Source organism: Salmo trutta, chromosome 35 (genome assembly GCF_901001165.1).
Source record: "Salmo trutta chromosome 35, fSalTru1.1, whole genome shotgun sequence".
NCBI lineage: Eukaryota > Metazoa > Chordata > Actinopteri > Salmoniformes > Salmonidae > Salmo > Salmo trutta.
In genome coordinates this window covers 22,098,405-22,170,493 of record NC_042991.1, presented here as the reverse complement: position 1 = coordinate 22,170,493, position 72,089 = coordinate 22,098,405, and the positions used below count along the sequence as shown (strand labels likewise).

Genomic DNA, 72,089 nt, shown 5'->3' with positions numbered 1-72,089 from the left:
CATGCCCAGGCGTTGTAGGGAGGTCATACAGGCACGTGGAGGCCTCACACACTACTAAGCCTCATTTTGACTTGTTTTAAGGACATTACATCAAAGTTGGATCAGCCTGTAGTGTGGTTTTCCACTTTAATTTTGAGTGTGACTCCAAATCCAGACCTCCATGGGTTGATAAATTGGATTTCCATAGATTATTTCTGTGTGATTTTGTTGTCAGCACATTCAACTAAGTATTTAATAAGATTATTTCATTAATTCAGATCTAGGATGTCTTATTTTAGTGTTCCCTTTATTTTTTGGAGCAGTGTATATACTTGTGTATTGATTTTAAGAAAGGCATTGCTGTTATTGGTTAGGTACACGTTGGAGCAATGTGTACCGAAGCGATTATATGCAACGCAGGACAGGCTAGATAACTACACATGGTTGATGTTATTACTAGTTTAACTAGTGATTATGATTGATTGATTGTTTTTTATAAGATACGTTAAATGCTAGCTAGCAACTTACCTTGGCTTCTTACTGCATTCGCGTAACAGGCAGGCTCCTCGTGGAGTGCAATGTAAAGCAGGTGGTTAGAGCGTTGGACTAGTTAACCGTAAGGTTGCAAGATTGAATCCCGAGCTGACAAGGTAAAAATCTGTCGTTCTTCCCCTGAACAAGGCAGTTAACCTACCGTTCCTAGGCCATCATTGAAAATAAGAATGTGTTCTTAGCTGACTTGCCTAGTTAAAAATAATGTATAATCGCCGTCCAAAAATACAGATTTCCGATTGTTATGAAAACTTGAAATCTGCCCTAATTAATCGGCCATTCTGATTAATCGGTCGACCTCTAATTCAAATGCTTCATATATGCACCATTGCCAGCTGTCAGATCAATCACTGATTTGCCAATTCTAAATTGTTGCAAAAGAGAAAGAAATACCAGAGCTCTGAAATGTCAACCTCATACTGTCACTACAGGTAATTACCTCAAATTGTGATTGGACAAAAGTGAGGTGGGGATTTACTCCAACATTGGGTCTTGTGGTGAGCTTCCTGTTGGAACAGACCACTCTACGTGTCACTCAGTCTCCTAATTCTGCTGCGCACTGTGAGAGAGATTGCTTAACCATTCGGAAGGGTTATGGGAACATCCCGCTTTTAGAGTACTGTGTTCCTGACATCCTGCCTTGGACACTGTTTTTCCACAGGGATTGTCACAGTGGTTTAGGCTCTTATGGAATCACTCAACAAATAAAGATCACAAACTCTGTGCAACACCAACTCTGTTGATTCTCAGTTTCATATTGAGCATTTTTCAAAGATTACCTTTCCAATCCAACACAAGGCTTTTGATTCCGTCACCTTCAAAGCTCCATACAATTCTCTCAACTATACTTGTTTGCAACAAGTTGGGTTCATAGATGGACAAAACAAAATTCAATCGTGACCAGAAATTACTTGTGCTAGTAGTAAGCCACCATGTCGCAGCTTTTCTCAGAAGCTGCACTACCAGCCCTTTGAATGGAACAATAAATGCAATTTTCTGCTCATTACTGAGGAAAGGGGGAGTTTGCCATCTCCTAGCAAGTGTCCTGCTTTGAAACAGCACAGGGGGGGGGGAAAAAAATCCCCTTAATTGGGTGCCTGTGGCTTGGCACCCTCCCAAAACATAGTTAAAAAGAGATTATCTGCAGGAGTCCAATTTTGCAGCAAGGGCTTTCCATGTCAGTAAGGCAGAGGTAATTTGGATCAAATTATACTTGTCTTGGAATCTAGGCACATTTGTCTTTAGAAAAAACAAATTTACAGCACCCCTGAGACGTTGAGCTCCAATTGTTGCATTTTTAGTTGTGGCTATACACAAGTCTTTTGCCCCATAGTAAGGGATTTTTCTGCAAGATTTATTTATATATATGTGTGTAGGTTTCAAAGTTGGGAAACTTTAGTTTAGTGAAATACAGCTTTTGAATTTGCACAACAATTAGTGAAGGCTGAGGCACAGGTGTTCTTCAATCGCTCCTAGTTATATGCTCCTCTGGAGCCCTCTGTCCACAAGTATGTGGACATCCCTTCAAATGAGTGGATTTTACTATTTCAGCCACACCCGTTTGCGGGTGTATAAAATCGAGCACACAGCCATGCAATCTTCATAGACAAACATTGGCAGTAGAATGTCCTTACTGAAGAGCTCAGTGGCACGTCATAGGATGCCAAGTTTCCAACAAGTCAGTTTGTCAAATTTCTGCCCTGCTAGAGTTCCCTGGTCAACTAAGTTATTATTATTTTTTTTTTATCTCGCCTTTATTTAACTAGGTAGGCTAGTTGAGAACAAGTTCTCATTTACAACTGCAACCTGTCCAAGATTAAGCAAAGCAGTTTGACACATACAACAGAGTTACACATGGCATAAACAAACACAGTAGAAAAAGTCTATATACAGTGTGTTCAAATGAGGTGAGATAAGGCAATAAATAGGCCATGGTGGTGAAGTAATTACAATATACTAATTAAACACTGGCGTGATAGCTGTGTAGGAGATGAATGTGCAAGTAGAGATACTGGGGTGCAAAGGAGCAAGATAAATACAGTATGGGGATGAGGTAGTTGGCTGGGCTATTTAGATGGCCTAGGTGCAGTGATCTGTGAGCTGGTGCTTAAAGCTAGTGAGGGGAATATGAGTCTCTAGCTTCAGTGATTTTTGCAGTTCGTTCCAGTCATTGGCAGCAGAGAACTGGAAGGAAAGGCGGCCGAAGGGGAATTGGCTTGAGGGTGACCAGTAAGATATACCTGCTGGAGTGAGTGCTACGGATGGGTGCTGCTATGGTGACCTGTGAGCTAAGCTAAGGCGGAGCTTTACCTAGCAAAGACTTGTAGATGACCTGGAGCCAGTGGGTTTGGCGCCGAGTATGAAGCGAGGGCCAGCCAACGAGAGCATACAGGTCGCAGTGGTGGGTAGTATATGGGGCTTTGGTGACAAAACGGATGGCACTGTGATAGACTGCATCCAATTTGTTGAGTAGGGTGTTGGAGGCTATTTTGTAAATACATTGCCGAAGTCGAGGATCGGTAGGATTGTCAGTTTTACGAGGGTATGTTTGGCAGCATGAGTGAAGGATACTTTGACGCGAAATAGGAAGCCGATTCTACATTTACTTTTGGATTGGAGATGCTTAATGTGAGTCTGGAAGGAGAGTTTACAGTCTAACCAGACACCTAGGTATTTGTAGTTGTCCACATATTCTCGGTCAGAACTGTCCAGAGTAGTGATGCTGGACAGGCGAGCAGGTGCAGGCAGCGATCAGTTGAAGAGCGTGCATTTAGTTTTACTTGCAATTTAAAGCAGTTGGAGGCCACGGAAGGAGAGTTGTATGGCATTGAAGTTCCTCTGGAGGTTAGTTAACCTGTTTGGTATAGGGGGCAGTATTGAGAATTTTGGAAAAAATATGTTCCCATTTTTAACTGCCTCCTACACCAACTCAGAAGCTAGAATATGCATATTATTGTTCAGGTTTGGATAGAAAACACTCTGAATTTTCTAAAACTGTTTGAATGGTGTCTGTGAGTATAACAGAACTCCTATGGCAGGCAAAAACCTGACAAGGTTTCAAGCAGGAAGTACCCTGTCTGACAAGGAGTCGTGCGTCTTACCTCTTTTTATTGAAAAGTAAGGATCTTAGCTGTAACGTGACAATTCCCAGGGCTCCAATAGGCTCTCAGAGCCCGCGAAATAACTGAAGGTTTACGAGGGAACCTCAGGTTGAAATATATTATCGCCTTTTGTAAGTGGATGCTCGGAGGACCTTTCAATGATGCGCGTGCATGAGTCGCTTCTGAGGAGAAATTTTATTCGGCTGTTTAGGCTCAATGCATACTCCCGGTCGGAATATTATCACTTCTCTACGACATAAATGGCATAAAAATTGGTTTTAAACAGCGGTTGACATGCTTCGAAGTACGGTAATGGAATATTTAGACATTTTTGACACGCCAATGCGCCATGCGCGACACCGCGAAGAAGCATTCTAGAACTCACGAACAAAACGTCGCTGTTTGGATATAACGATGGATTATTTGGGACCAAACCAACATTTGTTATTGAAGTAGAAGTCCTGGCAGTGTATTCTGATGAAGAACAAGCAAGGTAAGAACATCTTTCTTATAGGAAATGTGATTTTGGTGGATGCTGACCTGGGTGGGTATCTAAATAGCTAGCCCTGTAATGCCGGGCTATGTACTTAGATTATTGCAAAATGTGCTTCATCCGAAAAGCTATTTTAAAATCGGACATATCGAGTGCATAGAGGGGTAATGTATCTATAATTCTTAAAATAATTGTTATGCTTTTTGTGAACGTTTATCGTGAGTAATTTAGCAAACTGTTAGTAAATTCACCGGAAGTTTGCGGTGGTTATGCTTTTTCTGAACGTCACATGCTAATGTAAAAAGCTGGTTTTTGATATAAATATGAACTTGATTGAACAGACATGCATGTATTGTATAACACAATGTCCTAGGTGTGTCATCTGATGAAGATTATAAAAGGTTAGTGCTGCATTTAGCTGTGGTTTGGGTTTATGTGACATGATATGCTAGCTTGAAAAATGGGTGTCTGATTTTTTCTGGCTGGGTACTCTGCTGACATAATCTAATGTTTTGCTTTCGTTGTAAAGCCTTTTTGAAATCGGACAGTGGGGTTAGATTAACGAGATTCTTGTCTTTAAATAGCTGTGAAATAGTCATATGTTTGAGAAATTGAAGTTATAGCATTTCTAACGATTCAAAAATCGCGCCACTGGATTTCAGTGGCTGTTACGTAGGTGGGACGAGTTCGTCCCACATGTACTAGAGAGGTTAACACAGTGTCCAAGGAAGGACCAGAAGTATACAGAATGGTGTCGTCTACATAGAGGTGGATCAGAGACTCACCAGCAGCAAGAGCGACATCATTGATGTATACAGAGAAAAGAGTCGGCCCGAGAATTGAACCCTGTGGTACACCCATAGACTGCCAGAGGTCCGGACAACAGGCCCTCCGATTTGACACACGGAACTCTGAGAAGTAGTTGGCGAGGCAGTCATTTGAGAAACCAAGGCTGTTGTCTGCCGATAAGAATGTGGTGATTGACAAGAGTCGAAAGCCTTGGCCAGGTCGATGAATACGGCTGCACAGTAATGTCTCTTATCGATGGCGGTTATATTGTTTAGGACCTTGAGCATGGCTGAGGTGCACTCATGACCGCTCTGAAACCAGTTTGCATAGAGAAGGTACGGTGGGATTAGAAATGGTCTGTAATCTGTTAACTTGGCTTTCGAAGACCTTAGAAATGCAGGGTAGGATAGATATAGGTCTGTAGCAGTTTGGGTCTAGGGTGTCTCCTCCTTTTGAAGAGGGGGATGATCGCGGCACCTTTCCAATCGTTGGGGATCTCAGACGATACGAAAGAGGTTGAACAGGCTAGTAATAGGGGTTGCAACAATTTCAGCAGCTAATTTTAGAGAGGGTCCAGATTGTCTAGCCCGGCTGATTTGTAGGGGTCCAGATTTTGCAGCTCTTTCAAAACATCAGCTATTTGGGTGGGGGAGGCTTCGGCGAGTTGCTGTGGGGGGTGCAGGGCAGTTGACCGGGGTAGGGGTTGCCAGGTGGGAAGCATGGCCAGCTGTAGAAAAATGCTTATTGAAATTCTCAATTATAGTGGATTTATTGGTAGTGGCAGTGTTTCCTAGCCTCAGTGCAGTGGGCAGCTGGGAGGCGGTGCTCTTATTCTCCATGGACTTGTGTCCCATTACTTTTTTGAGTTTGTGCTACAGGATGCAAATTTCTGTTTTGAAAAAGCTAGCCTCAGCTTCCCTAACTGCCTGTGTATATTGGTTCCTAACTTCCCTGAAAAGTTGCATATCGTGGTGGCTATTCGACGCTAATGCAGTACGCCACAGGATGTTTTTGTGCTGGTCAGGGCAGTCAGGTCTGGAGTGAACCAAGGGCTCCCTGTGGCTCAGTTGGTAGAGCATGGTGTTTGCAACGCCAGCATGGTGTGTGCAACACCAGGGTTGTGGGTTCGATTCCCACGGGAGGCCAGTACAATTTTTTTTTTTTTTTATGTAAAAAAAAATGCATGAAATGTATGCACTCACTATACTGTAAGTCGCTCTGGATAAGAGCGTCTGCTAAATGACTAAAATGTAAATGTAAAATGTATAATCTGTTCATGATTCTACTTTTTCTTTTGAATGGGGCATGCTTATTTAAGATGATGATGAAGGCACTTTTAAAGAACAACCAGGCATCCTCTGCTGACGGAATGTGGTCAATATCCTTCCAGGATACCCGGGCCAGGTCGATTAGAAATGCCTGCTTGCTGAAGTGTTTTAGGGAGCGTTTGACAGTGAGGGGTGTTCGTTTGACCGCAGACACATTACGGATGCAGGCAGTGATCTTGGTTGAAAACAGCAGAGGTGTATTTGGAGGGCAAGTTGGTTAGGATGATATCTATGAGGGTGCCCATGTTTACAGATTTGGGGTTGTACCTGGTAGGTTAATTGATCATTTGTGTGTGAGATTGAGGGCATCAAGCTTAGATTGTAGGATGGCCAGGGTGTTAAGCATGTCCCAGTTTAGGTCACCTAGCAGCATGAGGTCTGAAGATAGATGGGGGGGCAATCAATTCACATATGGTGTCCAGGGCATAGCTGGGGGCAGAGGGTGGTCTATAGCAAGCGGCAATGGTGAGTGACTTGTTTCTGGAAAGGTGGATTTTTAAAGTAGAATTTCGAATTGTTTGGGCACAGACCTGGATAGCCTGCAGAGTTCTGTCATACTATCTCTGCAGTAGATTGCAACTCCGCCCCATTCGGCAGTTCTATCTTGTTGGAAAATGTTAGGGATGTAAATGTCAGGGTTTTTGGTCTTCCTAAGCCAGTATTTAGACACAGCTAGGACATCCGGGTTGGCAGAGTGTGCTAAACAGTGAATAAAACAAACTTAGGGAGGAGGCTTCTAATGTTAACATGCATGAAACCAAGGCTTTTACGGTTACAGAAGTCAACAAATGAGAGCACCTGGGGAATGGGAGTGGAGCTAGGTGATGCAGGGCCTGGATTAACATCTACATCACTTGAGGAACAGAGGTGTAGGATAAGGGTGCAACTAAAGGCTATAAGAACTGGTTGTCTAGTGCGTTCGGAACAGAGTAAAAGGAGCAGATTTCTTGGCGCGATAGAATAGAATCAAGGCATAATGTACAGACAAAGGTATGGTAGGATGTGAATACATTTGAAGGTAAACCTAGACATTGAGTAATGATTAGAGAGATATTGTCTCTAGAAACATTTAAACCAGCTGATGTCACCGAATGTGTGGGAGGTGGAACTAAAGTGTTGGCTAAGGCATATTGAGCAGGGCTAGAGGTTCTGCTGTGAAATATGACAATCACAAACCAGAACAGCAATGGACAAGGCATATTGACATTAGGGAGAGGCACGCGTAGCTGAGTGATCATAGGGGTCCAGTGAGTAGTTAGGCTGGGTGGAGACACGGCGATTCAGACAGCTAGCAGGCCAGGGCTAGCAAGCTAGCAGAATGGCCTTAGAGGGACGTCGCGACAGAGGAATTCTGTTATAGCCTCGTGCGGTTACGTCGACAGACCAGTCGTGATGGATTAGTAGGGTTCCGTGTAGCTAAGGGGTCCAGTCCAATTGGCAAAATAGGTATAGTGGCCCAAGAAATTGGCCGATGGATCTCTTCAGCTAACAGCTGTTATCGTGAAGTGGAAACATTTAGGTGCAACGAAGACTCAGCAGTGAAGTGGTAGGCCACACAAGCTCACAGAATGGGACCACCAAGTGCTGAAGCCCATAGCATGAAAAAATTGCCTGTGTTCGGTAGGGCTGACCCCATTTAATCATCTGATCAATTGTTTGGTCGATAGGCTGTTGGTTGACTAAGATTTCTTTAGTCAAGCAGTATCAAAAAAATATCGCTGTACAAGACACCTGTCTGAGTGGACTGATCCATTGTGGAGGCCGTGGGGATGGCGCAGTCCATCAGTCTAAGACGTGCTACTGAAATTGTATATGGTTATATTACATAAGAACAATGGTGCAACACTAATAAAAAGAATATTTTATAATAACAAATGTTATTTTTTTCTCGTTGGAAAGCGGTTGCTGTCCACGGTTCTGAAACGCATCAGTGCGCTGTTGAATTAGCAACATGATCTAGGAAAAAGCGCCATGTGCATAATAGCAAAGTTAACCAGCACATTAATGTTGAGAACAATGCCTGAGGCAGCAGCAGAATGAGATGAGAAAAGTCCTTGACTTATTGTCTATGAAAAGTGAGGAGAGAGGAAACCCCAACTTAACCTGTTGGGGCTAGGGGGCAGTATTTGCACGGCCGGATAAAAAACGTACCCGATTTAATCTGGTTACTACTCCTGCCCAGTAACTAGAATATGCATATAATTATTGGCTTTGGATAGAAAACACCCTAAAGTTTCTAAAACTGTTTGAATGGTGTCTGTGAGTATAACAGAACTCATTTGGCAGGCCAAAACCTGAGAAGATTCCAAACAGGAAGTGGCCTGTCTGACCATTTCTTGATCATCTCTATTCAAAACAGGGGATCTCTGCTGTTACGTGACACTTCCTACGGCTCCCATAGGCTCTCAGAACCCGGGAAAAAGCTGAACGATGTAATTCCAGCCCCAGGCTGAAACACACTAGCGCTTTTGGCAAGTGCTCTATCAGAGGGCCATCAGACTGAGGCTCGTGCATGAGGGGATAGCATGCTTTTACTTTCACTCTCTTTGTAATAAAAAACGATTTCCCGGTCGGAATATTATCGCTTTTTTACGAGAAAAATGGCATAAAAATAGATTTTAAACAGCGGTTGACATGCTTCGAAGTACGGTAATGGGATATTTCGACATTTTTTGTCACGAAATGCCTCGTGCTCGTCACCCTTATTTACCCTTTGTTATTACCTTTGCTGTTCTTCATCAGAATGCACTCCCAGGACTGCTACTTCAATAACAAATGTTGGTTTGGTTCAAAATAATCCATAGTTATATCCAAATAGCGGCGTTTTGTTCGTGCGTTCAAGACACTATCCAAGGGTGACGAAGGGTTACGCGCCCGACGCGTTTCGTGACAAAAAAATTCTAAATATTCCATTACCGTACTTCGAAGCATGTCAACCGCTGTTTAAAATAAATTTTTATGCCATTTTTCTCGTAAAAAAACGATAATATTCCGACCGGGAGTGGTGGTTTTCGTTCAAAGAGAGAGAAAGTAAACATGGAGTCGACTCGTGCACGAGCCTCAGTCTCATAGTACTCTGACCGGCCACTATCCAAACGCGCTAATGTTTTTCAGCCAGGGCCTGCAAAGCCACGATTCAGCTTTTTGCCGCCTTCTGAGAGCCCATGGGAGCCGTAGGAAGTGTCACGTAACAGCAGAGATCCCCTCTATTGGATAGAGATAATCAAGAAGGCCAAGAAATGGTCAGACAGGGTACTTCCTGTTTGGAATCTTCTCAGGTTTTGGCCTGCCAAATGAGTTCTGTTATACTCACAGACACCATTCAAACAGTTTTAGAAACTTTAGGGTGTTTTCTATCCAAAGCCAATAATTATATGCATATTCTAGTTACTGGGCAGGAGTAGTAACCAGATTAAATCGGGTACGTTTTTTATCCGTCCGTGAAAATACTGCCCCCTAGTCATAACAGGTTAAGGCAAGGGCTGATTAAGGTTTTACTGCTAACCTACAAAGCATTACACGGGCTTGCGCCTACCCATCTCTCCGATTTGGTCCTGCCGTACATACCTACACGTACGCTACGATCCCAAGACGCAGGCCTCCTTATTGTCCCTAGAATTTCTCCAATTGAGCTTAATTTCCATGGAAGGGCCTGCCTATCCATGTGAGAGACGCAGACTCGGTCTCAACCTTTAAGTCTTTATTGAAGACTCCTCTCTTCAGTAGGTCCTATGATTGAGTATAGTCTTGCCCAGGGGTGTGAAGGTGAACAGAAAGGCACTGGAGCGACGAACCACCCTTGCTGTCTCTGCCTGACCGGTTCCCCTCTTCACTGGGATTCTCTGCCTCTAACCCTAATACAGGGGCTGAGTCACTGGCGCTCTTCTATGCCATCCCTAGGAGGGGTGCCTTACTTGAGTGGGTTGAGTCTCTGACGTGATCTTCCTGTCCAGCTTGGTGACCCCCTCGGGTTCGTGCCGTGGGGGAGATCGTCGTAGGCTATACTCGGCCTTGACTCAGGGTAGTAAGTTGGTGGTTGAAGATATCCCTCTAGTGGTGTGGGGGCTGTGCTTTGGCCAAGTGGGTGGGTGGTATAGTCTCTCCCTCTCAGCCCTAGGACCATGCCTCAGGACTACAAGGCCTGATGACTCCTTGCTTTCCCCAGTCCACCTGGTCGTGCTGCTGCTCCAGTTTCAACTGTTCTACCTGCGGCTATAAAACCCTGACCTGTTCACTGGACGTGCTACCTTGTCCCAGATCTGCTGTTTTAAACTCTCTCTCTCTACCGCACCTGCTGTCTCTAACTCTGAATGCTCGGCTATGAAAAGCCAACTGACATTTACTCCTGAGGTGCTGACCTGTTGCACCCTCTACAAACACTGATTATTATTAATCGAACCCTACTGGTCATCTATGAACGTTTGTAACAGTACATGGCCAAGATGTTCAATCTCAACCCAGCACAGCCAGAAGAGGACTGGCCACTCCTCAGAGCCTGGTTCCTCCAGGTTTCTTCCTAGGTTCCTGCCTTTTTAGGGAGGTTTTCCTAGCCACTGTGCCTCTACATGTGCATTGTTTGCCGTGTCAGGCTAGGTTTCCGTATAGCACTTTGTGACATCGGCTGATGTAAAAAGGGCTTTATAAATAAATGTGATTGATTGATAAGTTAGTGTTACCAGCCTCAGAAATTGAAGCCCAAATAACTGCTAGAGTTCAAGTAACAGAGACATCTCAACATCAACTGTTCAGAGGAGATTGCGTGAGTCAGGCCTTCATGGTCAAATTGCTGCAAAGAAACCACTAGGTGAACGGATGATCTCCGCATGCATGGTTCCTCTGTGAAGCATTGAGGTGGTGGTGTGATGGTGCTTTGCTGGTGACACTGTCGGATTTATTTAGAATTCAAGGCACACTTAAGCAGCATGGCTACCACAGCATTCTGCAGCAATACGCCATCCCATCTGGTTTGCACTAATTTGTTGTTTTTCAACAGGACAATAATCCAAAACACACCTCCAGGCTGTGTAAGGGCTATTTGACCAAGGAGAGTGACGAGTGCTGCATCAAATGACCTGGCCTCCACAATCACCCACCCTCAAATCAATTGAGATGGTTTGGACCACAGAGTAAAGGAAAAGCAGCCAACAAGTGCTCAACATGTGTGAACTTCTTCAAGACTGTTGGAAAAGCATTCCTCATGAAGCTGGTTGAGAGAATGCAAAGCTGTCAAGGCAAAGGATGGCTACTTTGAAATATTTTGATTTGTTTAACACTTTTGGTTACTACATGATTCCTTGTGTTATTTCATAGTTCAGGTCTTCACTATTATTCTACAATGTAGAAAATCGTAAAAATAAAGAAAAACCCCTGAATGAGTAGGTGTGTCCAAACATTTGACTGGTACAGTATGTCAAAGAAAGAAATCTTGAAGGTGCAGGAGCATTGGCCAGGGGATAGATAATAATACAGCAGTTAACAGCATCAATTCCCTACGACAAATAATACAATTTGGTGGGTGCTTATAGTTGTCCTATTTCACACATGTACAAGTGTGTATTCATGTGTGAATTGGAAATGTGCTTTTTGCATATCCTAACTCTCCCTGAGACACCCACTGAGAATGGGGGTCACAGCCAGGGTCAGCCATCATCAACTGTGATCCTGGAGCAATTAGGGTTAAGTGCCTTGCTCAAGGGCACATAAGATGTTTCCCTTGTCAGCTCTGGGATTCAAACTGGAGCCCAAGACAACTCAAGCAAGTCTATATCTCCTAGACTGTGTCCGGTGTGGCCCAAAAGCCCCAGAAACAAAAACCAGGATTTGTTGTACCATAAACCTTTCAATGGGAAGTTAACAATTAAGTGTGCCATGAAGACTGTGTTCAACTCTGTGCCACAGGAACATGGCATTCTTTCTAGTAAGTGGCCAGGTCTATCCCTGCTGGTTAATTAAAAGAGAATTCTAGACTTATTTACTAATAAAGCTCAATAAACTCAAATAGTTGACTGTTCAACCAGGGAACCCACCTACACTCAATATGCCAACTACCAAACCTACGGCCCTCTGACAAGGCACCAGCAGCTTCACACAATAACTCACTGTCCAGTGTACTGCCATGCTAACCACCGTCTAATGAGATAAGCAACCCCAAACAATTAACCATGTCTCATTAGGCTGTCTGACACAACAAGCCACAATGAGGCACTGTGTTCACTTTCATCCTTTCAAACAAATGAACTTGCAAGTAATTTGCAGGCGGAAGTATTGACAAGTCATGAAGCATGACTTAGCATTGCATCTCATCATAAATATCTCAAGAGTATACTCTAAATGATGTTCAGGCCCAACGCTTGCTGGCATTATAGAGCACCATTTAACATCAAACACTCTCCTCCTGCAAACATGCAAAGTTTAATGTGTGCGAGTGAGAGAACACTGGGTCACCTGATGACACATCAACATGTACTGCTGGGCAGCACACCTCAAAGCAGATTTCCCATAGTCTGGATTGCCACTGTGTAATCCATTTCATTCAGATGGAGCCAAATTAAAATGACAGGGTCATGTGGATGGGTAACTATAGACAACATTTCAGCCTGTAATTAAACCAATATGATTCAGGGAATAACTCAACTGCAACATAAGCATAATTTCTGACCATGATATCATGTATTCAAATATTAGTTGTTGCAACTGTGTGGGCTACAAGGGAGTTTAAAACTAAACGCATGCCTCTGCTTTTATTTTAAGACATCTAAAGCCATTTCTTTACTGCAGGAATTGACAGAAACACATGGATTATGGTTTAGGTTAAAGGGAGGTGGCAGGTGGGGGCTACCACTATAGTTATGCTTTGGGTGAGGTTGAGGTTTTAATTACACTTGGCTCTCTTCCAATGCAGCTTGTTCTGCCACAAGTGAGCCTTCCCCTTGAGCTGAAGGCAAGTCATCTGTCATTGGATGCTATGGATTTGGTTGGAAGTGTCACACAGAGACCAGAGAGGGATGGGAGAGACAAAAATAATAATTACTCAACGTTCCAGATTCATGATCTACCATGTTACAAAACGATCAAAAAACATCATAGCTACTACTTTAGTTTAGTGGCGGTCCATCCTACAGACACAACAAAATAAAGATTGTGCCAGGAGTGGCCACAAAAGTGTATAACAATGTAACAATTGCTATACACAATGTAACACATTGACATTTTAGAAAAGCATAGCGTTTGTAACCAGCTAGCTTTCTGCTTTGCTAGTAAAATCAAACAAACACTGTGGCAGTGTGTCGCTGACCGTACATGCCATTTCTGCAATCATGACTCCTTTCGAAAGTTTGAGGATTTGAGTGAGTCACTAAAGAAAACCAAGTCACGAATTGATAACCTGTTTATTCAATGCGCCATGTCTAACAACTCCAACTTTTTAAGCCGATTGTAGTTAACGTTGGCTAACTAGCAACAATTATATGCCATATCGTAAATTCTGGATGTAACAAGTGCATTATCCGCTCGTGAGTGGTGCTGCTAACATTGGCACTCTTGCTTTAAGTATTCTATGCGAGCTATATAGTTGGTGTAATTTACTCCACTGAAACTTAACCTAGCAAACCAAAATATAGCTGGGCATATCCTGAAACACGTAGTTAAGTCGACAATTATTAACGTTAGCTAGAGAAACTTGTAGGAGCTTCCAACACAAGGTAATGGGGGCGGGGCGCAACCAATGTACAGATGGTTTTACAAATGGATTGAAGATTAGCTACCCCTTGTTTACATAGTTACGGCACTAGTCAAATTTAGCGATGAGAGAACCAAGTAGCTAATTGACAGTCATTGATTTTAAAATTAGCCAGCTAACTTAGCTGAACCAGTATCTCTGCCTGAGAACTGTAACGCCCAAAAAGAAAGCTCTGATTCAAACTCCCATTCACCAGTTCTGCACGCGTTATAGTGTCAAAATACCTTTGTTGATCATCCAATATGGAGTTTCGCTGAGCAACTACTGGTATCATCATTTACACTCGTTACGGCCGGTAATTAACATCCGAAAAGGTGTCTATAACGTTAAACAACAAGCAACCGAGAAAAAGGCCTATTCTGCAAGGAACAGTTGGAGATGCTCCAATACTTATAAAAACTTTTTTTATATATATATATATTTTTTAAAGTTAGTTTATTAACTGCATGGCTTGCTAGCTTACCAGTTAACTAGTTACAAGCGAAAACAATTGAAATGTTTGATAACGTTACCAAATAGCATTGCTAACTATCTAGCAGGCTACAATGATGTAAGTAGCGTTTAAAAAAAACGGATTTGTTTACCTCACTTTTATCGTTCTACCAATTGTGTGCAAATTAGGTAGCACCATAACGTTAAATCAACTTACCTGATGCAGTTCAGATGAAATAAGAAAAGCTTTTACAACGTGGTCTCGTAAAAAATGTGCTCTGGTGAACCAAAAATTGAAATTCCCAGACCAAAATCTGTCTGGGAGAAGATCCAACTGTCGACAATACACTAACTCCACCCAGTAAAGCAATACATGTGCATCACCAATTGAATTGGCTTGGGCATTTCACAAGTATCAGAGAATGCATTGTGATTGGTTCCTCCACCAGTCTGTAAATGTCGGCGTTTTCTATTGGTGGCCTAAAAGTATTTGCATGTTGTGTTGGGGTGGTGAAGTGGCTCCCACTACTGAAAATATATTGTAATTGAAAGGATTTTCCATTTACAGTATTATCCAATGATATTTGGTTGAACTATTGCCTTTCAGTTTCTTTTGGAAATCAGTGTGGAGCAGAAACAACACAGGATCATTTTTATCTGAACAAACTAAACATACTTTTTATTTTTTTATTTTTTTACATATGCCCAATTTAGTATCACAGAGTCATGTGTTCCAAGTTCAACAGCAGCAGCATCAGATGACTTACAGTACCAGTCAAAAGTCTGGACACACCCACTGATTTAAGGGTTTTTCTTTATTTTTGCTATTTTCTACATTGTGGAATAATAGTTTGGACATCCAAACTATGAAATATAGTCATGTAGTAACCAAAAAAGTGTTAAACAAATCAAATTATATTTTATATTTGAGATTCTTCAAAGTAGCCACCCTTTGCCTTGATGACAGCTTTGCACACTCTTGGTTCTCTCAACCAGCTTCATGAGGTAGTCACCTGGAATGCCTTTCAATTAACAGGTGTGCCTTGTTAAAAGTTAATGCGTTTTAGCCAATCAGTTGTGTTGTGACAAGGTAGGGGTGGTATACAGAAGATAGCCCTATTTAGTACAATACCAAGCCCATATTATGACAAGAACATCTCAAATAAGCAAAGAGAAATGACAGTCCATTATTACTTTAAGACATGAAGGTCAGTCAATCCGGAATATTTCGAGAACTTTTAAAGTTTCTTCAATTGCAGTCGCAAAAACCATCAAGCGCTATGATAAAACTGTCTCTCATGAGGACCGCCACAGGAAAGGAAGGCCCAGAGTTACCTCTGATGCAGAGGATAAGTTCATTAGTTACCAGCCTTAGAAATCGGCAATTAACTGCACCTCAGATTGCAGCCCAAATAACTGCTTCACAGAGTTCAAGTAACAGACACATCTCAACATCAACGATGGTGCTTTGCTGGTGACACTGTCTGTGATTTATTTAGAATTCAAGGCACACTTAACCAGCATGGCTACCACAGCATTCTGCAGCAATACACCATCCCATCTGGTTTGCGCTTAGTAGGACTATCATTTGTTTTTCAACAGGACAATAATCCAAAACACACCTCCAGGCTGTGTAAGGGCTATTTGACCAAGGAGAGTGATGGAGTGCTGCATCAGATGACCTGGCCTCCACAATCACTCAACCTCAATGCAATTGAGATGGTTTTGGATGAGTTGGACTGCAGAGTGAAGGAAAAGCAGCAAACAAGTACTCAGCATATGTGGGAACCCCTTCAAGACTGTTGGAAATGCATTCCTCATGAAGCTGGTTGAGAGAATGCCAAGAGTGTGCAAAGCTGTCATTAAGGCAAAGGGTGGCTATTTGAAGAATCTCAAATATAAAATATATTTTCATTTGTTGAACACGTTTTTGGTTACTACATGATTCCATATGTGTTATTTCATAGTTTTGATGTCTTCACTACTATTCTACAATGTAGAAAATAGTACAAATAAAGAAAAACCCTTGAATTAGGAGGTGTGTCCAAACTTTTGACTGGTATTGTATATCAACAGCTTTACTTGGCAAAACAAATAAAGAATGGACCACCTTGCTGCAGGGTAGTGCAGCAGCACACACAAAACAACCATTAGCACTTTCGCTTTCCATCAAATATCCATTACAGAGCAGATATTCGGTTGTGGGCACTGAGGATCAATAGATACCATTAAAGTCTAGGAGGTTGAGCGTTCATTATTAAAGCATTGATTTCCTCTTATTGTATGTTTGTAGCGAAATGGATCGATGGCCTTGTCTTTGTTTATAACCTTGACATGCTAGTACTTACTGCACAAGGTACATTAAGTTACTTACTAGTACATTGCCACTGTGTTGTACCAAATAACAGGACTGTGCTACAGAGGTCTAAAGGGACACTCACAACACTGTCATGTGACAGGGTCATATGTCAAAAGGCCTACATCTTAAGCATCAAACCATGATGAAACCAAAACCAACATCTTCATTTCAGCCAACCAAATAATACATAAAATAGACTGAGGAATCACATTTTAAACATGTATTTTGTCAGGTTTTGAAAGGTAAATATCAAATAGGATTAAAGCACAAATGTAAAACAAAAGTCTGTCTTTCTTCACACATCAAAGTAAAAGTAACATCCAACTCACCAGCAGAAGATGAACATAATCACAGTTGAGAGGCACATCCACCGATTCATTCCAAGAGATCCAGGTGCAAAATTAAAAGTATAAGGAGAATTAGGCCTATAATTAATTTCATAGTTTCATATGCTTTCAGAGGTTGTGCAACATAAGATCACACCCATATACTGTAGACTTTAAAATGAGAAGTAAGAAAAAAATGATGTACCTCAATACTGTTTTTCCTGTTTAAGCAACAAATGATCAATTACAGACATAAATTCTAGTTCCAGTTGATTAGCATGATATGTGCTGTGATACTATCACGGAATCAAACCGTCTTCTGTTACCCCCCAGGATTGTTGTTACTAATCAAATCCCGAAACATGGTGACAGATTTACCCCAAGGGATTAGTTTGAAGAATTATCACAATCCACCAACTGGCCCGTAGATATCAAATGCATCAAAAAAACAAGGTTATTAAAAGATACCCTAGCTGCTTACTCTTTGACGGCAAAGAGGTTGCTCTAGGTTAATAACATCACCGGCGGTAGAAGAGCTAGGTCAGGTTCACCTTTGATGAGGCAAATTCCAGTACATCAAGGTCTCCTTACTGCTGACCAATGAGGAGGGCTAGTGTTAAAGGAAACAGTGGATTAAGAGGGAGAGAGACGAAGTACTTGGAGCAGTGACTCTGTCACACTCTGTGTGCACGTAAATCCTGTTGATGCTATCTTGGGGCAGAGTCTTGAACACAGCCAGCCTGGTTAAAAAGATTACTTTATAAGGCAGTGTGTTTGACTGATGATTGAGTTGACAGCAACTGCTCTCTTCATAACCTTTTCATGCAATAGCCTCTCTGTAATGTCATAAATGGATTCCATGATGCAGGATGACTTTGCGGTGTACTGGTGCCTGACAGTAGAGCCGATTGAATGTCTCAAATGCCATGAATTGTAATCCTCCACTTTATAATCTGTTTTATGACTGCACCCACATGCCTTTAATGACTGACATTCAGTACATACCACAATCAATTACACATCTTTGAGATGATTATGTACATTTCAAGAATATTTCAGTGTAAGAAGAGGTCTTTTGATTTTTGTGAAACACATACACAGCTACAATTTACATGTAAAACATCTTACAATGGTGGTTCTATGAATGATAGCTGTTGTATAACATTGCACCCCAATTTTCATTATTCTATTTACTATGAAAAATTCATCAACAAAACATGCTCTGTAACCAGAGCCTAAGTTCCTGTGCTACACATATCCTGGAGGAAGGAACTGTGAGCAAATATAGGCGTTTCAGATTCTCACTCACCTCAGAGATTGTGTACTTAAATTGACATAGGCAACAAGAGATAAGATGGGGAGATAGACACTCCAGGCGTTCACCTGTCTGCTTCTGTTCAGTTAAAGAACGAGTCGCCAAACTGGTCCTGCTATTACACCTGTTCCCTTTTTGTGATAGCAGGTATCTCCCCCACAATCTGAAACCAAATCCAGTGGTGTACAGTTACAAAACACAAACAACGGCGTTAACAGTAGAGGGAAGAACATACATGAGCCTTTTTTCAAGGCATTGTTTGTTCCGCAAACAATACAGGTGTTACCTGGGGAGAGGATGGTGAACAAGGAAGAAGTATCGTGGTGTACTTTTAAAATATTGTATGGAAATGTAACATTAATTAAACTTTTTTTATGTAATATTTCAATACTGTATAAGCTCAATGTTGCATAACGACAAACTACTGGCTTGTTTAGAGATCTGCCCTTCACTTCAACGTGTGTGACTTCTGTCTTTATTACAGGAGGGTGTATATTATGTATTGATTTAATCAGTCTTTTCCTGCCAGTTATTTAAATACACGAAGAAAGGCGACATACAGTTATAAGAACTCTATTCTATCTAGTTTGTGTCTCGTTTGTTCTAGGGCTGGGTTGGGGTTGTACACTAGGCCATCTACACAGCATGTGTGCGTTACCATGTCCTGATTCTGATGTCTGTTACAAGAATGGGTGTGGCCTAGTCTAATTGAGGTTAACAGGGCATAAACTGATACTCTATCACCACCTGCTGCTGGCTATTTGTTTTCCGGAAGTACCAGTACTCAAGCACAGAAAAGTGATTGACAACTTTCAAAATTTAGTGAGAAATTAGTGCAAGGAAAATTATTATCTTGTAAATACCTTGTCTATACAATATTGTAATCACCTCACCCCATTATCATTTAGCTATTGTACCAGTTAACAGAAACACTGTGTTTCAGTTTCAGTAACAGTGTCAAAGCACAGTGAAGGTTAACGCTTGATCATGGATCAGTTCCATTAAATTACACATCAGAGTCATTGGATGAAGGCGTCTTTTGTACGGGTTTTTGTTCAGATCCCTGCTGCTCGGTCTGAACATTAAAACGCTTCTCTTGCGGTACGGATTTGGACGCTTAAGGTCCTAATTTTTCATTTCAGAGAGAAATAATTTCCAAAAAACAAAACGTTAAATTGATACACACCTTTATAGGGTTAATGTTCCCACGAGGCCATATCTCCATGTTACATTACGTGTTTACAGAAGACAGAAGGACCACCTGTTATTACATGCCCCCCCGAAAACATGTATTGTATGTAATGGACGAAGGCTGCCAGAAACGTGTTGTCAATGAAAAACAACACTCTCGGCTTCAACAGTGATAAAGCCGGTTAAAACTACTGTTATATATATATATATATATATATATATATATATATATATATATATATATATATATATATATATATATATATATATATATATATACACTGCTCCAAAAATTAAAGGGAACACTTAAACAACACAATGTAACTCCAAGTCAATCACACTTCTGTGAAATCAAACTGTCCACTTAGGAAGCAACACTGATTGACAATAAATTTCACATGCTGTTGTGCAAATGGAATAGACAACAGGTGGAAATTATAGGCAATTAGCAAGACACCCCCAATAAAGGAGTGGTTCAGCAGGTGGGGACCACAGACCACTTCTCAGTTCCTATGCTTCCTGGCTGATGTTTTGGTCACTTTTGAATGCTGGCGGTGCTTTCACTCTAGTGGTAGCATGAGACGGAGTCTACAACCCACACAAGTGGCTCAGGTAGTGCAGCTCATCCAGGATGGCACATCAATGCGAGCTGTGGCAAGAAGGTTTGCTGTGTCTGTCAGCGTAGTGTCCAGAGCATGGAGGCGCTACCCGGAGACAGGCCAGTACATCAGGAGACGTGGAGGAGGCCGTAGGAGGGCAACAACCCAGCAGCAGGACCTCTACCTCGGCCTTTGTGCAAGGAGGAGCAGGAGAAGCACTGCCAGAGCCCTGCAAAATGACCTCCAGCAGGCCACAAATGTGCATGTGTCTGCTCAAATGGTCAGAAACAGACTCCATGAGGGTGGTATGAGGGCCCGACGTCCACAGGTGGGGGTTGTGCTTACAGCCCAACACCGTGCAGGACGTTTGGCATTTGCCAGAGAACACCAAGATTGGCAAATTCGCCACTGGCGCCCTGTGCTCTTCACAGATGAAAGCAGGTTCACACTGAGCACGTGACAGACGTGACAGAGTCTGGAGACGCCGTGGAGAACGTTCTGCTGCCTGCAACATCCTCCAGCATGACCGGTTTGGCGGTGGGTCAGTCATGGTGTGGGGTGGCATTTCTTTGGGGGGCCGCACAGCCCTCCATGTGCTCGCCAGAGGTAGCCTAACTGACAACAGGAGTGCTGTTTTGAAGCAGCTGCGCCTCCATCTTGGCACTCCCTCGCCGTTGTAAAAAACCTTATAGAAATGCATTTACTAATGTCTACATTTGTTTTTGCCATGTTCATTCTATTACAGACACCTTAATGCTTACTTTCAAATTATATTATGTCAGCTAAATATACTAATTTAAATAAAAAATATATAGAAAAACATTTTCATTAAGGTAAACTTTTTTGAAAGTACTAATGTTACTGTCCCCACTACAACAACAAAAATACTTGAAAACATGTAATTTTGTCCTTGAAACATTTAAATGAAATACTGTAGAATTCCATTCATTCCTATGGAGGACTGGTTTTCTGAGGATTGCCAACGTGTCCTACCGTTGGCTTCAAAGCCAATACATAGCATTAGTAATCCAGGGTTTCTATAAATCTTTGTTTAAAACTGTACAGTAATTGTGCATTTTGCATTTGTGAAATTATTTTGGCGTGATATGAAAGTTGTGGGCTTAATATTTCTAGAACCGTATCGCAATTGAGAATCGATTCATATTTAGATTGAGTATTTGGCTGCCAGAGCCAGTCTACCTATGAAAATAACATATACAGTAGCTAAGGTACTTGGACCTTCATAAGCAGTAACGGTAAGGTTAGGCTCCATACAAGTGTTTGGCTAAGTGAAGGTTACTAATCAACATCACTACATCTGTATTAGAAAATGTTATATATTCTGAAGAGTGAACTATGGACACTCTTACTGAGAGTTGTGGCTGCTTTGAGTGATGTATTGTTGTCTCTACCTTCTTGCCCTTTGTGCTTTTGTCTGTGCCCAATAATGTTTGTACCCTGTTTTGTGCTGCTACTATGTTGTGCTGCTGCCATGTTGTGTTTCTACCATGCTATGTTGTTGTCTTAAGGTCTCTCTTTATGTAGTGTTGTCTCTCTTGTCATGATGTGTGTTTTGTCCTATATTTGTTATTATTATTTATTTTTTATCCAGCCCCCGTCCCAGCAGGAGGCCTTTTGCCAGGCCATCATTGTAAATAAGAATATGTTCTTATTGTAAATAAGAATATGTTCTTAACTGACTTGCCTATTTAAATAAAGGTCAAACAAAAAGATCTAGCTAATTTAATACCATTTACAGACAAACAAATATAAAAGGTAACACGTTGCCATGATTGTCAAACTGTAGCAATCAGCACGAGAATGTCATAATATACCTAGCAAACATTTAAGTGATAATGCCCTCGAAGCCGGTGTTTGGAGGTTTTATTGCGAGGGCCCGCAAACCGTGCCAATATATCCTCCAAACACCGGCTTCGAGGGCATTATCACTTTTATACAACGGGTTACCAACATATTCAAATAATGATTGACATATTTTCTTTAAAAATGTTATTTTGATCAGTTTATTCATACTATTTCATCCTTCCACGAGATATAATCCAAAACTAGGGTTGCTAGAGACGCGACCCAGTCGATTTGTCTTTTTGTTCTGTCTACGGACGCGACCCAATCCTTCGTTCCATACTGGCTGTCAACATTCTTATCTCTTCTTGCTTGCTAGCTAGCCAACTACGGCTAACTTACAGTCACGTCAAAAGCCAGAATAACAGCAAAGTAGCTTCATTTGCATTTTTTAAAGCTGTTTTCTAGTGATATTTATTTAGATACATCCATAACAATGTGCTAATGAGGCGGTTATTTCGCCTGACATAGAAAATGTGCTCACTTGTCAGGACAATGTTGTTCATAGGAACGGGCCAAAAACACAACAGTAACAGAATCACGTCAAACTAAAGCTGGAAAGACTGCAAATTAGCTGTGTTTTGTTTTAATAAATAAAAAAATTAATGTTTTTGTATATATCCATAAAAATGATGCCAGCAGACTCTTGATTTCAACTGGCTGAGAAACGCTGCCTGCCTGTCTGTCAGTCTCGTTCCGACTGAAACAATGTTGCAAATGTCGGAGATACAAACTGCAAGGTTTATATAGATCTCCGCTGTTGAAAACGACATTTTTGTCTAAGCGAAATGTGAGATAATGTGTAGATGCTTTTATAGTGGAAATCAAGTTATAAATTGCCTGGCTGGGCTGATGAGACAGTGGATTGTGCAGTCAGATGGAACAGAGTAAATAGGCACTTAAACGTCATAGATTTAGCCGGTGGTCATTTGTGGAATAGACACCGGCGGGAATGCGGTTTTAACCAATGAAATTAGACCCACTCGTTGTATAAATTATGTCAACTAACGTTTGTTTTTGTCATAAGTGTATGAAATTTGATCATTTTGAGTATCCGTAGTCTTGTGTTTACAAGTGTAGTGAGTTATGTTAGCTAGCTAGAAGTAAGCACACATTTTGCAGGTTTGCTGCATAAAGTACCATTTAATTTTATGCTAAAAACAAATGCTGGAAAATTTGTTTTTATTCTCTACAAAGCCAGCGACGTTACTAGTTAACTTCAATTAGACGTATTTTAACAGATGGCAGGAGCTAGTTAGTTAAAGGTAGCTAGCGAGTAATAAAAGACTGAATGCCATGACCTGGTCACGCGTGAGTTAACTATCCTTACTCCAAATGCTATGTTGCTAGCTAACGTTATCTGGTTAGTCTCATTTATGTTGTCCTGCTCAGACTTAACTTCTTACATCTGTTAGAGGGATTTGCCTGCTTCAAAGAATGCTTTCAGTCCGAGAACATCAATGTGCAAACTGCACGAAGCCCCACGCTAAATTTGACAAAGGAAGCTAATCAAAACGGTTTCTACTCTTCTGTATTACCTCAAGGTCAGGTAAACTTCTTTGGAATGCAGCCGGTCACTGGGACTGATTATGCTGTCGAGCTCGAGACGAGCAGCAAGGACCATGACAACGACCTCTTGCTGTCACCTGCACATGATCGATCAACTGATATAGTTGCTGCTGAAGAAAGTCACTTGCATTGCAACAGCTTTTCATTGACTCTGTGTAAAACAGCATCTACGTCTTCCACTTTGTAATTTGGAACAGCGATTGAGGAAGTCGACTAAACCAATCCATTGTTTCTACAATTACATCCCCTAACAAGCAATGTTTACAATGTGTTCTACCTTCTTGTGGCTTTGAGACTCTAGTGACTCTTGACATTTAAGTAGTCCAACCTCAATGGAAAATTGAAAGACTTAACTTCACTAGCACCTTGCTGTTTATTATCTATGCATAGTGTTAAGTTGCGTGAATTCGAATCTGGTATCGGAACAAAATATTCAGCACATAGTAACTTCTGATTTCTTTGTACTTTAATTAATGCAAACACTTGAAGGGTAAATAGGTGGTTCGTATATACGGGCTCTCTGTAACACCTCGCAGGGCAAAACAGAGAACTGAGTTACACATCCTTTGCTTTTCATTATATACTCTGACAGAGATAGTTCCCGCTCACTGCTGGCCTGTCAGAGGGAGGATGAGCGTGGTTTAAACTTACTCATCCTATCGTTGGCGTGCAGGTTAGTCCCAACCTCGAGACGCCTCCTGTTGCCGGGCGTGGTGATTATCTTTGGCAGTCGATTTATCTGGTGACTGCACAACGCACAGTTCTCTAAAACCCTGACACCCCTCTGCATATACATTTCACCCATATCCTGCCCTTATCTTTTAACAAGCTCTTCCATATCCCTGATTTACAGCATCTGCATTCTTTCCATATGACTCAACATCCCATGAGCCCCTTCCACTCACACAGCAGTATGCTCTTATCATATAGAGTATAAACTTAATATTATAGCATAGCTTCTTTGTTATATTATATAGGTTATGCAAACAAATAGTTGGTCAAACCCTAACAATAGTCACTTTACCCCTACCTACATGTACAAATTGCCTCGACTACCCTGCACATTGACTCGTACCCCCTTTATATAGCCTCATTATTGTTACTTTTTTGTTGTAAATATTTTCTTAACTGCATTGTTGGTTAAGGGCTTGTAAGTAAGCATTTCACGGTAAGGTCTACACCTGTTGTATTTGGCCCATGTGACAAATTTGAAAAAGAGAACTATTATTAGAGAATTGTGAGAACATTCTCTTCTCACTAACATCAAAGGGAAAGTGCATTCCATAGTAATTGGATGACATGCTGCACAAACGGAGTCCCCCCCCCCCCTTTTTTTTGGTTCCATCCAAGTACATTATATTGTTATGTACTGTCTTGGTGGTGGCCAGTTCCATGGCTTAATATCAGAAGTTCTAGGATCATCGCTGTCACACTGCATCATAAGATACTGTTTGCATGCTTGTTGTTGTCAACACAGCACAATGGATGGGGTGGAGTTACACCACAGCAAGTTGGTGGCACCTTAATTGGGAAGAATGGGCTCATGTTAATGAGTGGAATGGTATCAAACGCATGGTTTCCAGATGTTTGAATCCATTTACTCCGTTCTGGACATTATTATGAGCCATTCTCCCCTCCGCATCCTCCTGTGAGTCACACACACACAATCCATTCAGTCAGACCATACATTTTACTATGAGCAGTTTTTTTCTGTTGCTCAACTACTTTCAAAGAATAGCTTGTGTTCACTAGCTTCAAATTTTCATTACATTCACCCAGAATCTTGGAGCACTTTTGTTGGAAATTATGTCTGTGATATTTGGAGGATCCATCTTAGCCATTTGCATGCTGTCATCTCCCCCTTGTTCCTCAGAAAATGAAATAGTGAAGAGGATCCAACTACAGAATAACAGAATCACACATTTGTCTCTTGTAAAACACTATCATTGTGCTACATTTCCCCTAGTCACTAAGCCAGAGGCCAATTTGAAGAAGAAGCGAAAGAGGTGAGTGTTTGGTTAGAGAGTGAGGAGGATGCAGAGAGAAAGAAAACACGGCCCAAACTACTTTGTTTCAATACCCATCACAAATCGTAAAGTACGATTTTATGAATTCGTTTTTTTGTTTGTTGAAAAGTAAATGTTAAATTGTTATTTTGGTGTTATTTTGGTGTATTTCTCAAGTTTCTCCACATGAACTGACTGATAATTGGAATACATTACTGCTTGTTTCACTTTAAATGTCATCACAAGGCAACTGCTGGAACTGAATGGCCAGAGAGTGAATGGCATGCTCTACTTGTGCAGATCAGTGTAGGCGTGGGGGCGGTGCAGGCCCTGGTGATGCAGAGGGACTCCAGACTCACTCGGGCACTGGTGCCTGTAGCCAGTCTCCACATCATGCTGCTGGTGACCCACTTGGCCAGTCAAGAGGAAGTGAACTTGTGAGTATCTGCAGCTGATCTCACTTATTTCAACCAAACAGCCACCCTCTGTTTATAGATGGCAGAAGCCATATTCTGTCTGTTTCTATATCCTACACATTTGTAGAGAGAATATTGATTAAAATATAATTTGTCCATAGGTGAAAATATTCAGTGCAGTGTGGTATTTTCTGAAAACATACAGTAAAACACAATGTAAGCAACCACTTCTACTTTTTTGAACCTCCATAGCCACTAAATATATATAGTCCTGGAACTGTATCTCCCTATGACTAACACATGGTTACATGTCTGACTGTGTCCACATCCCAGGAAATGTATATTTCCATCACGAAATACTGCAGGGGTAAATTTATGTATTAGCCTGACTGACCAGTGTGTGACCGTGGTGGAAAGAGGATGAAGTAGAGGGATGGAGAGGATTAATGCTGTGCTCTGCTGACTGCAGGGCAGTGTGTGCAGTGGCCCAGATGAAGGCATCGCTGCAGGACCTGCTGCGGGGGCGAGAGCTCATCCTACCCTTCCATAGCATCGGACACTTCAGGAAGGTGGCGTTTTATAGAGTTGGCCCAGGGAGAAAACGTTGTCAAACTGGTCCAGATTGCAGGTGGGTACTACTGCTAGTCGGCTGCTGCTCCCCCACCCAACCCCCCTCTCCTTACTCTCCCTCTTCCCATCCTCCTCCACCTGCTTTTATCCCGTGTGCGGAATCTGACGTCACTCACTGTGCCTTTCTAGCTGTATATTGATGTGAGTTGGGCTGCCAATGTTTTAATAAATCTGTGTATATGAGGATTGTTTTTAGCCATTTTAAATGGTATGCTTTCATAAATTAATATTTAAGCTGCAATATCAATTATTTATACAGCACATTTCAGACATGGAATGCAACGCAATGTGCGTCACAGGAGGGGGGGAAAAAATCGAATTAACAATGAAAATAACTTAAATATTTACTACATAAAAGGATAAACTAAAGAATAACAATTAAAAACTGAATGACTAAAAAGCACCCTAAGGAAAAGCAATGCTAAAAAGGTGTGTTTTAAGAATGTCCACAGTTTCAGTCCCCCTGTACTCAGTAATTTGTTGGAGCACCTTTGGCAGCGATTACAGCCTCGAGTCTTCTTGGGTAAGAAGCTACAAACTTGGCACACCTTTGTATGGGGAATTTCTAACATTCTTCTCTGCAGATCCCCTCAAGCTCTGTCAGGTTGGATGGGGAGTGTTGCTGCACAGCTATTTTCAGGTCTCTCCAGAGATGTTCAAGTCCGGGCTCTGGCTGGACATTCAGAGACTTGTCCCAAAGCTGTGGGCTTAGGATCAGGACCAGGACTTGATCAAGGATCTCTCTGTACTTTACTCTGTTCATCTTTCCCTCGATGCTGACTAGTCTCCCAGTCTCTGCCGCTGAAAAACACCCCCACAGCATGATGCTGCCACCACCATGCTTCACCGTAGGGATGGTGCCAGGTTTCCTCCAGATATGACGCTTGGCATTCAGGCTAAAGAGTTCAATCTTGGTTTCATCAGACCAGAGAATCTTGTTTGTCATGGTCTGAGTCCTTTAGGTGTGTTTTGCAAGCTCCAAGCGGGCTGCCACTCTACCGTAAAGGCCTGATTGGTGGAGGGCTGCAGAGATTGTGGAAGGTTCTCCCATCTACACAGAGGAACACTGGAGCTCTGTCAGAGTGACCATCGGGTTCTTGGTCACCTCACTGACCAAGGCCCTTCTCCCCCGATTGCTCAATTTGGCTGGGATGCCAGCTCTAGGAAGAGTCTTGGTGGTTCCATACTTCTTCCATTTAAGAATGATGAAGGCCACTGTGTTCTTGGGGACCTTCAATGCTGCAGACATTTCTTGGTACCCTTTCCCAGATCTGTGCCTCAACACAATCCTGTCTCAGAGCTCGACAGACTTCCTTTGACCTCATAGCTTGGTTTTTGCTCTGACATGCACTGTCAACAATGGGAACTTTTTTTATATAGACAAGTGTGTGCCTTTCCAAATCATGTCCAATCAATTGATTTTTACCAAGTTGTAGAAACATCAAGTATGATCAATGGAAACGGGATGCACGTTAGCTCAATTGAGTCTCATAGCAAGTGGTCTGAATACTTGTGTAGAGTAAGTATTCATTATGGGGTATTGGTGGTAGGTTGATGCGGGAAAATGTTTTTAATACATTTGAGTAATGCTGTAACGTAACAAAATTTGGAAGAAGTCAAGGGATCTGAGTACAAAACTGCACAACATGGAACCTGTGGAACGCCACATGTGATATGTTTTCTCTGAGTTATGTTCACCAAGTGTGACTAACGGTTAAATAGGTCCTAAACCAATTTAGAACCGGCGAATGTAACTTTTTGGGCGACCCAATCAAATTCACATAGTGTATTATAGATGGGGCTGTGGCGGTCACGAATCACCACTCACTCACATGTCTCTCCATCATGTGATCGGGTCTTTCTCACAGGCTACAAGTGAAGACAGACCCATCGGGGACGCAACTGCGAGCGTCCTTATCCAATTCCGAGGTGCATATTGAAGATATTGGAATAACTGTCCACATTTTACTTTTCATCAGCCAACAAGATGAGTAGGCCTAACGAACAGCAAAATCACTAGCCTATGTCATTCTACCATCTCTCATAGTACAAAAGTTGACATTCTGTGCGAGAAATAAATATTCCGAACATAGTCTGGGACAGTTGTGGGATGCGCTAGATCCCAAATTTAATACCACTAGCATCAACCTTTTTTACGCAATGTATGCATAAGATCATAACGTTTAGCTTAAAATGTTGATAGCCTAATAGTTTCTTTCTTCACAAGCGCTGCTATGCGCTCATTGTAGTAGACTATAAGCGCAAATGTTCCATTAGCAGAAAACACCATTATCAAAAGTGACCGCAAATGCAATTATGCATGTAATGCTTTTATTATAAAGGTGCATTTTTATAGTGAAATGATCTTCCCCAAACTTTGAAAATCACTCGCTGCTTATGTATGCCAGTTAGGCTTGTCACGAACTGGCTCGTAGACCATAACAAAAAGGAGAAAACGTTGATTACGGAATAACAAAATATATTTATTAGACTTAACTGTGTGTGTGTGTGTGTATGTGTGTGTGTGTATATATATATATATATATATATATTTATTTATTTATTTATTTATTTATTTTTATATATATATTTATTTATATTTGAGAGGTGCCAAAACAAATTAACTCAAAGAAGCCCCAAATTGCCACAACTAAAAACAAGTGTGTCTGCGTGGAGAGAGTCTCTTCAATGTATGGGTGAAAGACGTATTTATTTATATCCGGAACACACCCGAGCCCAGGGGTGTCCCATGTTGCTGACGACCCTCCCGGCTCCGCCCACCGACATCCTGTTAAGGAAAACGAGCAGACAGAGGGGAAGGTTTACACCCCTTGTAAAGCGGATTAAGGTGCTTAATTTTAAGAAGTTGTGATCCAAACCTTATCAAAACATATATATGCCTATGGGCTAGGCTACATGAGGTGTGCATGTATGATTCGTTGCTGGGGGTCATTCACAGGCGACTATATAATTCACAAGTGGCACACGAGTGATAGGTTAATATTGTCACCCTTCAGACTATTCTTGATTTAATCTTGTTTTTACATATACTAAATAATATATGTGAAATTTGTTTTGATTTAGAATGGGTCTTTATCATGCACCTGTATCAAAACCGGGGTAGCGAGAAAAAATAAGTGTCATCTATTCACTTAAATGGCGAATGGAGGAAGCTTTCCTGTGGTTAATTTGTGCCAGCCAGGTAGGCTATACTCCTGTTGTAAAAAAAAAAGCAATGTGCTTAATATTAGGGAGGTTGAGATATAAATATATAAAGCTGATGGGATCCTTTAAAAATATTTTTTTTATAGAAGCCATCACGTAATTGCATAGCCTATAGATATGTTGCGCAACATGAGCTCATGGGCTCTCATGACATTTTTTGATTACATTTGCATTGATGTCAGTGATTAGAGGGACAATAGAGTGCTGAGTACCAGGCAGTTAGCAAGTTTGGTTGGCTGCTAATGACCATCAGCAGCATCAGAGCTTGGAGAAGCCTATTTACCGTGACTTAACAGACAAGTGACTGGCGGTCACTTGTCTTCACTTGCCTTCATGACAAGTCACTGGCAGTAATACGGTCACCACAACAGCCCTAGTTATAGATCAGTTATTGTCATTGAAAGCAAGCAGATCTGAAGCGGTAGATCTGTTCTATGGGCACTATTTTTATGCTTCTATGTTTAGTTTTTGCATCTTACTTTCGGTTTTGTACACTGGCTGAAAATACAATGATTTGTAGTTATGGAAAATATATTTCACACAATGTTTGTCTACACTATACTTGTTTTGTCACAAACTGAAATTAGACTTACCTCCAATTTTAGCAACCACAAAATGGTGGTGCTATTTCTGCATTATAGTGCATCTTTAATGTTTTGCTTTTTTCACGCATTATCAAAATCTGATATCTTTTATATTTTGTACTTTTTAGATATTACAAGCTTTTTTCAATGAAGCTGCGCTTTTTAGATGGAGAAAGCTTCCCTAAAATAGACACTAACAGATTATCAGCTGCTGTCTTTTACTGGCCATTTGTGTTCTTCCACTAACCCCTATACCCCCCGCCCTCTCCTCCTATTGATTATCTCCTTGTCTTACACCACCCTGGCTTAAAGTTGCTCTCTCCCCCGTGGTCCTGAGCTACAAATAGATCTGCTGTTGTTTTTCCCATCACCCTCGCTCTGGTCATTTGCTCCAGGTCTTGTGAGGAAAACGTTTGAGGAGAAATGCCTCTCATCTGGTGACCGCAAAGCCTTCAAGCCTCACCTTATCTTCATGAAGCTGTCCAAAACTCCTCAGCTACACAGTCAGGTGAGCCTCATCACTCCTGCTGGAATGATATGCATAGAGAGAACACAGCTGTGTGGAGGACTAGCGCAGCTTCACTATCCCTTCTTACTGGCAACCTTTTCTGCCTTTGAGGGATACCTTATTTGGTTGTGTAGGTAAGATTGTTAGTGGTTCAGAGAATTCAAAGCCAAGTGTGTGTATTTATTCTGCCTTTCATATCAATTTAGTCGAGACATCTTGATTGACTCAAATCGATTTAAATGAATGTTAATGTATTTCTACGTTGCAAGACCAAAGTCCTTATGATAATGTCATTGATTATAATAATGCGTAGATTATCATGAAATAAGTCTGATCATGCACATTCAGTGACTTAGGAATGAACATCGGTAGTTTTAACAATACAATATAATACCTGACAGTTTTTATAAATGTAACATTTATTTAGCTAGGCAAGTCAGTTAAGAACAAATTCTTATTTACAATGACGGCCAAACTGGCATGGCGCCGGGCCAATTGTGCGCCGCCCTATGGGACTCCCAATCACGGCTGGATGTGATAGTCTGGATATGCTTTGATAGTGTAAGCCATTTTATAAACTTAACAGTATCTTTATACTAAGTCACTGTCCCATGGAAGGAAGAAGGCCCTTTTATCAAATTGTGAACAATGATATTCACCCGGGTTGAGGTGAATTTGTAGCAGCGGTCCACTGTGTGACATGTTTACCCTCCTGGCTGAGTGAATGATGGTTATGGCAGTCGATGTACAGTGGTCTGGCAAAGGGTGGATGGATGAGGAGCATTTGACCTGGAGGGGGGGATAGTAGGAGGGGAAGATGGGAGCCCCCTGCTTTATTGGTTTGTTGGCAGTGGATGCCATATTTCCTGCTGGTGTTATCATTCCCACCCGACAACAGGCAGCCTAGAGAATACTTTGTTACTGTGTGGGGTCAGGGTGGATGGGTGTGTTCAGAAACATCCATATCTGGTCAGACGTGACATTGTGCACATCCCCATGTCTGCTGTCTCCCAGGGTTTAAAGAAGCTGTACTCTGACTACGCTCAACACCACTTTGGAAACGAGAGGGTATTCAGACTGGCCCTCTGCTCAATGTTGAAGAAAAAGACCCCAGATGGATACTACCACCGAGGTCAGTTTCGGTGAGTAGAACCACGAGGCAGACTTGAAAGAATTGTGACTGAAAATCTCATCTGCTGTCCGCATTGACATAATTTAGAATTCAAAGAGATGAACACAATGTTTTTTGCTTCAGACCTACTGTACCACTTCAATATCACATGAATTATGCACATAACTTGATTTACTCAAACTTGGGAGGTAAACTAAACCTGAGGGAAAGTCCAAATATCATAATACAGACTAATAGTGAGTACAGTGGGGATTTTCTTACTGGGATTTAATATTTATCCAAGAAAAATGTACAGAACCAGTTGATATAATGTGATGTAGCAAGGGATGTTATTGTTTTTTAGCCTAGATATTATTTTCAAACTGCCCCTTGATGTTACTGAACGGAATTCTTGCGGGTTGGTTTGTTTATATTTTGACCAGCAGAGGGAGTTTATCTTTTTTTAGGTGATTGTCTGTCAGGGCGGTGCTTTTCCTCTATATCATCTGGTCAACTCTTTACCCAGGGACTAACATTAGGAGGTTTAAGATGCTTGTTGTTCAGACCTGCCTTGATATCCGGCTTGTTCTGACAATCAATAGACACTCATAATCAAGACACAATTGGTGGGGATTGTGTTTTGTGGCTTTTAGTACTTGTTTTTTGTTCAGATTCCCTGCTTGCTTTCTTTGGATGAATAAATGATTTGAGGATGATGTTCTTCTCTGGGAACAAGTGTCCTTGTCAGCTGTTCACTTCGTGTTCTATTTTGACTGAGTAAACCACAGAACAGACCTTTTTCCAATTAGCCTAATTGTTTAAAAGCCCAGGAATGTTTACGTTTGGCCTCCAACTTTTGGAGATTTTGGTTTTTGCTCTTAAAGCCACTTAAACAAGCTTGGCAAAAGTCGAATGCACCTGCATTGAGGGAGATATTGTCAGTGAGTTCAGCTAAAGGCTTGGAAATGATTAGCCAGTACACAGAGCTGACGAAGGAAGAAGCGTTGTGGGAACAGGGCAGCGTAATTCATGTGCAGTGACTGTCTCCACTGTACGCTCCTTTGGCTGTGTGTGTTAAGTCTGCTTTTTAAGACGATCAGGAACAAGTTAATTTTGCCTCAGATTGCTGTCTAACAGCCTGTGAAATTGGTGGTACTGGGAATAGACTTGTTCTGCATATCAAATATGTACCATCCCACTGGGCACAGACGTCAATTCAACGTCTATTCCACGTTGGTTCAACGTCATTTTATTGGAATGACGTGGATTCAACCAGTGTGTGGGCTCAGTGTGATGTATGTAGGGTCGACAACAAAACGGTTTGGCTATAGTCTAGACCTTGTTCATCTGTAATTAGTTAGTCCACAGAGCTTTTGGTTGGTCTACATGACTAACATGGAAATGTCTAAAAGCATCCGGTTGAGAGCAACATGGCTCCAATAGAAATGCTATATTAATTCGCCTGGTACTCAGGGTTGGTCTGGAAGGACTCCAACTGGATCAGGAAACTGTCAGCAGCGGGCAGGCTAGAAAATGGAAGGGTGTTGATTTAGGAGGCTGTGTTTGTTAAACATGACAGAAATAGAACTCGCCAATGCTCAGCTCCATGGCCAATTTCTAATTTGAAAACAATCTGTAAATGCACACAATTAAAATATGACTGATATTACAATGAAGATATAATTGGGATTGGTGTGCACATAAACACTGGTGTGAGTTGATTAGTCCATATATAGTATATTATTCTCTTGTCTCGTCAGCTGTCACTTGGACTCATGACAGCTATGGTTGGGCAGCAGTGCCAGCTAGGCAAGCTTTCCAGGACTTGCCCACTAGATGTGTGTAGTTGGCAGCAGGCAGGTCGGGGGGTCTCTCCCCAGAGCTCTGCTCTCTACTAGCTGCTCCCAGCACTGGCCTAGGTCCTGTGTGATGGGGTGGGGACAGTGGGCCACTGAGCTGGCCTTGTGATGGGATGGCCCCACTCCCCTCCCCTGACTGGGTCAGACTGTGGTGTCACAGACAGGACACTGAGGGTTCCCTCTCTCTCACCTCACACAAGCAGCCAGCTGTGAAGCCCATGTCAAGGAGCTGACATCACTGTTCAGAAACACTGTTGCCATACTCACCCTCTAAGGTTGGGCAAGAGGTTAACCCATGTATGTGTGTGTGAGACTTAGATTTGATAGTGTTACCGGGTTGTGACTATGACTCTGTTTTGTGCCAACCGCCAAGGATGCTGCAGGCTGGTTCCTCTCATATTATGGATTGTACGCTATTCATTAGTCACGCTGCTATGGGGGGGGGGGGGGGTCGCACTCGCACTCTCAATTTCGGTTGAAGGATCTACAATCACGCCTGACAAGGCCAATGAAATCGGCGTCTCGCTGGAAGTCCCAACTTCCACAGGTGACAAGCGTGAGGCTCGGATTCATTCCTTCATCTCGGTATGAACAGGAACAATTCAAGCCACTAAAACAATTGCAAAACAAGACGGTCTTAGGTTGCACCAACTAAACTGTCCTGTAGTGGTAGAGTCTATTCACCCCCTGGATGTTGTGTGCTGAAGGTTGTACACTGAAGGTTGTCCTTGTTCTAATAAGTTTTCTAATCACAATTAGTTTCAATTTGCTGGTGCAATGAGTAAGATGGCTACGAAAACAACAGAGACGATGATGGCTAAGCTGGGTTCGGGGTCAAGATCATTCTCCCAGTCGTGCAGTTATAGCATTTCTCTGGAAGATACTCACTCACGATTTACAGAATGTGTAGTTACCAACGCTTCCTGCATCTCGGTCACAGCCAAGGTTCTGGATGCTGGTACCTCGGCTGAGACCGAGATGCAGGAAGCGGAGTTGGGTTGAGTGGTGGGAGCGAATGTCTTGTCTGCGTGGGGTATGTGGTGGCTGCCTGCACCCAACTGGTTCCTGGGCGCTCTGTCACCAGTTACGGGAGGCTACTCAGAGGGCAGCCAGGTTTGGTGGGTACCCCCCGCCACCTGTCTGCCTCGGTTTAGCACCGATTGCCTCTTCCTAGACTTGTTGATGAAGCGATCCGGTCCGAAGTGGACTTTTGAGACCAGGCTAGCTAAACGTGCACTGCATAGCGTGCTAGCCAGGTTCCTGCCTCCCTATGGTGAAGTTGCTGGGGTAGCTCTTGTCTGGTATACGTAGCGGTAACTCGCTTAGTTATTCTAAACAGACCTTGGTGAGGTCAAAGAGGCTAGCTAGCCTAACTTTTTTTCAAAAGCGTTCTGGGTAACATTGGCTAGCATGCTTAACTTCTGACGAATAACTTACTAGCTTTCCCCTGGCGTTATGGCAACACAATTCATATTTTTAGTTCCTGGAGTTGGAGGGAATGAAGAAAACAGGGTTTGCATGCAGCCCTCGATCACTTGGCTGGGGTAACTCCTGGAGCGAGGGCTGTAGGCTATACAGTCTCACGAAATCCCAACGTATGTTGGACGCTTGTCCATGTTTAATGCTGCCTCGGTTACCCCGCGTTACATGATGTTCACAGGGTTCAATGAGTATATCGGTCTCCCCAGGGTGAGTGTGACAAGTTGGGTCAGTGTCCACAAAGGGGCGCCCCTCCCATAGGTGGCTCATTACTGGGATTTTGTTATTTTTATTTCACCTTTATTTAACCAGGTAGGTCAGTTGAGAACAAGTTTTCATTTACAACTGCGACCTGGCCAAGATGAAGCAAAGCAGTGTGACAAAAACACCAACAGAGTTACGTTGCACATAAACAAACGTACAGTCAATAACACAATAGAATAATCTATGTTTAGTGCACGCAAATGTCGAAGAGTAGGGAGGTAAGGCAATAAATAGGCCATAGAGGTGTAAATAATTACAATTTAGCATTGCTGATTCCTGCCTGTAGCTCACTAGTCGCTATGAGCTGTCTAGTGATAGAGGCCATGGGCTCTATAGGCGATTAATTGTTGGGAGCGAAGTTGAAGGAATGAGCAGGGTTAGACACGACCACCCTATTATCCAAAACGCAGTCTCTGTGCTTCATATGTCATATGAGCACCCAAATGAGCTGTCTGTCTCCAGCTTAAAGGAAAAGTCCACCGAAAAACTATCTTTTGGTATTTGTTTCACTAGTCCATTATTGACAGCCCGCTTCTCCTTCACCCAAATCCAGACAGCTGATGTTCTGAAAGAGCTAAAAAATCTGGATCCCTACAAATCAGCTGGGCTAGACAATCTGGACCCTCTTTCTAAAATTATCTGCCGCAATTGTTGCAATAGCCTGTTCAACCTCTTTTGTATCATCTGAGATCCCCAAAGATTGGAAAGCTGCCGGGGTCAGACACTAGACCCAAACTGTCACAGACCTATATCTATCCTACCCTGCCATTCTAAGGTCTTCGAAAGCGAAGTTAACAAGCAGATCACTGACCATTTTTTGAATCCCACTGTACTTTCTCCGCTATGCAATCTGGTTTCAGAGCTGGTCATGGATGCACTTCAGTCACGCTCAAGGTCCTACACAATATCATAATCGCCATCGATAAAAGACAATACTGTGCAGCCGTCTTCATCGACCTGGCCAAGGCTTTCAACTCTGTCAAACTCAACAGCCTTGGCTTATCAAATGACTGCCTCGCCTGGTTCACCAACTACTTCTCAGAGTTCAGTGTTTCAAATCGGAGGGCCTGTTGTCCGGAACTCTGGCAGTCTCTATGGGGGTTTCACAGGGTTCAATTCTTGGGCTGACTCTTTTCTCTGTACATATCAATGATGTTGCTCTTGCTGCTGGTGAGTCTCTGATCCACCTCTACGCAGACGACACCATTCTGTATACATCTGGCCCTTCTTTGGACACTGTTAACAAACCTCCAAACGAGCTTCAATGCTATACGACACTCCTTCGGAGGCCTCCAACTGCTTTTAAATGCAAGTAAAATTAATTGCATGCTCTTCAACCGATTGCTGTCGGCACCTGCCCGCCCGACTAGCATCACCACTCTGGACGGTTCTGACTTAGAATATGTGGACAACTATAAATGCGTAGGTGTCTGGTTAGACTGTAAACTCTCCTTCCAGACTAGAAGTCGACCGATTTATGATTTTTCAATAGCGATTATTGGAGGACCAAAAAAGCCGATACCGTTTAATCGGACATTTTATTTTTATATATATATATATATATATATAATTACAACAATACTGAATGAACACTTATTTTAACTTAATATAATACATCAATAAAATCAATTTAGCCTCAAATAAATAATGAAACATGTTTAAATTGTGCAAAAACAAAGTGTTGGAGAAGAAAGTAAAAGTGCAATATGTGCCATGTAAGAAGGCTAACTTTTAAGTGCCTTGCTCAGAACATGAGAACATATGAAAGCTGGTGGTTCCTTTTAACATGAGTCTTCAATATTCCCAGGTAAGAAGTTTTAGGTTGTAGTTATTATAGGAATTATAGGACTATTTCTCTCTCTACAATTTGTATTTCATATACCTTTGACTATTGGATGTTGTTATAGGCACTTTAGTATTGCCAGTGTAACAGTATAGCTTCCGTCCCCCTCCTCGCTCCTACCTGGGCTCAACCCAGGAACACATCGACAACCGCCACCCTCGAAGCAGCGTTACCCATGCAGAGCAAGGGAAATAACCACTCCAAGTCTCAGAGCGTGCACCCGGCTAACTAGCTAGCCATTTCACATCGGTTACACCAGCCTAATCTTTTGAGTTGACAGGCTTGAAGTCATAAACAGCGCAATGCATTGCGAAGGGCTGTTTGAATGAATGCTTACGAGCCTGCTGCTGCCTACCATCGCTTAGTCAGACTGCTCTATCAAATCATAGACTTAATTATAACATAATAAAACACAGAAATACGAGCCGTAGGTCATTAATACGGTTGAATCCGGAAACTATCATCTCGAAAACAAAACGTTATTCCTGTTACATTGCACAACCTTCAATGCAACGCAGGACAGGCTAGATAACTACTCATGGTTGATGATATTACTAGTTTAACTAGTGATTATGATTGATTTGTTTTTTATAAGAAGTTTAATGCTAGCTAGCAACTTACCTTGGCTTCTTACTGCATTCGCGTAACAGGCAGGCTCCTCGTGGAGTGCAATGTAAAGCAGGTGGTTAGTGCGTTGGACTAGTTAACAGTAAGGTTGCAAGATTGAATCCCTGAGCTGACAAGGTTAAAAAAAAAACTTTTGTTTTCTATCCAAATCTACTAATTATATGCATATTCTAGTTTCTGGGCAGGAGTAGTAACCAGATTAAATCGGGTACGTTTTTTATCCGTGAAAATACTGCCCCCTATACCACAACAGGTTAAGCATCTCCAATACAAATTAAATGTAGAATCGGCTTCCTATTTCGCAACAAAGTCTCCGTCACTCATACCCTCGTAAAACTGACTATCCTACCAATCCTTGACTTCGGGGAGTTATTTACAAAATAGCCTCCAACACTACTCAGCAAATTGGATGCAGTCTATCACAGTGCCATCTGTTTTGTTACTAAAGCCCCATATACTACCCTCCATTGCCACCTGTACGCTCTCGTTGGCTGGTCCTCACTATATATTCGTCGCCAAACTTTGGCTCCAGGTCATCTATAAGTCTATGCTAGGTAATGCCCCGCCTTATCTCAGCTCACTGGTCACCATAGCAACACCCAACCGTAGCACACGCTCCAGCAGGTATATTTCACTGGTCATCCCCAAAGCCAACACTTCCTTTGGCCGCCTTTCCTTCCAGTTCTCTTCTGCCAATGACTGGAACAAATTGCAAAAATCTCCGAAGCTGGAGACTCATATCTCCCTCTCTAACTTTAAGCATCAGCTGTCAGAGCAGCTTACCGATCAGTACCTGTACATAGCCAATCTGTAAATGGCACACCCAACTACCTCACCCACATATTATTACTTACCCTCTTGCTATTTTGCACCCCAGTATTTCTACTTGCACATCCATCACTCCAGTGTTAATGCTAAATTGTAATTATTTCGCCACTATGGCCTATTTATTGCCTACCTCCGTACTCTTCTACATTTGCACGCTGTACATATACTTTTTTTTCTTCTTGTGTTATGGACTGTACGTTTGTTTGTAACTCTGATTTTGTCGCTTTATCTTGGCCAGGTCGCAGTTGTAAATGAGAACATGTTCTCAACTTGCCTACCTGGTTAAATAAAGGTGAAATAAAATTGACATAGTCCCAAAATGCTTTGCTTGTTAGCAATCAAATTTTAAAGATATGGAACTTTCAAAATACAGAAATCATCCCTGTATGATGCATTTGAATCATATGATGCTGTATTTTCTTTTACCTCTATTTTTTTTTTTTTTTTTACTTATTAATGATTTAACGTACTGTATGATGCAGCATAGGCCCACCCACTGAGCCAGGCCCAGTCGATCAGAATTAGTTTTCCCTCACAAAAGGGCTTTATTACAGACAGAAATACTCCTCAGCACCCCACGTGATCTGCGGTTGTCGATTTAAAATTATATTTGTCACATACACATGGTTAGCAGATGTTAATGTGAGTGTAGCGAAATGCTTGTGCTTCTAGTTCCGACAGTGCAGTAATATCTCACAATTCCCCAACAACTACCTAATACACAAATCTAAAGGGGTGAATGAGAGTATGTACATATAAGAATATGGATGAGCGATGGCTGAGCGGCATAGGCAAGGTGCAGTAGATGGTATAAAATGCAGTATATACATGTGATATGAGTAATGTAAGATATGTAAACATTATTAAAGAGACATTATTATTTAAAGTGACTAGTGATACATTTATTAAAGTGGCCAGTGATTGGGTCTCAATGTAGGCAGCAGCCTCTGCATTAGTGATTTGCTGTTTAGCAGTCTCTTGGTCCCAGCTTTGATGCACCTGTACTGACCTCGCCTTCTGGATGGTGGCGGTGTGAGCAGGCAGCGGCTCGGGTGGTTGATTGTCCTTGATCTTTTTGGCCTTCCTGTGACATCGGGTGCTGTAGGTGTCATGGAGGGCAGGTAGTTTGCCCCCGGTGACGCATTGTGCAGATTGCGCCACCCTCTGGAGAGCGTTGAGGGTGGTGCAGTTGCCGTACCAGGCTGTGATACAGCCCGACAGGATGCTCTAGATTGCATCTGTAAAAGTTTCAGGCTTTTTGGCGATAAGCCACATTTTCTTCAGCCACCTGAGGTTGAAGAGTCACTGTTCTGCCTTCTTCACCACACTGTCTGTGTGAGTGGACCATTTCAGTTTGTCTGTGATGTGTACGGCCAGGAACTTAAAACTTTCCACCTTTTCCACTGCTGTCCCTTTGATGTGGATAGGGGGCTGCTCCCTCTGCTGTTTCCTGAAGTCCATGATAATCTTCTTTGTTTTGTTGATGTTGAGTGAGAGGTTGTTTTCCTGACACTGCACTCCCAGGGCCATCACCTCCTCCCTGTAGGCTGTCTCGTCATTGTTTTTAATCAAGCCCGCTACTGTTGTTTGCAACTTAATGATTGAGTTGGAGGCGTGCATGGCCACGCAATCATGGGTGAGAAGGGAGTACAGGAGAGGGCTGAGCACACACCCTTGTGGGGCCACAGTGTTGAGAATCAGCGAAGTGGAGATGCTGTTTCCTACCTTCACCACCTGGGGGCAGGCCGTCAAAGTCCAGGACCTAATTGCACAGGGCGGGGTTGAGACCCAGGGCCTCCAGCTTGATGATGAGCTTGGAGGGTACTATGGTGTTGAATGCTAAGCTGTAGTCAAAGAACAGCATTCTTACATGGGTATTCCTTTTGTCCATATGGGATAGGGCAGTGTGGTGGCGATTGTGTAGTCTGTGGACGTGTTGGGCGGTATGTAAACTGAAATGGGTCTAGGGCAGCCGGTAAGGTGGAGGTGATATGATCCTTGACTAGTCTCTCAAAGCACTTTATGATGACATAAGTGAGTGCTATGGGGCGGTAGTCATTTAGTTCAATTATCTTTGCCTTGTGTACAGGAACAATGGTAGCTGTCTTGAAGCATGTTGGGACAGCAGACTGGGATAAGGAGAGATTGAATGTGGTCTGCGCATGATTTGAGGACGTGGCTCGGGATGCGTCCGGGCCTTGCGAGGGTTGACACGGTTAAATGTTTTTCTCATGTTGGCCGGGGGGGGGGGGTCGCAGTCCTTGTTAGCGGGCTGTGACGGTGGCAATGTATTATCCTCAAAGTGGGCAAAGAAGGTGTTTTAGTTTGTCTGGATGTGTGACAACGGTGTCCCTGGCGTGGCTGGATTCCTTTTTGTCCGTGATTTCCTGTAGACCCTGCCACATATGTCTCGTGTCTGAGCCGTTGAATTACGACTCCACCTTGCCCCTGTACTGGCATTTCGCTTGTTCGATTTCCTTGCGGAGGGAATAACTACACTGTTTATATTCAGACATATTCCCAGACCTCTTTCCATGTTTAAATGTGGTGGATCGTGCATTCAGTTTTGCGAGAATGCCGCCATCCATCAACAGTTTCTGGTTAGGGTAGGTTTTAATATTCACAGTGGGTACAATATGTCCAATGTACTTCTTTATAAACGCACTCACTGAGTCAGCGTAAAGGTCGATGTTGTTCTCTGAGGCTGACCGTAACATATTCCAGTCCGCGAGATCAAAACAACCAGCGCTGAATGGTTCTCGTCACTGGTACATCCTGTTTGAGTTTGTCTATAAGAAGGAAGGAGAAAGATGGCGTCATGGTTGGATTTGACGAAGGGAGTGTTGGAGGGCTTTGTATGCATCGTGGAAGTTAGAGTAGAATTTGTCGAGGGTGTTGCGCATGCGTGTAGCGCAATCAATATGCTGGAAGAATTTAGGTAGACTTGTTCTAATATTTGCTTTGTTAAAATCCCCAGCTATAATAAATGCAGCCTCAGGATGTATGGTTTCCAGTTTGCATATAGTCCGGTGAAGTTCCTTGATGGCCTTCTTGGTGTCTGCTTGAGGGGGAATGTACACAGCTGTGACTATAACTGATGAGAATTCTCTTGGTAGGTAGAATTGCCGGCACTTGATTGTAAGGAATTTTAGATTGGGTGAGCAGAAGGACTTGAGTTCCTGTATGTTATGATTACACAATGAGTCGTAAATCATAGAGGTGTTTATCTCTGTCGGCGCGATGCAAACCCACAGCCTGCTGCTGCCTACCAGCGCTCAGCCAGACTGCTCTATCAAATCATAGACTTAATTATAATATAATCAACACAGAAATACGAGCCTTTTGTCGTTAATATGGTCAAATCCGGAAACTATCATTTCGAAAACAAAACGTTTTAGTCATTCAGTGAAATACGGAACCGTTCTATATTTTATCAAACGGGTGGCATCCCTAAGTCTAAATATTGCTGTTACATTGCACAACCTTCAATTTTATGTCATAATTATGTAAAATTAATGTTTCTGACTACAAAGCGTGCTGGGGTCATAAACTAACAAACTGAAATCCCGGGAATCAAGGCCGCTGAACGAGATGTGGTGATAATTATTTGGTGTGACATTGACATAAGACACTAACAAAAGTGGGGTCCTCTGAATGGGAGACTAAGCTGCCCGATTAGAACTAACCAGAATCAGCTGACTGAAGCTGGCCATTTTTAATAGTCCTAAAGATAGGATGTTCCCCCTCTGCTGCAGAACACATCAACTAGGATTTTGTGAACTGGACATTGCTGTAGCACGGGGGTGGTGTAGCGTAACAGTGTTGTTTTTGTAAATGCAGGAGGATCTCCAGTTAGGGGATACAGGAGGATCTCCAGTTAGGGGATGCAGGAGGATCTCCAGTTAGGGGTGCACATGCTCAATTCCTTCAGGCCTCATTGGTTAAAAGAGAGATAATAGCGTTTGAGCTGTCCTGCTGAACTATGCCTATGAGATACAGGATGTTTTCATCACGTGCAATAGGCCTATTGGACAGTCCTCTTGCTCATGTTGGAGGCATCATTACATTTGTTCAAATGAGCACTGTGTATGTATTGATATATTGTGGTATTATTTATTAATTGTCCTTTGCCTGGCATTTCAGACAGATTTTACTATACACTGTAAGTTGATATTTATATAGGCCCAAGTGTGTTTTAATGATAATGGCCTTGACTTTGAGTGGGTGTAAGTGTGTGTGGTATTTAGGCTTGGCCAGCTGATATTGTATCTTGGATGTTTGTCTTGGGTAGCAACTAGAAACATACACTATCTTTGTGTAGTGAGTAAGCCATGATGGCACAGCGATGAATAACACTAGTCATATTCAGAAAGGTGATAGCAAGGGCCTCATCTTTAGTGTGAGCACACACTGCTTATGTACACACTGCCTATGTGTGCCTTCAGAAAGTATTCATAACCCTTGATGTATTCCACATTCTGTTGTGTTCTAGCCCAAATTCAAAATTGATATTTGACAAAGTGAAAACCATGTTTTTGCAAGTTGATTGAAAATGAAATACAGATATCTCATTTCCATAAGTATTCACACCTGAGTCAATACTTTGTAAAATCACCTCTGGCAGCAATTTACAGCTGTGAGTTTTTCTGGGTAAGATGAGATTTCCACACATGGATTGTGCAACATTTTTCCATTCTTTTCAAAATTATTCAAACTCTGTCAAATTGGTTGTTGATTGCTAGACCACCATTTTCAGGTCTTGCGATTTAGATTTTCAAGCATATTTAAGTCAAAACAAACTCGGCCACTCAGTAACGTCACATACCCTAACCAGAAACTGGGGATGGATGGCGGCATTCGCACAAAACTGAAAGCGCGAACCACCGCATTTAACCATGGAAAGAGGACATTCACTGTCTTCTTGATAAGCAACTCCAGTGTAGATCTGGCCTTGTGTTTTAGGTTGTTGTCCTGCTGAAAGGTGAATTAATCTCCTAGTGGAAAGCAGACTGAACCAGGTTTTCATCTCGGAATTTGCCTGTGCTTAGCTCCATTCTGTTATTGTTTTTTTTATCCTGAAACTCTCCCCAGTCCTTAACGATTACAAACATACCCATCATGATGGCGCCAGAGGGGATGATTGACGTCTTATCGGCTCTTAACCAACCATACTATTGTCTTTTTTTTTTTTGCGTGGTTCGTAACTTGTTTTGTACATAATGTTGCTGCTACCGTCTCTTATGACCGAAAAGAGCTGCGATTACTCACCGGACAGCTGATCGTCCTCGCAGTGGCAGACCACGTGTAACAACACCTGCACAGGATCGATACATCCGAACATCACACCTGCGGGACAGGTACAGGATGGCAACAACAGCTGCCCGAGTTACACTAGGAACGCACAATCCCTCCATCAGTGCTCAGACTGTCCGCAATAGGCTGAACTGAGGGCTTGTAGGCCTGTTGTAAGGCAGGCCCTCACCAGACATCACTGGCAACAACGTTGCCAATGGGCACAAACCCACCGTCGCTGGACCAGACAGAACTGGCAAAAAGTGCTTTTCAGTGACGAGTCGCGGTTTGGAGTTCCCACATATGCTGAACACTTGTTGGCTGCTTTTCCTTCACTCTGCGGTCAGACTTATCCCAAACCATCTCAATTTGGTTGAGGGATTGTTTTCGGCCAGGTCATCTGATGCAGCACTCATCACTCTCCTTGGTCAAATAGCCCTTACACAGCCTGGAGGTGTGTTGGGTCATTGTCCTGTTGAAAAACAAATGATAGTCCCACTAAGGATAAACCAGATGGGATGGCGTATCGCTGCAGAATGCGGTGTTAGCCATGCTGGTTAAGTGTGGCTTGAATTCTAAATAAATCAGTGTCACCAGCAAAGAATGCCCACACTATAACACCACCTCCTCAATGCTTTACGGTGGGAAATGCACATGCAGAGATCATCCGTTCACCCACACCGTGTCTCACAAAGACACTGCAGTTGGAACCAAAAATCTCTAATTTGGACTCCAGATCAAAGGACAGATTTCCACTGGTCTAATGTCCATTGCTCGTGTTTCTTGGCCCACGCAAGTCTTCTTATTATTCTACAATGTAGAAAATAGTAAAAATAAAGAAAAACCCTTGAATGAGTGTGTTCTTAAACTTTTGACCAGTAGTGTAAATATTTGGATGAGCAATGTCAGAGCGGCATAGACTAAGATACAGTATATACATATGAGATGAGTAATGCAAGATGTGAACATTATTAAAATTCCATTATTCACGTGATTAGTGATTTCAAGTCTATATATAGGCAGCAGCCTCTAATGTGATAGTGATGACTATTTAACAGTCTGATGGCCTTGAGATAGAAGCTGTTTTTCAGTCAATCGGTCCCAGCTTTGATGCGCCTGTACTGACCTCGCCTTTTAGGTGCCAAGCCAAATTTCTTCAGCCTCCTGAGCTTGAAGAGGTGCTGTTGTCCCTTCTTCACCACACTGTCTGTGTGGGTGGACCATTTTCAGTTTGTCAGTGATGTGTACGCCGAGGATCTTGAAGCTTTCCACCTTCTCAACTGTGGTCCCGTCGATGTGGATAGGGGGGTGCTCCCTCTGCTGTTTCCTGAAGTCCACGATGAGCTCCTTTTTTTGTTTTGTTGACGTTGGGTGAGGTTATTTTCCTGGCACCATACTCCCAGGGCCCTCACCTCCTCCCTGTAGGCTGTCTCGTCGTTGTTGGTAATCAAGCCCACTACTGTTGCATTGTCTGCAACTGAGTTATGAAGGTCCCCTGTATCTTTGTAGTGATTGGGTGTATTGATACACCATCCAAGGTGTAATTTAATAACTTTACCATGCTCAAAGGGATATTCAATGCCCTTTGCAAGGCATTGGAAAACCTCCCTGTTTTTTGTGGTTGACTGAGTTTTAAATTCCCTGCTCAACTGAGGGACCTTAAAGATGTGTGGGGTACAGAGATGAGTCATTTAAAACATCATGTTAAACACTGCACTCAGATGGAGTTCATGACAACTTATGTGATTTTGTTAAGCAAATTGTTACTCCTGAACTTATTTAGGCTTTCCTTAACAAAGGGGTTGAATACTTATTGACTCAAGACACTTCAGCTTTTCATTTGTTTAAAATGACAAAGAAATTATTCCACTTTGACGTTATGGGGTATTTATTTGTGTGTGTGTGTGTGTAAGCCAGTGACAAAAGTGTAAATTGAATACATTTTAAATTCGGGCTGTAACATAAAATGTGGAAAAAGTCAAGAGTTGTTAATACTTTCTGAAGGCTTTGTACGTGCCTCGTGATCACTTTTACAGCTTCACTGTGAGCAGAGCTGATCTTCACACAAAGTCATTCCCAAGTCCAAGGTAGGGCTGGGCTCCATGTCTGAGTCAGTAGATCAGGGCTCTCCAGCCCTGTTCCTGGAGAGCTACCCTCATGTAGGTTTTCGCTCCTGAGTCAGTTTATCAACCACCTAATTATTAGAATCAGCGTGCTAGATTAGGAACCTACAGGACGGTGGCTCTCCAGGAACAGGGTTGGCGAGCCCTGCACTAGAGACTCAGTTTGTGTGTTCAGTGAAAGTTGTCTGAAAACCAATATTAAGCTCTGTTCCTTTTTAACGTTGCTCAGATTATGGGTTGGCAGTGTGGGCCATGGAGTCAGCAGTATTGCTGGAAGGCAGTCTTATACACTGCTCAAAAAAATAAAGGGAACACTAAAATAACACATCCTAGATCTGAATGAATGAAGTAATCTTATTAAATACTTTTTTGTTTACATAGTTGAATGTGCTGACAACAAAATCACACAAAAATAATCAATGGAAATCCAATTTATCAACCCATGGAGGTCTGGATTTGGAGTCATACTCAAAATTAAAGTGGAAAACCACACTACAGGCTGATCCAACTTTGATGTAATGTCCTTAAAACAAGTCAAAATGAGGCTCAGTAGTGTGTGTGTGTGGCCTTCACGTGCCTGTATGATCTCCCTACAACGCCTGGGCATGCTCCTGATGAGGTGGCGGATGGTCTCCCGAGGGATCTCCTCCCAGACCTGGACTAAAGCATCCGCCAACTCCTGGACAGTCTGTGGTGCAACGTGGCGTTGGTGGATGGAGCGAGACATGATGTGCTCAATTGGATTCAGGTCTGGGGAACGGGCGGGCCAGTCCATAGCATCAATACCTTCCTCTTGCAGGAACTGCTGACACACTCCAGCCACATGAGGTCTAGCATTGTCTTGCATTAGGAGGAACCCAGGGCCAACCGCACCAGCATATGGTCTCACAAGGGGTCTGAGGATCTCATCTCGGTACCTAATGGCAGTCAGGCTACCTCTGGCGAGCACATGGAGGGCTGTGCGGCCCCCCAAAGAAATGCCACCCCACACCATGACTGACCCACCGCCAAACCGGTCATGCTGGAGGATGTTGCAGGCAGCAGAACGTTCTCCACGGCGTCTCCAGACTCTGTCACGTCTGTCACGTGCTCAGTGTGAACCTGCTTTCATCTGTGAAGAGCACAGGGCGCCAGTGGCGAATTTGCCAATCTTGGTGTTCTCTGGCAAATGCCAAACGTCCTGCACGGTGTTGGGCTGTAAGCACAACCCCCACCTGTGGACGTCGGGCCCTCATACCACCCTCATGGAGTCTGTTTCTGACCGTTTGAGCAGACGCATGCACATTTGTGGCCTGCTGGAGGTCATTTTGCAGGGCTCTGGCAGTGCTCCTCCTGCTCCTCCTTGCACAAAGGCGGAGGTAGAGGTCCTGCTGCTGGGTTGTTGCCCTCCTACGGCCTCCTTCACGTCTCCTGATGTACTGGCCTGTCTCCTGGTAGCGCCTCCATGCTCTGGACACTACGCTGACAGACACAGCAAACCTTCTTGCCACAGCTCGCATTGATGTGCCATTCTGGATGAGCTGCACTACCTGAGCCACTTGTGTGGGTTGTAGATGCCGTCTCATGCTACCACTAGAGTGAAAGCACCGCCAGCATTCAAAAGTGACCAAAACATCAGCCAGGAAGCATAGGAACTGAGAAGTAGTCTGTGGTCTCCACCTGCAGAACCACTCCTTTTATTGGGGGTGTCTTGCTTATTGCCTTTAATTTCCACCTGTTGTCTATTCCATTTGCACAACAGCATGTGAAATTTATTGTCAATCAGTGTTGCTTCCTAAGTGGACAGTTTGATTTCACAGAAGTGTGATTGACTTGGAGTTACATTGTGTTGTTTAAGTGTTCCCTTTATTTTTTTGAGATGTATGTATGTATGTATGTATGTATGTATGTATGTATGTATGTATGTATGTATGTATGTATGTATGTATGTATGTATGTGGTCACCCCTTCAAATTAGTAGATTCGGCTATTTCAGCCACACCTGTTGCTGACAGGTGTATAAAATCGAGCACACAGCCATGCAATCTCCATACACAAACATTGGCAGTAGGATGGCCCGTACTGAAGAGCTCAGTGACTTTCAACGTGGCACCGTCATAGGATGCCACTTTTCCAACAAGTCACTTCGTCAAATTTCTGCCCTGTTAGAGCTGCCCTGGTCAACTGTAAGTGCTGTTATTGTGATGTGGAAATGTTTTGGAGCAACAATGGTTCAGCCGCGAAGTGGTAGGCCACACAAGCTCACAGAACGGGACCGCTGAAGCAAAGTCAGCACAAGAACTGTTGGTCAGGAGCTTCATGAAATGGGTGTCCATGACCGAGCAACATTCACCATTCCCAATGCCAAGCGTCAGATGGAGTGGTGTAAAGCTTGCCACCATTGGACTCTGGAGCACATTTCACCATCTGGCATCATGACAGAATCTACATTTTGTGTCTTGCTCAACACCCCAAATGCAAAGCATTTGCTTTGTTGACAGAATTTTATAGAATATCTTGAACTGAAAGGCTTTTGAATATGTATCTATTGATGTTTTGTATGTACAATTTAAGACCTGCTTCCATGATTTTGGCTTGTCAAATATCTTCCCAATATGTTTGAAATATACCAATTTACTCTGCAATTCCATACAAATTTCAGAATTGGCTACACAATGACAAATCATTTATATATTTTTTTATAGTAGTACGGCATACAGTTAAGTTGTGCTTTCCTTTCTTCATCTTAACTTTCCATGTGAAATAGCAGACACCAATTGAGAATATGTATGAGTTGTACAAATATCCCCATAGGTTCTACACAATGTTCCAATATCAAACTTTCCATCCTTGTCCACAATGCATTTTGAAAATGTGTTTTTCAATTAAAGATTGCCAACAAAGAGGTTGTCCATCAATTTCAATATTTGTGTTGTACCAAGTAAGTTGCTGAATTTCCCCAGGGTTTTCAGGTGGATAGAATTGGAAGTATATCCCTGATTTTATTGCCTCCTGGAGGAATGGAGATGCATTGCTAAAAATACTTATTTTATTTTGGTAGAGACATTTTTAAGTTGAAAAGGGAAGTTCATTTACTGAAATCCAGTTTGGATTGGATTATAGTTTCTGTATCCAGGATGCCTTCAAGGTTGCAACCAGGGCCTTTTAAATTAGTCAGTCTTAGTCCACCCTCTTAATGATTTATACATATATTTTCTTAATTTTCTTTGGTTTATTGTTCCATATAAATCTACATATTTTCTGTTCATATTGTTTGAAAAAAATATCTTGCGACGGGAGAGACAAGATAATTGAATTGAGAGAGCTAAATGATGTATTAATGACTTTTCAGTGTATGGAAAGATGATTGACAAAATATTAACCACGGAAAGGCAAACTTTTTACATTTTGCTTCAAAATGTAGGTCGTTCAGGCATAATGTATTCCAAGAACATTTATTTACTGGCCCGTCTGTCCATGTAATTGGCACACTACGTGGTAATACAAAGTTGGAGTTTTTTTTAAAGATCCCAGTCTAAGTAGTGAGCACTTGTCATAATTTGGATTCAAACTGGATACATTGGCAAAATCATCTAAATCTTTGAGGGCACTTGTGGAGGCAGCTTGAGGACAGAGATGGAAGGTGGTATCATCTGCATAGGTAGAACTCTTGGTCATAAAACCATACATGTCTAATCCTTCAATCTCTATTTGTCACCTTTTAGCTAATATTTCAATTCCAATTAAAAATAGATAAGGCAAGAGAGGATAACCCTGTCTCACTGCTCTTGACAGTTTTAAACTATCTGAGATGTACCTATTATTTATGATTTTGCTTGCCGAGTCCTGGTATAATACCTTTACCTTATTTATGAGGGACTCGCCAAAGTTAAAGTATTTCAGACATTCATATAAGAAGTCCCATCTGATCTTATCAAATGCCTTTTCAAAATCTGCAATAAATATAAGGACCGGTTCATTTGCTTTATCATAATAATACATCATTTCAAGACGCCTTCTGATACGGTCTCCTATGAATCTCCCTGCCAAGAAACTGTTTTGATAATGGTGGATTATATTTCGTATCACTTTTCTAACTTTTAAGGAAATACATTTTCGACATTATACAGTCATCACAACCAAGTAACGTGATGGGTCTCCAATTTTTCAGTTTAATTGGCTCTTTATATTGAACTCCTGCATGTTGCTTTAATAATGAAATTATTCCCTCGTGGTGGGTGCCAGATAGTAGGGGTTTCTGCAAAGAACATTTTATAAACCTCAATTGGAATTCCATCAGCCTAGTGACTTGCCTATTTTTGAATGATTCAATGGGATAAAGTAGTTCCTCGATCAAACCTTGCTGCTCGTCAGTAAGTTTCAGGTGGGGGTGATTCTATATAAAATGTCTGAGAATTCTCAGATTTTAGGGCTGTCTTCCTCTAAGGTGAACAGCTGTTTGAAATATATCATTGGGAGATGACTGCCATTCTCTCAAATTTGTTTTGATATGTTTTTCCTGGCAACATTTCTCTGTAAATGCATAAAATGTTTGGAGCATTTTTCACCATGTGGCTCCAAATCTCTCTGTTTTCCACTGAGTAATTGTAATGTTGTAATTTAATCTTTAGAAGAATTGTCAATTTGTTCATTTAGAGTGATCATTTAATCTGTTAAAAGCTTTTTCCTTGGCCAGAATCCTTTTCTTTCTCTTGATGATTAGTTGACAAGTTGAATCAGGTGTGCTTGTCCATGGCTACAACAAAATGTGTACTGCTGGGGTTACTGGAGGACTGGCGTTGGGAAACTGCCCTAGCTCATCATGAACATCCAGTCATGTGTTTTTGTACTCTGTAATTTTTCTCCTGTTCCATCGAAGCACAGCGATTGGCACATTGTAGCACCACAATGGGATGGGGAGGGTTTAACAGTGTATGTGTGCCCATGTGAGTCTGCGTGTGCCTAATTTTGCCTACACGTGTGTGTGTGTGTGTGTGTGTGTGTGTGTGTGTGTGTGTGTGTGTGTGTGTGTGAGTGAATCTGCATTTTAGTGTGTTTTTAGAGTAGAAGCAGCTGTGTGGTTACTGTTGTTGGGAGCTGGAGACTGCTGGCCCTCTCAGCCAGCTGAGGACAAATGCTGCCGTGTATGTGGTCCATCAATGGCCTGTTACTTACAATGCCATCACACATCCTTAACTGGCTGACTCAGGTTGAATCCAGCATCTGGAAGGATTGGCCACAACTCATCACTCAGACAGCTGCTGGTCCTCCATAATAGATTGTCTCCAACTAAATCTCTTCCAATCACAGTTTAAGAGTCCAGCATAGTCCCATCGATGACAATCGCAGTTCGGCGCGGCTTAGGCTCCCATATGCCGAGCAACAAAGCTTTGATAAGAAGTTCAGCTGCCTCGTCAAACCTTATCGTTCACAGAGCTACTGGTATTGACAAGAAAATCCCCCTGTTGCCTTATCTTGTGTTTTTTATTATAGAGATGGCGTTAGTATTATTTTCTCCTAGTTGGCTCAGGGATTTGAACCAGCAACCTTTTGGTTACTGGCCCAATGCTTTTAACTGCTAGACTACCTGCCACCGCACAACAATGGCCTCGCCCTACCTGCTCGCTCAGAGAGACTGCATATGAAACATGCTGTTGTATGGATCTGATGCTGTTTGTTGTGCGATTTATTAATTATGTGGACACATCTCTATGATCTACACTGTAAGGCTCAGTAGTCTCTGCACTGTCTGAATAAATGTATTCATTTCTCGCACAAAAACAAGTCCCTGATTCATTTAGTATCTGTCAGATTCACGCTGTCCAACATTTAAAAGTAATGCTCGGGTGCATTTGGCTTTCAATACACATTGATAGATCTGATTTAATCAAGGCTTTCATCTTTCAAATGCAACTAGACCTGGTAAATTGCCATCAGTGGAACTTTCCAGAAATAATAAACACCGGCGTTCCAAGCTAAAAGAGCTCTGATGTTATCAGTGTTTAACAACAATAACAGAGCTGTGTCTAATATCAGCACCGTCATCTAGATGAGGTCCACAGACTGATAGACAGACCGTTTTCCCCCCTTAGTAGAGACTTCCAGGCATCTAGCAGTGCTGACGTCCAGAGAGCAGTTTTATTTCATTATTTTCTAAGCAGGCGTCACCCTGTCATGGCCGTGTGTGTGTGAGATCCAAGCTGGCCATAGTGTGCCCACCCATCCATCTCTCACTCCTCCACAATCACAGATATTTTGAATACCAACAGACTAGATTGAATTAGCTGCTAATTAAATCTTGTATGTCGAGGGTTAAGTAGAGGAGAGAACTGTAGTTACCCTGGCGTAGTATTTCACAAAGGTTGCCTTCTAGTGGGCCTTGGATGGTGGGTGAGAGGTGGTGACAGTGTTGAGAGGGGTACCTGGGCCAGTGGAGTCAGAGCAGAGATGGCTAATAATGAAGTGGACATCAGATGAGTGTTCATTACCTATAGCTAGATCTGTATGTCCTGTCTCTCTGCCTGACATGTCATTTTTCTATTCTTAGTTTTTGCTCAAAAAGCCACTGTTTAAAAGCAATTACCATTGTTCAACTATTGAATTGTTGAAAAGGATGATTGGATTTGCACTTTGACATTTTGATCGGTTGGTGTGATTTTTTTTTGATCTTTTGGGTCTGTAGGTTAGCGCATTAAATGTGAGTTATAGTCGTAGTGCTTCAATTAGTTTTTTTAAGCCGATAAGTAACAGTTGTCGGCCAAAATGACCCAAAAATAAATCCTGTTGCAAAATGCTTTTTATTCATTGATTGAAATACCAGTCGATGTAAATATGTTTGACCGTCATGCTTATCTGTCTATAGGTTCATTTGCATAATTTAGTGACATTAAATTGGCCTTTTGTGTGTCGATAGTCATGCATCATATTTATCTAACACAAATATCACACGCCCAGCACACAGAGCCTATTTTGAGAAGGACTTCTCCTGCAGCTACTCAGCTGGTTCCTGTTGGAATAAAACATGTCTTTATTATCCCATTCATTGTGCAACTATTCTAAATGCAGTCATGTGTGTAAAACAGTTTTGGTGCACGATTAAAAAGAGATACTATTTTTATTTCTCAACTGGTAGTTGAAGCTCGCCTCACATTCACCATTCAACTGCAGGCAACAGGCTATCAGCGTGTCACCCACCACTTTACAATGTGAGCTGAAGGCAGTATGTGTTTAGAAAATATACTTAATGGTTTGAAAGCTGAATGTTTTATTTCATATTATGACGCATGTCTTACCTCGCTTCAAAGTAGCCTATAGGCTAAATCCTACCACGGAAATGGGAGGCAATTATTTTATAAAGACTTCATAGCTGGTGCGTGAATGTCGGGATGCTTACAATGTATCCTACTGTACCATTCTGCGTGCCAGTTATGATTTTCAAATGCGCATTTTCGTGGATGAGCTTCATTTCAATAATGACGTTTTCATTTTTCAAAATCATTGTCTGTGTGGTTAATCATAAAAAAATTCAACTGATGCGAGATCACCAGCCTCTTCCGTAAGGACACATTGATACACTGTGATCCATTGGCGGTTAAAGAAATTATCACATGGAAATCATAGCTTATAAACCAATGCAGGAGTAGGCCTATAACTTCCATTGCTCTTTCACGCTGAGGATTGGTGATTATCAAGGTGGAGATTGTTGGAAAGATTTTTTAAATAGCTTACTGTGAGGAACTATAGTTTTGAAATACACTGAGTGTACAAAACATTAGACACACACACAATCCATGTCTCAACTGTCAAAAAGCTTAAGTCTTTCTTTAACCTGTCTCCTCCCCTTCATCTACACTGATTGAAGTGGATTTAACAAGTGACATCAATAAGGGATCCCAGCTTTCACCTGGATTCACCTGGTCTATATCATGGAAAGAGCAGGTGTTAAGGTTTTGTACACTCACTGTATGTAATGGGGAATTGATAAAACATTTCTATTAAAGGGTGAACAATTCACACAGTGAAAGCGCAAGAATTGGCAGAAGACCGCTGAGTCATTCTGGAGAGAGACTCGCCTATATCTTCGCCAAACACCCCTTGTCTCAACATTTAAAATTATACTCAAGACACATTATCTTCACACATATTTTAGATGCTTTTCACTGACGGCCGCAACTCAATAATCAGCAAGGCCTATTGCCACGCAGGCTTCCTGAATAGACATAGGCCTATTGCCACGCAGGCTTCCTGAATAGACATAGGCCTATTGCCACGCAGGCTTCCTGAATAGACAGAGGCCTATTGCCACGCAGGCTTCCTGAATAGACAGAGGCCTATTGCCACGCGCGCTGCCCAAATTGAGGCCTTCCCAAATAGTCATAGGCCTACAAGCTTGCGATTTGAAACAATCAACAGCAATTTTTTTAATTAAGGTAATGATCCTCAATTCCTCTGTGGCTATGTCAGGCTTTCTGGTGAAGTATTTTGAATGATTTTATCTATTTCTGTATAGACAGGATTCATTATATACACTACCATTCAAAAGTTTGGGGTCACTTAGAAATGTCCCTTTTTTTGAGAGAAAAACGTTGTTTTTTTTGTCCATTAAAATAACATCAAATTGATAAAAAATACAGTGTAGTCATTCTTAATGTTGTAAATGACTAATGTAGCTGGAAACCCGCTGATTTATGGAATATCTACATAGGCGTACTCCTGTGTTCCAATGGCACGTTGTGTTAGCTAATCCAAGTTTATCATTTTAAAAGGCTAATTGATCATTAGAAAACTGTTGTCCTGATTAAAGAAGCAATAAAACTGACCTTTAGACTAGTTGAGTATCAGGAGCATCAGCATTTGTGGGTTCGATTACAGGCTCAGATTAAAATCTCTGTTAGGAACTTGAAAGAGGGGGAGTCTAAAAATGCAACAACTAGGATGGGCTGCTAATATGACTGGAATTGTGCCTTTGGCTCTGGACAACGAAAGAAAGTTGATACGAAAACCAATAGAACAGGAGCGAAATGGCATATCGGCATATAGGGAAGTACATGGAAATACATTTGCCAAATGTACACTACTGTTCAAAAGTTTGGGGTCACTTAGAAATGTCCTTGTTTTTACGGAATCACTATCAGGTGCACTGTTTAGAATAGTGATTTACAGCAAATTGCATTTAGGCAAATATTTGAAAATGTTTTATTGGCTGCTTCATTACATGAGTTACATGTTCTGTTAAGATGCATTACCATAATCTAAGTGTGATTTGTGTTATTCTGAGCACCGTGGGTGGATGCCCTAATGGGTTACTCACCCAATGCATGTGGGTCCGGGAAATTTCTCAAATTGCCAGTAAATTAAAATATTCCCGGTCACATTGTCCGGACTCTCACACCCCTCCCCTCTCTATCACAGAGCGAGTGCAGCATTCAGCCTCTCGTTTACACCCTCATTCACTCACTCCATCTCAGGCGGTGTGGAAGCTGTGCTGGATTTTACCACTCATCCGTTTGCAACGGAATAGAGTAGGGAGTGATAGAGAGGGGAAAAGAGAGAGGGAGCGGAGAGGATCGGCCATGGGGCAGTTGTGTTGCTTTCCCTTCTCCCGAGCGGAGGAGAAGATCAGTAAGTGTGTGTGTGTGTGTGTGTCTGTCTTATGGTTTGCATGTGGCTGGGACTCTAAATCAGATCTATAGGAGAAATAAAGGGGCTCATAATTGTATTGTGTGTGTCTAAGTGTCCATAATTGTGTTTGTATTGTGTGTGTGTGTGTGTGTGGGTAAGTATGTGATTTTGTGTGCGTGTGTACTTGTATTTGCACTTTAGGTCTCATCTTGGCGTTGCGGAGGAGTTTACAGTCCAACACCGTGCACATGCCATAAATGTGCGTGTTTCTGTCTCTGTAACTAGTGTGTAAATGTGGACTTGGGGCTGTCTGTCAAAGTGACAGTTTCTCTTTCTAGAGCTGCTGTGTGCTAACAGCCTCTCCATCAATGGACATTGCAGCTCTCTCAGCACTGGCAGCTCCCATGCTGCCAACCAATTAATTTTTCATTTCTCAAGACATTTTTATGAGTTGGTCCAAAGGTCTAGCCAGTCTGGCAAAGCTAGGTTAAATTGGGATGTATTTTTTGATTTGGCAGGATTTTCTGTCTGCATTCTTTCTCTGTCTCCAACTCTATGCAGCCCTTTCTCTGAAACACTGCAGTCAGAGAGCTTGCCTTGTTCTGAGAGCCTGTTTGCCCTACTTCTAGCTAGGGGGTGAGGGGGAGTGAGAGAGGGAAAATAGAGGGAGTGAGAGGGGTGAATAGATTTGTTGTAAGAGGTCAGATGCTTGTTGGGTGATGACTGAAGTCGCCACCCCTCGTGAGCACAGCTGGGTGCGAGAAGCGTGTGCTCGTTTGGCCGCTGGCTGGCCGTGTGAATACTGTATTTTCCATGGAAAAAGGGGCTGTCTTTTGTTCCACCGGCACAAACAGTGAGCCCAGAGCCTCTGACAACCCCGACAGGGCTACATAATGGCTTTGGGATTTTAAAAGGCAGCATGGCGGAGAGGGGTGGGGTGGTGGTAAGAGGGGGGATTGTACCCAGCTAGAGCTGATCGGTATGCCTGTCCTTCACAGTGCAGTTAGCAGCCACTGGAGGAGGAAAGCTGGGGGAATGACTCAGAACAAAGACACACACACACAAAATCAGTGCTAGTTGCCTTATTTGTATCTGTGATACAATTCTCATTTCAGTGTGTTCTACGCTGCATCCATATTGCGAGAGAAACCTTGATTGGTTTCTTGCTATGGCCTAATGGCATTGTTGTCCTGCTTATTGCTGCCTGTCTGCACTCCTCTCTGTCTGTCTTTCTGCTTGATTTTATGCAGCCACTGTGCCCTGGGGAAAGAGGGCACTCCTTTTCTCTCCTGCCATTTGTTCTTTACTCCGTCTCATACTGGATGTTTTATTTTTTTAAATTTTATTTCACCTTTATTTAACCAGGTAGGCTAGTTGAGAACAAGTTCTCATTTACAACGGCGACCTGGCCAAGATAAAGCAAAGCATGTCTCTCTATCACACACACAGCCTTTCCTAACCTCGTTAGGACAGATTGGAGCTGAGACCCAATGACAATCTTGTCAGGCCACCAGGCCCCCTGTCGCCTCATTTCCCTCAGACGACCTGGTGGTTTAGGAGGAACTCTCCTCTCAGGATCTCTCTAATGGAGCTGCCTTTTCCTCAGGAAATCCCTCCAGGCAGGCTCCACCGCACAGCTCCCCCTCCCGGGGATGGAGGAAAACAACTTGCATTTCTGGCATTTCTAATGAAATGTCTGGCCACAAGAGTGGAGGAGAGAGGGCAACAGAGAGACAGACTGAGTGAGTGGTGTTCGATACCTGCATAGTTCAATACTCTCAAACTCATTCTAATGCTATCGCCATGATTACGAGACTGGGTTTGGGCTTCCCTCGTCTCAGTCCAAATGAAAAGGTGAACCACTTCTCTCTCTGATACGCCCTGCTGGCCAGCTCTTAATCTGTCAGCCTTATCTTTCACACTATTGTGGGTGCTGATGGAGCATTTACTGCTCTCATAAGGATGTGCAGCAGCTAATGGAATAGAGTTTAGCCTCTCAGGCTGCTCAATATTCTAGTTAGAGTGGAAGAGAAAAGGTCTGTAGTCTACGATGTTCAGGTTTGGTGTCAGTCAACGCAAAGCTGTCTCTAGGTGTGATGTATGCATACCTAGAAATAGAATGATTAGCATAGAGTTCTATGGATGTATGCATACCTAGAAATAGAATGACTAGTATATAGTTCAATGGATGTATGCACAACCTTATATGTATTGTACACTGTGTCTCTGTTCTGAGGACTTCCATGGTTCAAAGTGCAATCTCCTGCCTTGATTGTTATTCTCCACGTGTCACTAATATCACTAATATACCGGCGCACACTTTATTCTAATCTTCACACTGTAGGTAAAAAAAAAAAAAAATGTAATTACTTTGCAGTCTAAAGAAAGCAAATAATTTATCCACCTTTGCTGTCAGTATTTAATTAAATGTCTTGGAGATGGAGACTCATCCCTAAGAGAGAATAATACACTTAATCTTTCTTAATCTGACTACTTGATTCTGTAACACAGTGGTCCTCTGAGTACAAGACCATAAAACACCACATAAATCAAATGTGTGAAGTATTATGAGTACTTTTGAAGTACTATTTCAAAATGAGTGTTGACATTTATCAAACTCAAAGCATTCAGTACTGCAATCAAGGTATGCTCTGTCAATCAATTAAATATTAAATTAATTAAATATTTATGGCCAATCCAAAAAATGAATATGCTAATTGCCACACAATATCCTCTGATTGTGAGAAATGGAGTCTGATTTAAATTGAGAAGTGCTATTCTGTTGCTAAATGGCTATTGTTTGTCTTGCAGATCTTTTTCAGAGCGGGCCTCGGGCTGCTCGGACAAGTACGTGCCTCTGTCTCTCAGTGGGCTCTCTGAGGCCCAAAGCACCATTTCATTTAATGCACTGTATTCTCCCTGACTCCCTCCCTTGACATGTTATTGTGTAACTAGCTGACTGACTCACAAACACTACTGGAGCAACAGCATGAAAGATTGATAGCAGTGTTTGTCCTGCTTTAGTCTCAGCTAGCTTCTCAGTGTTCTCACTGTCAATACCCAATCCCCTGTCATTCTAATGCACAATCCCAACTCTAACACACTGGCAGACTGTCACTGATACAATAGCTAACAAGAGAACATTACTGCAGCCACTGAATATCTCATGCAACTATAGCCACAGTAAATTCACAGATTCCCTTAGTAACAGGTCACTTAATTTCTCAAATGTACTTCCCAGTCTCTTTGCGATTGTGCTTTTGATACTGTATGATCTTACCATCACTACTAACTGATTAACTTTGAACCTTGAAGAGCTTTTAACCAAGGAGCTCTTGTTGTGTTGACAGTAGGTGACACTGAGCTGGAATAGAGTAATATAGCCTAGAGCTGCTAGGCTGCATGGTGTGAGTAGTAACAGGGTAGTGACGCTAGCTGTGGTGTCGTTGGTTGTATAGGTGTGAAGAGGGGTCCGGAGCCTGACGATGAGGAGCTGGTGAGCCTGAGTAAGAGGCTGGTGGAAGACGCCGTGCTGCTGGCCGTGCAGCAGTTCATGGACGAGACTCGACACAACGGGGCCGCGTCATCCGACCCGTCGTGGCCCTCAGACAACCTCAACACTAACGCTGTCAAAACAACCGACACCAGTGCCAGCAGCAAGTGACCACAGCTAATTCCCCCAGGCAGCACTGGACACTAACCAGTCAGGCAGGAACTCAGGCAGTCAGCCAGCCAACCGGCCCAGGAGCCAATGGGCAGTACTGTTACTGGATCAAGCCCAGTTGAGGTGTTTTTACTAGAGAAGGAAGAAAGGTTTTGGGGGCAAAACTCTCGATTGCGTGTGGAATCCAAATGCAGTTTTTTGTGTACTTGATTTTGTGTACCTGATTGTCACCAATGCTCAAGGCAGCCTCGCTCCACACAATCCCTCCTGTCATGTCTGTCAGTCCATCTGTCTAGTGTGGACCTTTGTTCATTCTTGTTTTATCTGTGCCCTGGGAGAAAGAGTTGGCCTTCTGAAGGAAATTTCTGTTCTGATTAATATGCTGCGTGAGGTGTGGGTCGTTCCAACGCTCAGAGTGGAGCTGACATGTCATGACACACACTACAGACTGATCTTGGTTAGGTTAGGCTGTACCTCGGCCCTCTACAAGGTGCAGTCAGTACATTCACCGTCTTTCTACTAAGCTAAAACAAAATAGCACTACAAAAGGAACTGCAACTCAAAAACCTGAGACCAGGGAAAATGAGCTCATCTATGCAGCTGGACAATATGCTGTGAACTATGTTTACATGATCCTGTCTCATCTGTGCTGTATGTGGCTAAAACTTGAAAAGGTAAATGAAGAGTGGGTCCCATGTGCTACCTGTGGTAAAATATGCAAATTAAAATATGACAAAAAGGTTGACCTACCAGCAATGAGGATCATGTTAGGTTCGTGTTTGTTTGTTTGTCCCCTGTAGGAGGGGCTGGTGATGCAGCAGGCCTGGTTAGGAAGGCCCGGTGCACACACAACCGGTCTCTGTCTCAGAAACTACAGGACATAAAGGAGCATCTATCCCAGCTGTCCGAGCTAGCATCCGCCGGGAGATCTCTGGCACCTGACTGAACACTCCCAGCTCCCACCAGCAGTGCGGAGACAGTACCAAGGAACTGCAGATACTGTAGTAGGCTAGTGTACTACACACAGTAGATAGATACAGTGCATTCGGAAAGTATTCAGACCCCTTGACTTTTTCCATATTTTGTTACGTTACAGCCTTATTCTAAAATGGATTGAATGTTTTTTTCCCTTCATCAATCTACACACAATACCCCATAATGACAAAGCAAAAACTGGTTTTAAAAAGTTTTTGCAATTTTATAAAGAATTATAATAACTGAAATACCATATTTACATTAGTATTCAGACCCTTTACTCAGTACTTTGTTGAAGCACCTTTGGTAGCGATTACAGCCTTGAGTCTTCTTGGGTATGACGCTACAAGCTTGGCATGCCTGTATTTAGGGAGTTTCTCCCATTCTTCTCTGCATATCCTCTCAAGCTCTGTCAGGTTGGATGGGGAGTGTCGCTGCACAGCTATTTTCAGGTCTCTCCAGAGATGTTAGATCGGGTTCAAGTCCAGGCTCTGGCTGGGCCACTCAAGGACATTCAGAGACTTGTCCCGAAGCCACTCCTGCATTGTCTTGGCTGTGTGCTTAGGGTTGTTATCCTGTTGGAAGGAGAACCTTTGCCCCAGTCTGAGGTCCTGAGCGCTCTGGAGCAGGTTTTCATCAAGGATCTCTCTGTACTTTACTCTGTTCATCTTTCCCTCGATCCTGACTTGTCTACCAGTCCCTGCCGCTGAAAAACATCCCCACAGCATGATGCTGCCACGACCATGCTTTGCCGTAGGGATGGTGCCATGCTTCCTCCAGACGTGAGGCTTGGCATTCAGGTCAGAGATCAATCTTGGTTTCACCAGACCAGAGAATGTTATTTCTCATGGTCTGAGAGTCCTTTAGGTGCCTTTTGGCAAATTCCAAGCGGGCTGTTGTGCCTTTTACTGAGTGACTTCCGTCTGGCGACTATTATAAATACCTGATTGGTGGAGTGCTGCAGAGATGGTTGTCCTCCTGGAAGGACTATCCCATCTCCACAGAGGAACACTGGAGCGCTGTCAGAGTGACCATCGGGTTCTTGGTCACCTCTCTGACCAAGTCCCTTCTCCCCTGATTGCTCAGTTTGGTCGGGCAGCCAGCTCTAGGAAGAGTTTTGGTGGTTCCAAACTTCTTCCATTTAAGAATGGTCCATCATTCTGTGATGACCACTGTGTTCTGTGATCGGCCACTGTGTTCTTGGGGACCTTCAATGCTGCAGAAATGTTCTGGTACCCTTCCCCAGATCAATGCTTCGACACAATCCTGTCTCGGAGATCTACGGACAATTCCTTTGACTTAAGGGTTTGGTTTTTGCTCTGACATGCACTGTCAACTGTGGGACCTTTTATATAGACATGTCCAATCAATTTAATTTTACTTTGGTGAATCTTTTTTTATCTCTATTTCTTGAACTGCATTGTTGGTTAAGGGCTTGTAAGTAAGCAAGTGACAAATAAGATTTGATTTTGAATGAAGTTGTACAAATATCTCAAGGATGATCAATGGAAACAGGATGCACCTGAGCTCAATTTTGTCTCATACTGTAAATAAAGTATTTCTGTTTTTATATTTAATACATTTGCAAACATTTCTAAAAACTTGTTTTTGCTTTGTCATTATGGGGTGTTCTGTGTAGATTGATGAGAAAATATTAATTTAATCTATTTTAGAATATGGCTGTAACAATGTGGGAAAAGGGAAGGGGTCTGAATACTTTTCTAATGCACCGTACCACAGAACAAACACAACAGGAAGTGTACACATTTTTCCGTGATTAATTTTATATATTTTTAAAGAAAATGTTTCAATTTGAAAAGAGTAGAAAGAAGCTAGTTGGGGGGGAAGCACATTGTGAATTTCAGTTTTATTTTATTTTTTTTACATGCTTTTAGCACTATGCTTAAAATACCACTTACAAGTGGCTTTAATAAAGACAGAGGCTATTCACTGCGGCTTGTGTTATATGTTTTTGTTTATCTTTTGCATAATTTCACCAGAACCTTAATATATGCTTTGTGTCACAGATGTGTCATGGGATGCTACAACATTGTCTGCTGCCTTGCGCATGGTCTCAACAGTCGAGATGTTGTTCTGTATACCAGGTGTGCTGGATGTCAACTTCTGTTTGTGTATCATGTCTAGCCACAATGAACAATACAAAAATCATGATATGAAGATTGATTTAAGAGTTTGTTTCCCATGTGGTTCAGTGAATCTGAAGCCATGGGGATGTGGGTTTTAGATTATTTGTTTTTATTTAACCAGGACAAGACCCTTGAGGTTAGAAACCACTTTCTCAAGGAGGACCTGGGATCTATGGTGTCTATCTTGGGCGATGGGAAGGTTAAAGGCAAAGAGCTCTCACTCTTAGGTGCTGTGATGGAGAGCCTTGTGTAATGCACACTGCACCCTTATATTGGGATTTCCTCGCAGCAGATGGGTCAGTGACTTCTTCTTGTATTTTTAAAGCATCTGCCTCTAGCTGTGTTTTTCAGTTTTTTACTCATATGCTTCTATTTTTGGTCTTCGCCCTCAAAGCTCCCGTTCGCCTCAGCTCTGGATCCATCTGCCAAAGCAGGAGGAAAACACAAAGGAGTGCACAGCGTGAGCGGATAAGGATTGGCAGGCTGTGGGCTGAAACTATACTTATCATTTTATGAATCTCTGGTGCTGCCTGCTCCGATTGATACACGCTCCCTGCCAGAGCCACTACTAAACGGGTTCTTCGGCTGTACCCATAGGGTTTTACATGGAACCCAAAAGGGTTATCCTATGGGGACAGCCGAAGAAGCCTTTAGGAACCCTTTTTTAAGAGTGTAGTCTTCTCTTCAGACCAGTCTTTATCGTCATAAACTTCCCTCTACTCAATAGCTCTCAGTATGAAATGACCACTGCATTGAAGCCATTGGGTTGTTCTTGAATTGTGGAGGTATTTTCATCCCTTGGCTTTGTAATCATGAAAATGTAAAGACAATTACACATCATACATGTTTTTGTTTATATTTTACGCTGTTTATCAATGATAAAACATAATACAAGTCCTTTATACTGCAAAATTATGTTAGTGCAAATTGTCTTGTGTAGAGTTGTGAAATGTTTTGGGGATTTAGAGAGATCTATTAGAATTCTAGAAAGTGAACAAAAGTATTTAATATATTGTATAGATCAATAAAAACAAAAGGCTATTAAAATAGCTAATTTCGGCTAGTATAATGTCTGTCCCTCAGTTTTATGTAATTGGTGTTACCATCTTAAATCACAATTCTCTCCAGTGGAAAACTATCAGGGGAGGGGTCTATATTAAAGACAATTGTTAGCTAATCACACCCTTTTAATGGCAGAATTTACATTGATAATTGTGTCTAAAACTGAAGTGTCACTTGGTTTTCATTTAAATGAAGGGAAATAACATTATTTAAGTGATCTGATTAATCATTTTGTGTAAAGGATTTTTAAAGGGTTAACCACCTTAGATTTGACCATCTGTGGGCTCCATTTAAGAAAATACCCAACTTAAAACGTCTTGTTACTACTGATACTAGTGACACAATGGTAAAAACAAACATGTTAAGTCATTAAAGTGGAACTGACAGCGTTTCAACTACTTTGCAGATATGAAACAGACAATCACATCAGTCAAAAATATCAAATTCCCAGTTTATGCTACAAAACCAACTTCATAAGAGGTTTTAAAAATAGGTCTCGTTTGCCTCAACATTCCATGATGTACACTAAGGCATTGTTGGCAGAATAGATTGATTCAGTTCAACGCATGATTAATATAATTCACCACTACATTTCTTGGTAGTCCAAAAAAATATTGCTATCAGGTTGTCAATCACAGCTGTCCTGGTACATTGTTTGCTGAATACATTCAGGATGCACTGTTTCAGTTTAAATGGCTCAATATTTTGTATCACGTTTAAAGGTAAGACCCAGGTGCAGACAGTGTCAAAGTAACATAAGTTTATTAAATCGAACACGGGCAGGCAAAGGTACAGGACGGCAGGCAGAAAGGTCAAAACCGGGAAAACTAGAAACAGGAACTATAGACAAGACAGGCGCAAGGGGGAAACCACTGGTAGGTTTGATGAACAAAACAAACTGGCAACAGACAGAGAACACCGGTATAAATACACAGAGGATAATGGGGCAACACCTGGAGGGGGGTGGAGACAAGCACAAAGACAGGTGAAACAGATCAGGACGTGACAATTTGGGACAAAAACGGACGAATGTAACTAAGGCTGGGAATGACAATACAATCAAACTAGCAAAGGCAATGATCACAAGTCAGTCATTGCATGGCTAATAGGCTAGCGTATCTATTTATGTAGCAAGCTATAAAAAAAAGTGCAGCCTAACATTAGCTGCTAGGAGGATGTCATGTCATTGAAGGAGTGGGAGAATGACTTTTCCCCCTCATCAATTTTCCTTGGTTATACACAGCTAGAGATGCAGGTGTCATTTGGTTAGCTAGTAAGAACTTAAATGACTGTTACCCAATTAGCATATAGTATCTCTTGCATGCTCAAATTCACTTTTTTTTCTTCCCCCCCCCCTTTATTTAACCAGGTAGGCTAGTTGAGAACAAGTTCTCATTTACAACTGCGACCTGGCCAAGATAAAGCAAAGCAGTACGACACAAACATCAGCACAGAGTTACACATGGAATAAACAAACATAGTCAATAATACAATAGAAAAAGTCTATATGCAATGTGTGCAAATGAGGTAGGATAAGGGAGGTAAGGCAATAAATAGGCCATAGTGGTGAAATAATTACAAATATAGCAATTAAACACGAGTGATAGATGTGCAGAAGATGAGTGTGCACGTAGAGATACTGGGGTGGAGCAAAGTAAATAACAGTATGAGGATGAGGTGGTTGGATGGGCTATTTACAAATGAGCTATGTACAGGTGCAGTGATCTGTGAGCTGCTCTGACAGCTGGTGCTTAAAGCTAGTGAGGGAGATATGAGTCTCCAGCTTCAGTGATTTTTTTTGCAGTTCGTTCCAGTCATTGGCAGCAGAGAACTGGAAGGAAAGGCGGCCGAAGGAGGAATTGACTTTGGCTATCTATTCAGATTTCAGAGCGCTCTCATCTGAGTGTGCCAAAGCACAGAATAACTGATGAATTTACAAACGCTCAACATCCACTGAATATGACCGGTGTCAGTAAACGTAGGCAAAAAAAGTAATAGTTAGTCAGGAATGCTCTAGATAATATGTAAACAGCCTAACCAGCTCTGCATTTGTGTCTGGAAGTAGCTAGCTAGCAAGCTTGCCAACTTTAGCCAGTTAGATTTGGGTGCTTGGTTGGGACAAGCTGCAGAAGGACGAGTAGGCTACAATTCCCCATCGTTTATCGGTGCAATTTTGGCAACCAACTAGCTGAAAAGGTTTGAGAGGGTTTATCTAATGTTCCTTCATAAGATGTCTCTCTGGTTAGCCTTAGTTGTTGATCTTGTTTTTGTTGATGTGCATAACTGAGGGAAAGAGCCTACATTTTCATGGTTGTTTGATCAATTGAACTTTAAAGTTCCCAAATGTAAGAGGACTCCCAAGTGGTATTGACATATTTGCAGAAATCCATTCAGGTGTATTTTTTTGGTGAATGTGTTCTAATGATCTAAAGTCGCATTGTGGCAACTGCCTGTAAACGCACAGTCCGGTTCAAAGTGAATGATGGCAGGCCTATGTGCAAATGGCTTGTTTGCATATAGCTCTGATTGGCTATGGTGCATTGGTCTGCGTAAACTGGTCCTGGACGAGACAGATGGTTTTATTTACTGCAGTGTCTATTAATTTTCCAAAAGCACAGACGCTTTCACACTCTATTGCTATATAATTTTCACAAATGCTTTTAGTATTCAGTACGTAACAAACATTCTAAGAATTTATGAAAAGGTGAAAATGACCATATCTAAGTGTCAAATGTTTTAAAAAGTGTCATATTCTTCCTAGGGGTGTATATGAACAGATTTTAATAATATGTTGCTAAAATGCTGTCAGTCCCACTTTAAGCTGTCATATTAGTTGATTTAGAATGGGAAGATGTACCTAAATACATTAAATGTTTTCTATGCCATGCCCAAATGACGCTGCATTTCAAGAATGACCCCACTGGCTGTCAATCATAACAAATTAAATGTGTCATGTTATGATATCAGTCCCAGAACAATTTATTTCAGTATATTTGTAATCCATGTTTGAGTGAAGTCAGAATTGAGTATTTCATTGTTATCTGGTGGCTGAATTCCACTGTCGATACTAGGGTCATATAAATCATATAGCAGACATTTGCTCTGTACTCTCTACCTTTTCTCTAAGATTGTGTTTTATGATGCACTAACTAGCTGGCTGCCCTATGTAGAAGAGACCATGTGCATCTAACCCTGTGAGCCATGTGAACTGTCAATCATATGTCCAAAATAAAAACAATTTGTTTTAATGCTTGGACAATCACCTCCATCCTCAACACTATTATATCTCTAGTTATACGACTCTGGAATTTCTGATAGTCCTGAATGAATTGTGAATAATGATTGAGAAGTAATCTGAAACACAACCAAAACAAACTGCAAATGCATCCAACAAGTTTGTAGAGTCACAAGCTTGATGTAGTCAGTCATTGCGTGCTAGGAATATGGGACCAAATACTACATTTTTGATTGTTTTTAATAAAGTCATCTTTAGAGGTTTCAATAATTTTGACCCCCTAACTTTTTGAGAAAAAAAAGTATTACTTGTTAAACAAATATATAATATATAATTTCCCAATTTTTCTAGAGTATACAATATAGCTCAGTATGTGAATTATTGCTTATCTTTATCAAGGGTGTCAATAATTTCTGGCCCACTGTATGTATCTCTATGGTTGTGGCTTTGTCACCCCAAACACCTTGCATGATTGTAACTGTTCATGATAAATCCTGGCATGTATTCCTAGACAATGACAGCATGCAGGCTCACTCCACTAGGAGAAAACATATTTCATATTTTACTGTTTTCATTGGCAGGTCTGTGATTTCCACCTCGTTCAACTGCTTGTGTTTGCATGTTGTTAGGTAAGGTAGTGCCTTGTGAATATTTATGCTTTCTGGGGCATATTTTAACATTTGTCTCTTATGCTCCATGTTTGTATTCCATTCATTACGTATTCATAACCAGAACTTTCCTGTTTTTGTTCATTGTTTTAATAATTAAATCTCTCATTCAGAAAAGAAAAGATGTCAGATCTATTCTGAACTAATGGAACTAAAGCAGAAAGAGATAGATTAGAGCTTTTGGTTTTACAGTGATGGGTAACAGATAGAAATAGATCCAGAATAATCACCCCTCATTAGAGGCACAAACAATAATTTAGCATTTTTCTTTTCATGGCATGGACAAGGAAGACATAGTAGCACTGAGCATCCAACCCCCTCCCCCATAGATAATGAAGGTATTTCCACTTCCCAACAGTTTCATTGAGAGTTTAATTACTGCTGTTTTCACAACAAAGACAAAGATCTATAAATTGATTGTGCGGAGATGATTTTCTCAGGAACAGAACATAACATAAATCCTGTCAGTGAATAATTAACCTGCATGAGGCTGTTTGATTTGTGTTAAATGAGGGGAGAGCTGGTATTTTTCTCGCTTCATCAATTTCCTATTGCTACTAATGATTTTGCCGATGCACCAAATACAACTTTTGCATTTACGATCCATATGTTCTTTAAACTTTTTCCTCTTTCATCAGAAAAGATAAAAGCTGGTCATCCTGGGTTAGCATGTGTTCATTAGTGTATTTTCCCTGTTCCAGCAGAAACCTTAGGACTGGAGAAACAGGCACACAGCAGGACACGACAGACTGCACACACAGAGTGCTTTTTCCTTTCACCACCATCCAAACCTTGGAAATTGAACAGCAAGTTTTCTGCTTTTATTTTAATTTCCCACATTCCTAACATTGATGTCTGTCCTTTTGTTGATGCTTTTCTGACCACAGAGAGAGGGATTAATGTCAGTGAGCTGCTGGCTGCAGTGCACACAGCAGGTAGAATAAAGGCTGAAAACATGGCGTGTTGAAGTGCATAGATCAATGAAATAGCTCAAATAAAATGTTATTGGTCACATACACATGGTTAGCAGATGTTAATGCGAGTGTAGCGAAATGCTTGTGCTTCTAGTTGACAGTGCAGTAATATCTAACAAGTAATCTAACAATTCCCCAACAACTACCTAATACACACAAATCTAAAGGGGTGAATGAGAGTATGTACATATAAGAATATGGATGAGCGATGGCCGAGCGGCATAGGCAGGGTGCAGTATATGGTATAAAATGCAGTATATACATGTGATATGAGTAATGTAAGATATGTAAACATTATTAAAGTGGCATTGTTTAAAGTGACTAGTGATCCATGTATTAAAGTGTCCAGTGATTGGGTCTCAATGTAGGCAGCAGCCTCTTCGTTAGTGATTGCTGTTTAGCAGTCTGATGGCTTTGAGATTGTAAAACAGCTTCTATCTCAGTCCTAGCTTTGATGCACCTGTACTGACCTCGCCTTCTGGATGATAGCAGTGTGAACAGGGAGTGGCTCGGGTGGTCCTTGATGATCTTTTTGTCCTTCCTCTGACATTGGGTGCTATGGGTGTCATGGAGGGCAGGTAGTTTGCCCCGGCTGATGCATTGTGCAGATTGCACCACCCTCTGGAGAGCCTTGTGGTTGAGGGTGGTGCAGTTGCCATACCAGGCTGTGATACAACCCGACAGGATGCTCTAGATTGTGCATCTGTAAAAGTTTGTCAGGGTTTTGGGTGACAAGCCACATTTCTTCAGCCTCCTGAGGTTGAAGAGGCGCTGTTCTTCACCACACTGTCTGTGTGAGTGGACCATTTCAGTTTGTCTGTGACGTGTACGCCCAGGAACTTAAAACTTTCCACCTTTTCCACTGCTGTCCCTTCAATGTGGATAGGGGGGTGCTCCCTCTGCTGTTTCCTGAAGTCCACGATCATCTTCTTTGTTTTGTTGACGTTGAGTGAGAGATTATTTTCCTGACACCACACTCCCAGGGCCCTCACCTCCTCCCTGTAGGCTGTCTCGTCGTTGTTGGTGATCAGGCCCACTGCTGTTGTTTTGTCTGCAAACTTTATGATTGAGTTGAAGGCGTGCGTGGCCACGCAGTCGTTGGTGAACAGGAAGTACAGGAGAGGGCTGAGCACACACCCTTGTGGGGCCCCATTGTTTAGGGTCAGCGAAGTGGAGATGTTGTTTCCTACCTTCACCACCTGGGGGCGGCCTGTCAGAAAGTCCAGGACCCAGTTGCACAGGGCGGGGTTGAGACCCAGGGCCTCCAGCTTGATGATGGAGGGTACTAATGGTGTTGAATGCTGAGCTGTTGTCAATGAACAGCATTCTTACATAGGTATTATTTTTTTCCAGATGGGATAGGGCAGAGTGCAATGTGATGGCGATTGCGTCATCTGTGGACCTGTTGGGGCGGTATGCAAACTGAAGTGGGTCTAGGGTGGCCGGTAAGGTGGCGGTGATATGATCCTTGACTAGCCTCACTTCATGATGACAGAAGTAAGCTTTATGTATTATGGCCTTGATAGTAGTGAAATTATCAACAACAAAAAATTACATTAATGTGTGAGAATTCGAACCCTTCAACAGTTGAGGAAGTCTGCTTTATTCTACATTATTCTTGCAGACACAGCAATACACCCTCTCCATCTCTCTTCACAAAGCTCTCTTTCATGGGAACTCCAGAATTACACAATGAAACCCTCATCTCTCACCCCTCTGGGGACACTTAAGCACTCCACCCATCCATTCTGACCCGTGGTGTACCACGTCGTTGGACTGTAGTGGTGGACGAGAGAGAAAAGAAAAGGCCTTTTTCCCCCTAATGTTATTACCTCTACTCCGAAAGGGGTATTAGACTTGTGTAACCAGCCGCTGCCTTCACAGCCTGACGAACCTGAGAAGATAGAGGAACACCAAACCCTCCCGCTCCGTTTCCCACTCCCGCTTATCTCTACCCACCCCAGTAATGAGACTGAGAAGCCCAGATTTAAAGTTGGGATAGAGGCAGTAGGGATAGAGAGGAGATAGATTCAGCAGCCCTGCTACAGCAGACTGTCATATCCCTGTGATCTCAGCTAGCCTAGCGGCTCCTGCGGCAGTGAAATTGCGTCAAGAGAGCTGATCTTTCTTAGGTGATAAACTGTACTGCTGTTGTAGACTACTGCGTAGTGATGGAACGATCTGATAGCCTGATACAGTGTGCTTGTTTTGATAAATGCGTCTACTACAGGTAGCCAGGTACGTGGATCCCTGACATTGAGGAGTACTTCATCATTTCCCCTGCCTCCATCACTGAGAAATGAATCACAAATCTACTACTACAAGTAGAGTAGGTCAATGCATCACAGCACTGCTAAAGCACTCTTTGTGATGGTCGAAATACATGTTCACATTTCTTTGACGAGTGCTGAGATAGAGTGGGTCTGGTCAAAGTCTTGATTTAATCCATCACTTAAGTCGCTGCGTCTGTGCTTACAAAGCCATTTATTCCAGTAAATCATCTTAGCCTTACAATGGTCAGTGGGTATGAAGGCCACTAATGGTTCAACATTACTTTCATCATCCCTGCCTTAGGGAAGGAGAGAGAGGATGATAGACAGCGAGAAGCCCCCATAGTTATAATGCTATTTCTTTTAGATTTCAGCCCACTATTATCCCTGACCATGAAAGCAAATATTTTCAAGTCCCTTTTATAGCAAGGTCAGACAGACTGAAAGGGTAGAAACCATCAGTGGATGAAGATGTTATTCCTGAGTGAGTGAACAGATCTAGCTACTTAAACTACCTGTAATAAACAAAGCTATCGCAACAAGTATACTGTATCACACTATCACATTGTTCCATTACTACGCACTAGTCTAAAACAGCCGTACAGTTTATCACATATGGTCAACTCCTCTGTTGACGCAATATCCCTTCCACAGAAGCCACTAGGCTAGCTGAGATCACAGGGCAGCCCACATGACTTACTGTTCTATAGAATTCTGTAGTAAATTGTAGAATAATATAGTAAATACTACAGTATTAACCACAAACTCTGTAGTAAATACTACAGTAATGTCTGCAAAAACACTACACTTTTTTAACTAAAGTAAATACTACAGTATTTAATTAGCATATACCCTGCCCATTCCCCTTCCCCATATCCCAATTTGTGCCACCCATGACTGAGAAACCTACATGCCAAGTATAAATTGTGTTCAATACAGGTTATATAAAAGAGCAGAAGCTCTGAGCTATCCATTCAAACCCCAGTCCTACCTAACTACCTATGCTATTTTAGTATTTCTCCAGTAGGTTTCCTCAAGGAGAAAGCCTCCACTTTTTTGTCAAAG

The 72,089-nt window shown here is 42.2% G+C and overlaps 2 protein-coding genes and 1 long non-coding RNA gene across 16 annotated transcripts in view; 2 read left to right on the top strand and 1 right to left on the bottom strand.

Annotated features, from left to right (window-relative positions):
* The window catches only part of LOC115174867 (protein 4.1), a 104,655-nt gene extending 89,864 nt beyond the window's left edge, over nucleotides 1–14,791 (bottom strand). For all 11 annotated transcript variants that reach the window (XR_003871875.1, XM_029733831.1, XM_029733837.1 and 8 more), the window contains exon 1: nucleotides 14,630–14,791. The gene's annotated coding sequence lies outside the window, so the exon portion shown is untranslated. The remainder of the gene's footprint in view (nucleotides 1–14,629) is intronic.
* A 9,966-nt stretch (nucleotides 14,792–24,757) lies between these two features.
* Nucleotides 24,758–60,449, top strand: LOC115174865 (A-kinase anchor protein 7). 3 transcript variants are annotated; one of them, XM_029733828.1, is made up of 7 exons: nucleotides 24,758–25,640; nucleotides 25,941–26,077; nucleotides 26,526–26,684; nucleotides 30,891–31,003; nucleotides 32,018–32,135; nucleotides 58,841–58,876; nucleotides 59,488–60,449. In XM_029733828.1, exons 4-7 carry the CDS (start codon nucleotides 30,968–30,970, stop codon nucleotides 59,691–59,693), a joined length of 396 nt encoding a protein of 131 aa, XP_029589688.1. In that variant the 5' UTR covers nucleotides 24,758–25,640; nucleotides 25,941–26,077; nucleotides 26,526–26,684; nucleotides 30,891–30,967; the 3' UTR covers nucleotides 59,694–60,449. The 3 variants fall into 3 exon arrangements, with proteins under 3 accessions (XP_029589688.1, XP_029589689.1, XP_029589690.1); XM_029733829.1 differs by having other exon boundaries at nucleotides 24,758–26,077; nucleotides 26,540–26,684; XM_029733830.1 differs by lacking the exon at nucleotides 58,841–58,876 and having other exon boundaries at nucleotides 24,758–26,077.
* A 1,848-nt stretch (nucleotides 60,450–62,297) lies between these two features.
* LOC115174866 (uncharacterized) lies at nucleotides 62,298–63,881 on the top strand. Of its 2 annotated transcripts, XR_003871874.1 has the most exons (3): nucleotides 62,298–62,773; nucleotides 62,937–63,111; nucleotides 63,210–63,881. It is a non-coding gene; the product is annotated as an uncharacterized LOC115174866 (long non-coding RNA). The 2 variants fall into 2 exon arrangements; XR_003871873.1 differs by having other exon boundaries at nucleotides 62,937–63,881.
* The last annotated feature ends 8,208 nt before the right edge of the window (nucleotides 63,882–72,089 follow it).

Bases quoted from the DNA above. Each gene is read 5' to 3' on its own strand.
- LOC115174865 (XM_029733828.1), top strand. From the start codon at position 30,968: ATGAAGCTGTCCAAAACTCCTCAGCTACACAGTCAG. The intron at 31,004-32,017 runs GTGAGCCTCATC...GCTGTCTCCCAG, and splicing joins CTCCTCAGCTACACAGTCAG to GGTTTAAAGAAGCTGTACTC. The intron at 58,877-59,487 runs GTACGTGCCTCT...TTGGTTGTATAG, and splicing joins GCCTCGGGCTGCTCGGACAA to GTGTGAAGAGGGGTCCGGAG.